Below are 72,089 nucleotides of genomic sequence, written 5' to 3'. Positions count from 1 at the left end.
ATGGTGACTGAGAGCCACGTGACGCATACCGCTTGGGGGTGAGGCTTTATGACTACATCATATTTTTGTATAAAACCATAAATCTGACTGGACACCACGTGTCACATTATGCCTGGGGGCGGAGCTTTATGGCTACTCATGTCTTACTACCTAGGATGGTGTTGTAAAAAAAATGTTTTAAAATCCGGTATTTTTCTTGTACCGGATTAGGCTAAAAAATGATATAACCGGTTGAACCGGGTTATACCGGAAGCTTAAACCGGTTGGATAGTTTACCTTATAATTTCCTATAAGTTTAACTTCAATCAAAAAATAACCCAAAAGTAAATAATTTAATAACAAAAAATAATCTAAAAGTTAATCCATATTAAAAACAATACAAAAACACTCAAATTTTTTAAAAAATAGTTCTAAGTTTACACGTTTAAATGTTAATTGTTGGGTTAAAATTAAATTTAGAAAAAATATGCGCCGCAAATATCAAAATTTTCTCAGATATAAAACCGGTATGCCGGTAAAAACCAGTATTTTAGAAAAAACTGCCGGTACGATGTTCTAGCAAACCGGCCAAAAATACCGGCCCGTTGTGCGAAATCCGGTTTAACCGGTTCAACCGGCCGGTTTAAACCGGTTTTTAAAACACTAAATACAAAATATATTTTAACGATAAAGTGAAGATCGGTTAAGTCTCGCACCATTGTACGATCCAAACAATACTAACAATTAATTTCACAAGATACAAATTTAAGAACTCTTTAATAGTAATTTTATATTTTACATTTATTTTAACATCGAATGAGTGAACCGTGATACATACTTTTTACGCGTATGGTATAGGGTAGGGGGGTAGTTCTCTACGAATACTATGAATATCATAGCCATTGGATCATGTTAATCAATGGTTGAGATTTAAAATTATAAAAAACCGACATAGTTTCATAGATTTACTCTTTCACCATTATAATCGACATAATTTACTAGAATTGTTCTTTCACTATAGGTTGTAATGCCAAATGTCAAAAATCTATTAATTCTTACAATATTTAGGAAACTCCTTATTTTGTTTTTGAACCATTTCTGGTACTTTGTACGAGGTGACCTAATGGCAAAAGACCACTGTCAGTTAGCCCAACTTAGCCGTATGAAGCCCTTAACCACCTCTAAGTTATTATCTCCAGTTTTGGGAAAAAAATCACCTGTCCGAAGGTCCACTGATGGTAAAACCGGACACCCCGGTCTTCCTTAATTGAGTCACTCATGTCCCTCCCAATGTGTCGTCTGTTGAGATTTAACCTAACCCTCCATTAAAAAACTCGGACTTTCTACTACTACACAAATAGGGTTGAACCAATACACTTATTCTTATCATTTTACAAAAAAGAATTATCTTGGTATAATTTTCCATTAACTTCGAAGTCATTTATACTTTCTGATGAAAAGATACAAAACGACGAGTTTTTTACTTGTTATTCTGATGTTAAACCTTACATATTTTTAAAAAAATTATTAATTACCAACAATAGTTATAGTGAATACCTAAATACCTAAAATGTTTATGAAACAACATTTTTTTACTCCCGGTACTGAATGAAACTGATTGAATGTCAATTTTGTTTTGTTCTACTTTTGTTTTAGTTCAAATATCGTAACGAACGTGACAAAACCGACCGAATTCATTTACACTCACCGCATTTTGTTTTAATTTTGGTATTATAACCAACATAACGAAAACGACTTAATGCTAATTTTGTTTGTTTGTGTGTTTTTGTTTTAGTTCCGTTACATTAACGAACGTGACAGAGACCGACCAAATATGCGTAGACTCGCTGCCTCAACGTTCGGGATCGACAATGCTCCGGTCTTCCCAACCCCAAGTTTTACTGACAGACGTCACCCCATTGGTCCCACCTCATTTTTCATCTTTTTTGTTTTATTTTTGGTTTTTAGTTCCGTTATCATAACGCATGTAGCCGAAATTGATCAAATTCATGTTGACATATCGTCTCAATGCTTGAGTTTATCACCGCTCGGGTTCTACCAACTTATCTTGGCGCAACGCCGCGGGTATAATACTAGGTGTCTATAATCGGCAATGCCGCAATGGATTAAAGAGGTTTTTCCGATGACAATTAAAATAACTTATCGTAGGTATTCAAAGAAAATACAAAAATAATATATCTATCTATATATATATATATGGGATGGTTCAAGAGAGAAATGAAATTACTGCGAGATATGCGAGAAATGAATATGGGCCACTAGTTTTATTTTAGATTTTAAAAGCTTCAAGATTAATTAAGAAACTATAAATGCATCTTTATCTTCAATTAATATATCTATTAAATTAATATAACTAATCAAATTATTAAAATTGAAAAATATTAAGAATTCATTTATTTTCTATCCAAATTTTTATCCTACACAAGTATAATTTATTCATACGTTAAACTTTCTTTAATTCTATAGAAATTTCTTCCAACTCAATATATAAATATCCATTAACACGTAGTTGCATTGTGATAAATAATATAAAAAACTATTTTACATGTGTTAGCATTAAATATCAACAAAAAAAATACAACATACACAAAAATATATAGCATACACTTGTTCTGAGAATAAGAAAACATATAACATACACACAAAATTCATCATCTATAAAATACACAAGCACATAAAAATATATAACCTAAACATGAAAATTTTATCCTGCACAAATACAATTTATTCATACATTAAAAAAATTTTCTATTTAAAATCAATTTCTTCCAACTCAACTTATCAATATCTATCAACACGTAGTTACATTGTGATGAATAATACAAAAACCTATCTTACATATGTTTGCATTAAATGTGAAATATACAACCTACACAATAACATATAACCCACTTGTTCTTAGAATAAGAAAACATAACCTACATACGAAAAACATATAACCTACACACGTGTAGGATATGTTTATATTTGTGTAATTTATTTAATTGTTGATGTCGAATTTAATATGTAAGTTGTATAATTTTTTGTATATTGTACGTTTTTATTGCTAAAAACAAATGTAAGTTATATAATTTAGTGTAGATGTATACTTATTGTTTGTATTTAATGGACATATTTGTATGACATTTTTTTTATTATTTATGAAAACTAAATTAGTGTTTTTATCTTTTTAATTATTTTAGTTAAATTATGTAGATATATTAATTAGAGAGAAATTTATTATGGTTATATTGGTTGTATTAATTGGAGAGAGAGTGTGCATTTATTGTTGCATTTATAACTTTTTATTTAGATTTAAACTTTTAAAACATAAAATAAAACTAGTGTCTTATATTCATTTCTCGCAGTAATTTCATCTCTTTCTTGAACTTACACACACACACACATAAATAAATATATATATATATATATATATATATATATATATATATATATATATATATATATATATATATATATATATATGTAACTATCTATATTATTGCGTACCATAAAATCCTAGGTGTCGCTCTCAGGTTGTTCCCTCCATTCTCTAGAGCCACCATATTGCTTGATTTATAAATGGAGGCTTCTCATGCATTTGACCCGAATTCGCGGGTATGGGTCTTACCAAACTCGGATAGTCTTTAAAGGGGTGTTGATGTAGTTGACTAATATACTATCATACAATACGTACGAGAGGATCTGGAGCGTACAATAGAACGCGGTGGCAAAGTTGTAATTAAAAGGAAATTGACAACATACCGGTTATCAAAAGGGCAATTCCGTCCAGATAATATTTCAATTTAACCTCCCACTTCGCGAATCAGTTCTCCAGTTTCCCCCAAATTAGTTATCAAAAACCCCCCAATTTGTTCGTCAATAGGTTTTTGAAGTAAACGGAGTACCTCGAAAAAACATGAAGTTGAATGCGAGCTCGGCCGGAAATCCTAATTCAACGAAGCTTGTTGTTAAGGATAAAGAACGAAGGTCGAAAGCGATCAACGACAGACATCAAAACGTACAAAAATCAGGTAATGCATTTCTAATTTGTTACCCTAGAACGTATATTGAATTAAGTGTCAATTTGTTTGTTGTTTTGATTTGTAACAACAAACAAATTAGCATAAGCAATTACTAAATTTTTTTGATTTTGAAACAGAACGTGTTTAATGTTCAATTTTGTTTAGTAAAAAAGAGGTTGGTTAATTTGAATTATCAGCAGAACGTGTTAGAACGTTTAAAAATGCATAGGTGTTTAAAACTTGAAATAATAGAGGTTGAAATAACGAGAACGTATTAAGCTGTTACTAATTAGGTGTGAATTGTGTTTGTTGTTTTGATTTATAACAACAAACAAATTAGCATAAGATGTTACTAAGTTATTTTTTATTAGAAACACTGATCATATTTTTTTGTAATGAAGATGTTGAAAAGAAAAAAAGAAATGCAGAACCAAGTGAGGAAAATGAACATGAACGTGCAAATAAGAAAGTTAAAACAAAACAAGCCGAAGAAAGAAATTCCGACTCCGACTTTGAAACACCAATCAAATCATTGAAATTAAAACACAAAAAGGTGGAACACAAGCAACATGATAAAAAGAAAAAAAAGGAAAATCAGAAGCCGAGTTTCACAATTCTGATTCAGACTTTGAAACACCAAAGAAAAAAGCCAAAAGGCCAAACCTTCAAACAACACGTTGTAGAAAACCTTTTCAAGAATATGTAGATACAAAGCTTTGGATGAGGTGTGCACCAGGTAATATTTATGAAGCAATTAAAGTGATGAATGAAAAAGAAAAAAAATGGATTGAAGAAATAGGATTTGGGTCACTGTTAACAATGAAGATTACCTCAATGCCTGGTCGATTGGCATATTGTTTGGTTATGAACTATGATATTGATCTGAATGAATTAAATATGGGAAACCATATTGTTAAGATAACACCACAATTAGTTCATGAGGCTTTTGGGATACCAATTGGTGAAGAAACAGTGGTAGAAAAAAACAAACCAAGATTGGGCTCAAGCAATTGTGCAGACATGTTTATAAATCAATTTGCCCATTCAAGGATAAGTATTCAAAACATCTTGGATAGAATGAAAAAACATAATGAAAAAAAAGATGAGTTTAAACTGAATTTCCTTGTGTTGTTCAACACATGCATTGGGTTGATAACAAAATCAACAACAGTCAATTTAATGTTTGTCAGATCGATTGATGACTTTTCAAAAATCTCAAATATGAATTGGTGTAGCTACATGATTCATAATTTGAAGAGATCAAAAAATGAATGGAAAGGCATAAAAGAAAATGGAAAACAAGAACAATTCAGTGGTCCAACAACATTGCTTGCAGTGATTTACACACACGAGTATCAGAAACGTCATGGAGCATTTGAGAAGCCAATCAGAACACCAGCAATTAGTTACATTACCACAACAACTCTTGTGAGCATTGATAGCTACGTGTACAATAATGGTCCATTAACGGATACCGAGGAGGACAACGAAGACTCAAGTAAGTACTATAGCTTTCTAATTTTAAAAATATGACTACTAATGCTATAATAATTTAATCTTTGAAAATACCTAAACAGTGAATCATGGTCCTTCAAACATTGAACCAACTGAAAAAGGTAAGGTTTTGATGATCACTGCATCTTGCAATGAAAAAGTGAGTGAACATAGAACAAGCCATGCTCAATTAGTACAAAAAAATGTGACTGAAAAGGATAATGCAATGATGAACACTGCTGCTGCAAACGAGAATGAAATAGTTGAAATTGATCTTGGTAAGTAACTATAACTTTATAATGTTAAAAATATTACTACTGATGCTATATTAATTTTATCATTGAAAAAACCAGAAACAGTGAATGATAGTCCATCAAATATTGAACCAACTGAAAAAGGTAAGGTTCTCATGATAACTGGAGCTTGCAATGAAAAAGAAATAAAAAATGATCAAGTAAGTGAACGTGCGACAAGCAGTGTTCAAAAAGGTGGGAAAAATGTGACTAAAGAGGATAATGGTATGTTGAACACTAGTGATGGCAAGGATAATGAAAAAGAAGAAAATGAAACTGCCAAAGAAAAAGAACAAAATGAAAAAAATTATGAAGATTATTTGCAGATGCCTATAGGAACAGCAACTCAAGAAATAATAGACTACTACACCACCCAACCTGAGTTGTCTGGATTGTCTGCATATATGCCAAAAGAACGTTTCACCAAAGAGGAAGAGGTAACAGTTCTAAACATACAAAAACATGTTTTTGTAAAAAATATTAACAAAAATATTTATTGCAGAATTGGAATAAAGAAATGGACAACAAGTTAGAGGAATTTGATAAAATTGTCTCTGAAATCAATGAGTTGGTAAAGAGAGGTAAAGAAAAACATGGAACAAACATATGGTTATTTAATAGGTGTTGTGCTTGGGAAGCTAAATTCTATCGAAAAGGTTGTTCAAAAGAAACACGATTTGGATCTCAATCTGAAGGAGGAAGTCTAAATGAATTAGGTAAACACCTTTTTTTCAATTTAATTGTATAATACAATACCTAACTAACACCCCTGTACAAAATTATAGTTGTAGCAGTTGATCTTTCAATAAATCTAAACAAAGCTGGTTTGGAGTCATGGTATGCTAACAAGGAAGACAATGAGGGTAAAACTAGAACATTCTAATACATTCTAATAAGTTCTAATACGTTTTAGACCTTTAGATTTTAATTGTTTTTATTTATTATGTAATTATATCAAAAAATGTGAGCCAAGACAATGAGGTAGAAAATTATGTTCAGAATCAAGATGTGAGCACCAAAAATATGAGAATTAACCGTGAGAAAGATGTTGAGAATGAAGTTGAAGTAACCAATGAGCAAGGGGGAATTCAAGGTAAAAAAATACAATACCCTTTATACGTTCTTATACTTTTTTATACATATACTTTCTTACACGTTCTGCTCCTTATATGTTTTGACAAAGATGATGATAATGATGAGAAAAATGTTCAGAATCAAGGCAATGTAACAAAAGAAAACGATGATGGTAAGAAATTTGCTTTATATGTTCTTATACGCTCTACTACATCCCTACAATTTAATTTTTTTTTATTTATTAGGTATTGTAAATGACAAAAATGAAATAGAAAATGATGTTGAGAATCAAGTTGAGGTACCCAAGGGGTAAGGAGTGATTCAAGGTAAAAAATACCATCTCCTATATACGTTCTTATACGTTCTGATTATATACATGTAAAAAATACCTATATACGTTCTTATACGTTCTGATGATATACATTCTTATAAGTTTATTTTTTTATTAATTAGGTATTTTAAATGACACGGACGTTCAGAATGTTATCCAAGACAATGAGGATCCAAAAATCTTAGCCAATGAGGTAAGAAAAGATGTTCATAATCAAGTTGAAGTAACCAATGAGCAAGGGGGGAATTCAAGGTAAAAAATACTTACCCCTTTATACGTTCTTATACGTTCAAAAACTCTATAGTTTAATTTTTTTTTATTAAGTAGGTATTTTAAATGAAACAGATATTCAGAATATTATCCAAGACAATGAGAATCCAAGAACCTTAGCCAATGTTCAGAATCAAGTTGAAGCAACCAATGAGCAAGGGGGAATTCAAGGCAAAAAAATACTATCCCCTTTATACGTTCTTATACGTTTTATCCCTCTACATTTAAATTTTTTTAATTTAATATGTATGTAAATGACACAGATAATGTGAGCAAAGAAGATGTTAGCCAAGTCCATGAGAATCCAAATAACTTAACAAAAGAAGTAGAAAAGGACGTTGAGATTGTTGATGCCATGAGAAAAAAGGAATTGGAAGAGAATTTCAAGAAAATTTCAAAACAAGGTTGTAAAACGTTCTTATACGTTCAAAGATCATAACCTAAAAATTTAATTGATTTTTTATCAATATAAAAATGCTAACAAACTTTCCAATACGTTCTAGTTAAGAAAAATCCAATTGCAGAAAAAAACCATTGACTGATGTAGCTGACAAAGGATGTGAGGATTTTGAAAATACAGATACATCAACATAAGAAAATGCTGAAAGACAAACGGAAGAACCCATTCGAGGTAATTAATTAAAAAACATGTTCTTTTAAAATATTATTTAAAAAATATACTAACAAAAAAATGGTTTGTAGTTACAGAATTGGAAGAATTGAATGCGAAAATTGTTGACAAAGAAAGTGTCAACAACTCTACTCAAGGTATTAAAAACTTTTATATATACAATCACAAAAACACACACAACAAAAAAAAGTATATTATAACTTAGTCGTATTATATGGCTGGTTGATGTTAATATTGAAGAAAATTATGAATACGACAGTGAAGATTTGGATACATTGATAATGCAAACTCCGTTTTTCAATCAATCAACAGAATTTAGAACTCCTGAATCTAAATCAAAAAAATTGCCCCTTGTTGCTACATCTCCTACACCAGCTGCAAGTTATCATAAAATAGATAAACTACAGCGAGAAGAAAGAGAAAAAAGACTAGCACCGGCCTTGAAATCACCATATCTGAACTGGGAAATTAGAATTACTGAAAAAATAACAATAGATGAGCGGATTGTTTCAAGATTTGTTATTGGTGATCTTTCTGATAAACATAAATTTGAAGTGATTTACAAGTCAGAATATGACACTGCTTTCAAATTTGTGTTTGAATGCTTTTGTCCGGATATATACATCTTGTCTGGTGCTATTGACATTTACACAGAGTTGTTGAACCATGAAGAGAATAAGAGAGATGAAATCCCGTTAAGATTTTTTGCTACATCAACGCTTATAGTAAGTATTACACTTTATTTGTACATTAACAAAAGTGTATACACATATTAATTATATCAAATTTTATTTTTTATACATGAAGCCGACTGATTACTATTTGAAGGGAGCTAACGTCAACGAATATAAAATACTGGAAGTTTTCACAGACAACCTTGACAAGATAATGGCTTTGCATAAATTCAAGTCACTCGAACCAGTTACACTGTTTGTTGTGCCAGTAGTTTATGAATTCTATTTCTATTTGGTTGTTTTCAATTTGAAAACAGGAACAATTGAGTTGATTGACAACATGGCTAACGGAGATATATCAAAAAATGCTCGCTTTAATTCAGCTCAGGAAAAAACATATGCTACAAAAAAAGCTTTGGAAGAAAGATGTAAGGGTGTCCCAAAAACTGGTAAAACATTTAAACATTCTGTAAAAACTGATTTAAATAATATATAAAAAATTTAATAGGTTGATTACCCGGAGAGGGATATTTTTTGCATGTACTTATCGAGAAAGAAGCACCCAATTGCGCCGAGGTTGGAGATATCAGATATAAAGAGGCTGCAGATGGATTGGAGAAAGAAAACAACGTACTCGATTGTGGTGTCTTCGCATTAAGACACATGGAAACTTAGGCCACGTTTGTTTTTTTAGAGATTTAAGTCTGAATCTGAATACCACATCTGAATGTTAAGAGGTGGTTCAAATGTCTGAAATCTGAATCATTAAGAGGTGGAGGCTAGAGACGAACCTCTAGTCGTTGGAGATGGAGCCTAGTCTCCGGGTTAGAAGTTAATGGAGGCCGGAGACAAACGTATGTTTTTTTTGGGTTAAGAGGTTTTCAGACCCACTAAAAGCTCTTACTGGTTCAGATGCTATTAAGACGCTGAACCTCTTAATGCCAGAAAAAAACAAACAGCCCCACGTCTGATTACGTCTGACCGAATCAGACGTTTTCCTCTATTCAGAGAAAAGAGGCAAAAACAAACAGGGCCTTACAAATGGAAGTATCCGTGGACATGCGGATTTTATAAAGAGTGTCCAAGACAAAAACAACTAAACGATTTGAGGATAAAATACTTGTCAAAGGTGTTATTATCCGATATCAACAAAGCCAAATCAGATTTAATTAGACTGGCGAAGAAATATGATGCATTGCCTGAGAAAAACTGTTCAGTAACAAAGATTTAACTGCTAAAATTGATGAGAGGCGAGATAATTAGAAACTGACCTTTATTATTTTTGTATGGAAATGAACTTTATTTTGCTAATACGTTCTAGATATATTTTGTTTGAACATTCAAGTTAACAGACCTTTGTATGGATATATGATGGAGTTTAATTAGATTTTGCTTATACGTTCCAGTTAACATATCTTATTTTTGCTTAATTGTTTATAAGATAATACGTTCCAGAATAACAAAAGAGTTATTCTATATTGCTAATACGTTCTAGATAGATTTTGTTTGTACGTTCAATGTAACAAACCTTATACGTTCCAGTTAACATACCTTATTTTTGCTTAATTTTTTATAAACAAAAGAGTTATTCTATATTGCTAATACGTTCTAGATAGATTTTTTTTGTACGTTGTAGGTTCCTGGACGGATCGTACACGGGATGTCGCTAACAACGCAGGTGCGGAATCCCTGCGCAGGTAGATACGAGTGTAGAGAGTGTAGAGATCGAACACACGAGCAATAAACCAACCACGTTATATTGATAGCAAACACGTGACACGAGGTCACTATTACAGAGAATATCACGTAACACTCTTAGTGAAACACTGAAACGAAACCTAAAACAATCAACCCTAAACTGTTTCGCTGAAACAGTTTATATACACGACAACTTCGCCATTGGCGAAGTTGTCAATAACTTCGCTGATTCAACAAGTTCGCCATAGCGAACTTGTTGACAACTTCGCGTGTTACAAACTAAACATAATCAAAACATAATTACATTACAGACTCGATTACAAATGCTAGACTATGAACTACTGACAAACATGTACCAACAGACTCCCCCTTGGCAGTAGCTTCATATCTTGATCTTCAAATCTTGAGTCTTGTAATCTGCACCTCTACGCGTGCGCCCCTTCTCTTACACATACCGACACTACCCGTTGATATTTCCTAGCTTGATCCTTCCAAGCAGGAATGTAGAAGATCTTCTTCTCGTTGAGCACTTTCAAATCAGCCTGCGACAGATGAACAAGATGCATCGGGTCGTAAATCCGAAGTACTTCTTGATCATCCTCATCTTCCATTACCGCCTCAGCTGTCTCACAATCCACGTACCACCATTTTAGATCTTTGAGCACGTCCTTGGGCATGAGCTTCATCGGTACTTCTTTAAGGCACCGGATCGGTTTGTACTTCATGACCATCCAAGGTTTTCCATCAACTCTCAGACCTCTATCCTTGTCTTCGACAAGTTTCCCTTTTTGTGGTTTCAGTAGCTCAAACTTTTTCTCTTTAACGCACTCTTTCCACACGATCTTCGCGATGATTCTAGCCATGTTGTCTTCACTTCTATTTACCAATCCCAATCTGGCTAAATTTTTTACTTCACATTCTGGTAGTGTGTTTAGAGATCTCAACTTTCTCTGGAAGTACTGAACGCCATCGTATCTCTTAATCACAAAGAGCCGCAGCTGCTCGTCGTATAACCAGCAGATAATACCTTTCTTGGCTTCCGCGTATCCCTTAATATTGTAACTTTTTCTGAACATCTTAGGGACCGCCGGCTTCTTCGTTTTCACGAACCAGTGGGCACAACCCTCCTTCCATTTCGGTTGTTCCTCCCACTCAGCCTCTTCCTCCACGTTCTCATCACCCAAACCTGGTCTCTCAACCTCCGGAATCTCATGTTCCACGGAGTCATCAACAATCTCACCTTCTTCCAACACGTTTTCAACCGTAATCTGCTCTCCAATCCTCTCGATCTCATCAACTGGCAACACATCATCTTCAATCATAAACTCATCATCCTCCTCATCCAACTCTTTCAATGCGTCGATCACATCTTCAACATCAGCATCATCATCAACCGCTACAACGTCGTCACCAGCTGCATTTGTAGACTCCCCCTCAGTTGTGGAAGCCCCAAGAGCCTGAGAGGTTCTTGGCAGCTCACCACCTGCACCGGAAGGTGCATTGGGATCATCGTCATGATCTTCTCTCCTTTTCGTCCTCAACTCATCACCCCTACAAGTCTTCTCCCCCTGAGATGCCAAGAATGCCTTGAAGGCATCTATCACTCTTCCGTGTTCAACTAGGAGAGCTGCTTGTAGTCGATTGGATTCCACTAGGCTTTGAATGGTCTTTGACTGTTCAGCAACAATCCGCTCTAGCGAAGTAATCCTCTCAGAATCTGCTGTAGGCAATGGAGTTGGCGGGACATCAGTAGCAGAAGTGACCACAGGTGGTACACTTGGTAACCCTGCAGTTGTAGTAATGGTCGACTCAACGAATCGTGCAACTACCACCGGTGGATTAAGCGGTTGGGGTGGTAGAGACACAACTGCTGGTGCCGACGTCTCGACAGCAGTAACCTGTGCTGTGGAAGGAATAAGAGACATACCAGACAAGGCAGGTGGAGCAAAACGTACCAGCCTTGAAGATTCTCCAGCTCCCGAACCCATACCTCTCTGTTCTCTTCTTGAACGTCTAAGCACAATCTGCACTGCCTCATCTTCATCAACTTCTTCCTCATCCTCGTCCACAGTTCTCGGCCTCTTACCCGTAGTCCTTTCCCGAGACACCATAAGTCGTCTCGCCTCAGCAAACGTTTCGTCCAGATCGGAGTCAGCTACCGAAGTAGCTGCTCTAGTAGCATCCATAGACTGAGGACCCGAGACATCCATATCAAACAAACCATGTCCACCAAAAGCAGCATCTAGATCAACATCTTCAGCAGTAGACACAGCATGAGATACAGTAGCTGGCACAGCAGCAGAGACAACAGTAGATACAACAGGCGCAGCTGATACAGCATGAGGTGCTGCCGCCTGATGTGGTTGCGGATCTCTGAACTTGTCCCTCCTGCAGGAACATACTCCGGGTTGATGAGATACCCGAATAATGGAGTATGCCTGGGACGCAGCTCAGGCTTGCTACGAGTGCTCGAAGTGCGGCACTGCGCAAAGATACGTTTCGTCACGCATTCGACGTATCTGATTGGGCGTCTCTGTGGTAGCGACGGAGCGACATGATTCAAAATCATCTGCAAGAAACGAGGATACATAGTGAATCGCTCGCGCGCCACAGCCCGTCTCTGACGATCGATCTCGTAGAATATTAGCTGACTAAAAGAATATCTGCGGTTGTAAGTCAGCGCAATCATGGCCGATTGCATCGTCGCGCCCATCCCGTCTGTTCTTGCCTTCCTGCCGGACATGCATACAATCAACACATGCATCAGGAAGCGCCATTGATCCAGCAGAAACCCTTTCCTCCTCTGCGAGTCCCCCAGCGGACCCGAATAACCCATCCTCAAATAAGCTCCATCCCGGAAAGGAGCCACGAACTCCGTTGGGTCATCTCTTGTTTCTTCACCGAACTGCAGAGCCAACCGTATGTCTTCCGAGGAAAACTGTATGTTATGACCATTTACGGTTGCTCGCATCGCCGGAGGCTCAGGCCTGCAATCATAGTACACTGTCTGCCAAAAGTCTTCAATGTTAGGCAGAGAAATGGGCAGTGTATTAGTGAGTGCGTGAAAGACTCTTGATCGCAGGAGAAATGTGATAATCTCCCTGTAGTCTTCTACGCCTCGTGCGTCTGGATCTAACGTGATGTACTGGTTATGGGCTGGAAAGAATTGTCGTTGCTCATCACCATCATCACCACCAGCACCTCCAACAGCAGCCATATCTGCACAAAACAAAACAAGTTAGACAGTGTGTAAGCAACTCACAAGTTCGCTAAGTACCACAAGCGAAGTTGTGATTAAAACTATACAGGCGAACTTAACAGTGAGGCGAAGTTGGGAACAACTTCGCTTCAACTGTAATTTCGTCTAAAAACTGTTAAGTAAAATGGTATAGGCGAAGTTGATGATAACTTCGCCGAATCACAACATCGCCACAGGCGAACTTGAGTTCAAGGCGAAGTTACGGATAACTTCGCCACAGGCGAAATTAAGCTTCAAGGCGAAGTTATGGATAACTTCGCCACATGCGAAATTAATCTCCTGGCGAAGTTGTGGATAACTTCGCCTAAACCTTAACTTCGCCTGAATCTGAAACGCCGACTGTTCAGATTCATTGGTTTAGATCCGATGTTTTCGGACCGATTTGACGATATAGCAATGAAGAACAACATATTGTAATGGTGTTAAGACGAAAAGCTCGTCCATGAACACGTAACGTAAGGTTGAAAAACTTGGTTTCGAAGGTTCGACGACCCGAGGTCTCGAACCGGGTAAACCTATAACGAGCGAGTAAGATTGGATGAAATTGACAACACATACCACGAGTATAGTAGAAACTAGAAACACAAGATCGAAAACGAATGATAATAACAAGATCGCCGGAATACTTTGGTTTGATAATATGTTCGCCGGAATTTCGAAAATAATGATACTGTTACTGTATCAAAAGCCTTATATAGGGCACTGTTGGTTCTAGCGAAGTTACGCTTAACTTCGCCTAGGCGAAGTTAATCACAACTTCGCCGAATTCAACAACTTCGCCCGTAATTTCAAAATCAGCCCTTTAAGTTTGAAGAATCTTGTACTTAAGATTATAAGTTTCCAAAAAGAGTTAAACAAAAATGATCAAGACCCAGTAACCAACAATAAAATAATATTACTACAAAAATAGAAAAACTTATAAAATTTTAACGAAATAAGGGATCAAATTTCAGTCTAGTCAGGGACCACTACGTTTTAGAAAAGATCCTAACAGGAATCATACTAACTATGTGACTGGCACTTGGATCCGTGTTTAGCTGTATTATGACATAGAGAAACAGGTTGTAAGCATGTAAATAACTTAAATGGTTTTCATCGTTTCTGTGATACGGATTAAGGTTCAGTTAAGCTCAAAAATTTAAGTTGGCAACAACTCAGAGATAATGATGTCTTCTATCTATTCTCAAAGCGTATTTGGCTATACCCAAGTCACCCCGAGTTAACTTCGACCCATAGTGTCTGATTAACTTGTAGATACTCGTTGTCTGCTTCCCGTTCTCTTCTTACTCCAGACTTGAGAAGTCTTGATTGTTTCTATATCTCATAAGTACTAAAAATATACATTTTTTTTTTTTTTTTTTTTTTTTTTTAAACCAAACATTCTTATTGACTTCGGAGTACTAAACTACTGCAAGTCCCGAATCTGGATCACTGCAGTGTCTTGAAATGCTTTCTTCACGGGAATCAGAACACTCACGGGCTCGTGTATGACTGGGTAGTCGCTTTTCTGCCTATCATTCGAAAAGATATGTGTGAAGACATTCAAAACTCTTAAGAAGTTTCCACGTAAATTCGAGTAGTTTAAGTTAGTATCACATACACTTTTACGCACCATAAAAATTACCATGACATACAATGATTGTTCTAAAGCCTTTTAAGCCTAATAACTTCACTAGTTAAGCACACACAATCAGTATATATGTCATTTTCCATGGTTGGATCAATTTTCTGTTAAACACAGCAAAGAACTTCTTACGAAGTAATAGACTTGAAAAGTAATTTCATTTCCCTAAAAAAATTTGATTTCAATCGCCCCAATCACGTCAAAGTCGTCTGGTAAACGGCTATCCTGAAGATCCAATGGATCAACTGGACCGACCACATACAAGTATGTGTCCTTCTTACTAAGAATGACCGACTAATTTTCAGCAACTGAAATAATACACGTCATAACTGCCCCAGTCACTTTCAGTCTTCCGGTTAATGGCTATCCTCATTTTCTAAGTCGAAAACGAGGACCAAAACATATCCGAGGATATGTCCATCAAACTGAGGTAACCGACTAATTTTAAGCAATAATGACACTTTTTTTTTTTAAATAAATCAAAGACATGGTTACTCGGGATTGATCATCCCGTTTAGCTCAATTAGGTTATGAAATCTGGATTTATCAAACGCTTTTGTAAACAAGTCAGCAAAATTTTCAAGTGTATCAACTTTTTCGATCTTGATAAGTTTCTTCTCAGCACAATCCCGTATGAAGTGATGACGAATGTCAATATGCTTAGTTTTACTGTGCTTCACGGGATTGTTAATTACTGAGATGGCGGCAGTGTTATCAATTAAAATAGGAGTGAGTAAGAAATTCAGACCATAGTCGCGCAATTGTTGCTGAATCCACAAAACCTGAGAGCAGCAGTTGGATGCTGCCATGTATTCAGCTTCGCAAGTTGAAATTGCAACTGATGTCTGTTTCTTGCACTGCCAGGAAACTAATCTTCCTCCAAGAAACTGACAGCCTCCTGTTGTAGACTTCCGACTCTGATTACAACCTCCATAATCAGAATCTGTATATGCCACCAGTTCAACGTCTCCTCCCTTTGGGTACCACAACCCTAGTTTCGGCTTGCCCTTGAGATACCGCAAAATCCTCTTCACGCCTTTCATGTGAGATTCCTTTGGGTTTGCCTGAAAACGAGCACAAAGACAAACAGCAAACATTATATCAGGCCTAGAAGCAGTTAAATACATTAATGAACCTATTATCGCCCGATACAGAGTAGGGTCCACATCTGCATCACCATCTGATTCAGCGCCCAATTTGTGATTGACGCAGATTGGAGTGTCATATGGAGAACTGTCCTCCATCTTGAATCTCTTTAGCACATCATGAACGTACTTCGTTTGATGAATGAACATCCCATCCTTCTTCTGATCAACCTGCAATCCTAGAAAGAAGGTTAGTTCACCCATAGCACTCATCTCGAATCGTTTCTTCATGACAGCCTCAAAATCTTGACACATGGATACTTTTGATGCAGCAAAAATGATATCATCCACGTAGACTTGAACCAGTAGGAAGTCACATCCTTCTCTCATCACAAACAACGTACTGTCAATCAATCCCCTTTCAAAACCATTTTCCAGCAAGTAGTCCGATAACGTTGAATACCAGGCACGAGGTGCCTGATGTAACCCATATAACGCCTTGCTCAACCTGTATACGTGATCAGGAAAGTCTGGGTCAGGAAAACCCGGAGGTTGCTCAACATACACAACCTCATCAACTTTCCCGTTTAGAAACGCGCTCTTCACATCCAACTGAAATACCTTCATCTTTTTAAATGCAGCAAACGCCAAAAACAATCGAATCGCTTCTAACCGGGCAACAGGAGCGAAAACCTCATTGTAGTCAATACCCTCTTGCTGATTAAAACCTTTAACAACCAGCCTCGCCTTATTTCTTACAATAATTCCCTTATCATCTCTCTTACACTTGAACACCCATTTTGTGCCTATAGCATGCACATTCCTTGGTTTTTCAACCAAGGTCCAAACTTCCATTTTCTCGAATTGAGCCAACTCTTCTTGCATGGCCTCAACCCACGAGCTGTCTTTTAAAGCCATTTGATAATTCTTTGGTTCAATTTGGCTTATAAAGCAGGAGTACAAACATTCGTTCAGTATACCCGTTTCCTTAATGCTTGTATAAACACAGGTGTGCTCATTCAAGCTACTTCTGGTTTGTACACCAGAGGACACATCACCTATAATATTCTCCAATGGGTGATCTTTGTGAATTCTCGTGGTCGGAATAGCACCGACATGCAAATTATCTTCCAAATTTGAAGAGATCTCATCTATGGTTGTTTCTGGCTGAGAGTGAAACGGATTAATAAATTCTTCTTCCGTTGAGGCCGCAGGGGTATCGATAGGGTTTGATGTGGAAGGTTGAGATTTCTCAATCATTTGATGTTGCACTAGATTCTCTTCCTCATCAAGTATCATCTTCGTCACTGCTCTTTCGTCTTCTTCAGAAATTTCCAAATCAGGTACGTTAAAAGACTTAAAAAGTTTGACATAGTCGAAAAGCTCAGCAGGTCCATTGCTTGGTTTTGGCGGTTGGTAACTAGTAATGTCGGAGTTACAAACCACCTCCACCTTGCAAGTTGTCGTATTGAAGACCCGTCTGTTGGGAGTCCCAACAACATAACCGACTAGGATTCCCTCATCGGCTACTTCACCAAATTTCGAATTAGTCTTCAAAATCGAACATGGAGACCCAAATGGTTCAAGACCGCACAAGTTGGGCTTCCTTCCGTGCATAAGCTCGTAACAAGTTTTTCCAAGTCTCTTAACGGTTAACACCCTATTCAGAACATAGCAGGCTGTAGCAACTGCTTCAGCCCAGAACATCACAGGAAGCTTCGAGTCTGCCAGCATAGTTCTGGCTCCTTCAATTAACGTTCGGTTCTTCCTTTCAGCCACTCCATTCTGTTGTGGAGTATACGGAGCGCTGTATTGATGTTCAATTCCCTTCTGAAGACAGAAGATTTCCATTTCAAAGTTCTTGAACTCTGTCCCATTGTCGCTTCTGATGTATTTAACTGATTTACTCATGACGTTCTCAACTTTTGTAATTAGATTCTTCACCATCTGAGTTGTCTCGTCTTTTGTTTTCAGAAAATATACCCACGAGTATCGCGAGTAGTCATCAGTTATCACCAAGCAGTAAGAAGTACCACCTAGACTTTGTACATTCACTGGACCGAAGAGATCCATATGAAGTAGTTCTAGAGTACCGGCAATTGAATTGATCTTCTTGGTGAGATGGCTTTTCTTGTGTTGTTTTCCCTTATTGCATGCTATACATTTATCTTCAAAGTTAAAACTCTTTAAGGGAACGCCCATCACAAGCCCATTCTTGACAATGAAGTTCATCTTCCGAAGATGAATATGTCCCATTCTCCTGTGCCACAATTCTGATTCTGATACGCTTGCTATTGTCATTAAACAAGATTCTCCAGTGGCCATTTCAGTAGACCTCATATCCATCACGTATGTATTCGTTTCACGTGGAGCTTTCATCACTATCCATTCGTCTGGTATTTGAAAACCAGGCTTCAATACAATCGCTTCATTCTTAGTGAAATGGACAGTGTAATCTTTATCACAAATCTGCGACACACTCAGCAGATTGTGCTTTAATTCCTCCACAAAGTTTACATTCTCAAGTGTCATTCTCCCATTCGACACAGTTCCTCTACCGGTAATCCTTCCACCGCTCTCACCAGCAAAACTAACTCTTGCTCCCTGAACAGGTTTTAAATCTTGCAACAAGTGTTTGTTGCCCGTCATGTGCCGGGAACAGCCGCTATCTACAATCCAAAGATTGTTGGCAGCCCTGTTCAACTGTTCCTGCACAATAAAACAAAGAGTTAGAATCTTGGGACCCAAGACCAATTGGTCTTGGATCGATACGTCCCGTACCCTGGCTTTCTCAAGTTAGCATCAGGATAATTTCTGTAAGTCCTGTTAGAGAATCTCCCTGCAGATTGAGTGTAATGCCTTCCAAACCTTTGAGAATTGAAAGTGTTATATCTTGTGGTTTGGTTGTAAAACTGAGGTTTGTTTTTATGAAAACTTGAATTCGTTACATTTTGGCATTTTTTAAAGTTTTCATTTTTAGCAGTAACAAAATGACGCTTATACTCAGTTTTATTTGGCTTCACACCTCTGAATCTCGGCTCCAGAGGGCAATCTGCAACTAAATGTCCTAACTTGTTACATCTAAAGCAACATCGACTCTCCATTTTCTTGTCAAATGTTGGTTTGGATGTAGAGGCAGTGTTACCAGCCGTTCGTCTCACATAAGGTGGGACGTACGGATTGAGTGGAGAACTCTTTTTAGAAACTTTATTTTTATCTCCATCGGTGGGTAACCCTACCTTATCTTTTGTCTGACCAGATTCAGACAACTTATCCGAATCCGATGAGACTGGACTCGAAACAGAAATATTCACGCTAGAAACAGGCGAACTAGTTTCGCCACAGCTAACACTTGGTTCAACCCTTGTAATCTTGATTGGAGTTGTCTGAGGAACTTCGAAATCAACAGATTTCTGAACACTCGGATTAAAAGTATAGTTGTGGTTAAAGGGTGGTGGAACTTCGTGATATCCGATTCCTCCCCTCTTTGCAGAGGTACCTGGATCACTCACGAGGTGATCAAGGATGGCTGAGGAGTTCCTGAACTGCTCAAGTTTGCGGTTCAGTTCCACCACCTTCACCTGGTGGTCAGCAATCTGTTTATCTCGATCAGCAATCAATTTTGTTTTTTCCTCTAAAACTTCATAACTGAGATCAATTATTTCAATTTTCTCAGCAAGTTTAATTTTTAAGCTTTGAATATCTTTTTCACATGCTTTTATTTTAATTTTATAGCTTGTTTCTCTTGCTTTCGTAAAATAGTGATCTTCTTTAATAGTTTTAAAGTCAGCATCTAAACGGACATACTGATCAGTTATCGTTTTAAGTTGCTCAGACAAATTCTCACAACTAGTACAAATATTCTTAGTACTTACCTCGGAGCGATTATCCTTGTCATCTGCCATGAAAGCTGTTTCTTCTTCAGTAGCTTTCTCATTTTCATTAACCTTCTCACATTCTTTAACTTCAGCCTCAGCCATGTTCGCTTGCTCACCAGAACCACTTGAATGCAGGTTCCAGTTATACTCACCTGCTTCTCTGGTCAACATGGCGTTAATCTCTCTGTTAACTCCAGAGTGTTGTGTAGGCCGACCTTGTCCTCGTTCAACCCTCTCATTTCTGCATTCCTTGGCAAAGTGCCCGTACTGTTGACAATTATAGCACCTTACCTTGGATTTGTCGAACCCGGGCCTACCACCAACAAACTTTCTCCCAGTTTTGTTCATAAACCGTTTCACACGCCTCACAATCATTGCCATTTGCCATTGCAAATCCATCTCCTCCAGATCATCAGCATCGATCTGGTCGTAGTCCTCATCCAGTACAGCAGGGTCCACAATCTTCCCCTGGATGTAGTTTTCGTAGGAAGCAATAAATGATGCATAGACTGCAAACTGCTCTTCAGCAGATTTTACACTCATAGGCATCTTGGAATAATTATTGCTTGATGCATTTGCAGAAAAACCACTTGAGGATGCTTGAGGCTTTGAAGTACTTGATCCTCCAGCTACGAAACATACATCACCATTCATGTTCACAGAAACGTTTCCTTCATGAGGAGAGTCAGGACCTGACTCCCCTTTTGAGTAATAAGCAGCAGATTCAGGCCTCGAACTTGAGCCTGAGTTAACCTTTGCACCATACATACCAGGGTCTTGTATCTGATCTGTTGGTGTTTCCTTTCGAACCATATTAAGCTCATAAGTTCTGAGCTTGTTTACTGCTGTTTCCAAATCATAGTTTGGAAAGTCTCTGTCTTCCCTCATAAGAACGGTGTACATTTCCCACTTCGGTGGGAGAGCATCGAGAAGCTTTTCAACAATCTCTTCTTCTCGGTAGGCAATCGAATAATTGCTAAGCTCTGTCATTAGATGATAGTATCTGGTGATGATATCATCCAGAGATTCGTTCTTCAAAAATTTGAAGACGGAGAACTGGGTCTTTAAGAGTTTAATCTTTGAGGCACGGATACCCACGTTCCCTTCGAATCTGTTTTCAAGAGCATCCCAAAGCTCTCTCGCGGAAGTGTACTTTCGGAACGTATGGAGAACCTCTTGAGGAAGTGCCATTGTTATAGCTGCATGGGCCTTGCTCTCGGCCTCATACATTTTCTTTTCTTCGTCCTCCATCTTACTGTACTTCTTAACCACGTCACGGCCTTCGTATTGCATGGTTGGAGGGATATATCCATCCTGGATGCACACCCACATTTTGGCATCCTGATATTTAATGTATTGGATGAATCTGTCCTTCCATGCCACGAAGTCTGTTCCTTTCATCAACCTCGGGGCCTTAGTGGCTGACCCCGCCTCTACTTCCATCTTGACCAAATCGGAGATGTTGATTGACGACATCCTCGCTAAAACCTGAAAAACCTGAAACACTTAAAAAAATATTAAAACAACTCAGTAGGCGAAGTTAAGATTAACTTCGCTTGAACATTAACTTCGCTGAAAAGAGAACTTCGCTGATTCTTAAATTCGCTTGAATTGGCGAAGTTAAAAAAAATAACTTCGCTTAGGTCTGGCGAACTTATGAGATAAGCGAACTTGGGTGAAAAGCGAAGTTGCGGATAACTTCGCTAAGGCGAACTTATGAGGTAAGCGAAGTTGTGGTTAACTTCGCTAATCCTTATATCTTCGCCAAAACCCTAATTCCAGCGACGGCAACTTCGCCTGAAGAATGGTAACTTCGCCCGAAGAACGGTAACTTCGCCCGATGAACAGGGAAGTTTGTTCAGATCTGATTTCGTCAATCCAGCAGCTTCCGATCAATGCAATGGCTTGAAAATGACTGTCAAGCACTAGCAAAACTCAATCCCAACAAAAACACGTCCCGCGAATAGGTCAAACGAGACGATTTCTACACCCGCGTGAAATCTCGAACCTCACAATCGAGCCGATTGCTCTGATACCAATTGTTGGTTCCTGGACGGATCGTACACGGGATGTCGCTAACAACGCAGGTGCGGAATCCCTGCGCAGGTAGATACGAGTGTAGAGAGTGTAGAGATCGAACACACGAGCAATAAACCAACCACGTTATATTGATAGCAAACACGTGACACGAGGTCACTATTACAGAGAATATCACGTAACACTCTTAGTGAAACACTGAAACGAAACCTAAAACAATCAACCCTAAACTGTTTCGCTGAAACAGTTTATATACACGACAACTTCGCCATTGGCGAAGTTGTCAATAACTTCGCTGATTCAACAAGTTCGCCATAGCGAACTTGTTGACAACTTCGCGTGTTACAAACTAAACATAATCAAAACATAATTACATTACAGACTCGATTACAAATGCTAGACTATGAACTACTGACAAACATGTACCAACATACGTTCAAGTTAACAGACTTGATAAAACAAAATAGTTATTCTATATTGCTAATACGTTCTAGATAGATTTTGTTTGTACGTTCAATGTAACAGACCTTATACGTTCCAGTTAACATATCTTATTTTGCTTAATTGTTTATAAACAAAAGAGTTATGCTATATTGCTAATACGTTCTAGATAGATTTTGTTTGTACGTTCAAGTTAACAGACTTGATAAAACAAAATAGTTATTCTATATTGCTAATACGTTCTAGATAGATTTTGTTTGTACGTTCAATGTAACAGACCTTATACGTTCCAGTTAACAAATCTTATTTTTGCTTAATTATTTATAAGATAACATAGTTTGTACGTTCAAGTTAACATACCTTCTATGGAAAATATGATGGAGTTTAATTAGATTTTACTTATACGTTCTAGTTAACAGATCTTATTTTTGCTTAATTCTTTATAAGATAACATAAAGTTATTCACAAACAATACCAAAAGAAATATAAAAGACATAGAAATGTTATCAAAACCACATACAACATAAAAAATATACAAAATAAAACATGCAACAATTATTAGGTAACCAGAACACACTGCCTAAAATCCATTGATTACATGATAGATTTAAGAAACTCTGTCTTCAATTCAATAGAGTAGTTCAGAAGTTTAATCGCCTAACATAACTCTTTCAACTCATCTACTTCCTTTTTACCTGTGTCAATCAAAAACAAAGAACACAAATAGTTAATAGTACTACCAGGCATGTTTGCTAGCAACTTTGTTATTTCATCCCTCATATCCATGTTGACGCCAACGGTGATGATAAACTCATGTTGTAAAGCAGTCCGATTCTTTGTATCCTCAAGGATTTGAGCTTGAATCTGTTTCAACAACAGATCCTTAGCTGATGAAGAAGAAGATGAAGATGAGGAATCCATATCTTATTGTACTGAGTTTCGTGTGGTGAGATGAAATGTGTGGTTGTAATTAAATAGATAAAATAAAGATACATGAAGACAAACAATAACTACAGTGATAATAAATTATTGAGAAAAAGTGAATCATTTGTAATTTAATAATTTAAATATCTAACACCTATGAAACTATAAAGACAATTACACGTTCCAATACATAATCACTGCATGTAATTAAATATCTGACCAAAACGTTCTCATACGTTCTATACCAAAGCATTAAAAATATTGGGCTAAAAAATAACACTATTGAAGTGACAACTGCATGTAATTAAAAAATTATCATCATATTTTAGTTTAATTATGAAATATATTAAATCTCCAACCAATTAAAACAAAGAGAAAAAAGAAATTACAAATTTCATTAATACGTTCAACTACTCACTTTGAAAAAATTGGCAATGCAATCATGCCTACTAAAATGTTATGATGCCTAGATATAATTATACTCAGTTCAATAAATTAAGTAAAAATTGTAATAACTTGATTCACCAACCCAAAAAATCAACAAAGTCTATAAAAAGAGAACAAACGCATCCCACAAACACACAACAAAAAATTTGAAAAAAGAAAATGAATCCTGGAAATGTTACTGTTAAAAGCATTTTTCGAGCAAGAATCAACATGGAGCTTGAAAAAGACTGCAATCGGCTACGAGTAGTCGAATATACAAAAAGGTGTGTGACAAATGAAGCAAAAAAAAACCGATGCTCTTCACAAAGAAGTTCTGAAGCAACCAGATAGCACATTCAAGACACAGGAACTAACCTACCTGGAAAAGCAAGCTTCATACTATGGTCAACTTCAAGATGTGCTAGAGAGAAATGCTCACAAGGTGACGGTGAATAAAAGAGTAAATCGTGAAGGGGCCGAAGAGATCCTCGACAACTAGGGTTTCCTATTGACTGCTGGTGTGGTGGTGTGATGTGGTGATGGTGTGGTATGGTGGTGTGGTAGAATAAAATAAGTTTGTGAATATGTTAAATATGATCCTCTTTTGTAACCTCCTTTTTCAACCGGATTTAATATAAAATCTATTTAGTATCAGTTTATTTACACGTTCTTATTTGTTCCATTATACAAACTTGCACGTTCCATGAAATATAAAACATTTTCTTATACGTTCCAGTATACAAACTTGCACGTTCCATGAAATATAACACAGAAAAAATATAAACAAAACAATAACGCTAAAAACTATTCTTCTTGAAGTTGAGGACAAGTTCGACTGTTATGACCCTGTTTATGACAAACTTTGCATTCCCTATATTTCTTCCCAGGCTGACTTATAGCATTCTCTTTCTGAGATTTAATCCGTTTATGTGAACCGCAACCCTTATTCTTAATACCACTAGACACACGGACAGTCACCTCTGATGGTTGATCATACACTAGAATAGCAGCAAACCTATCCCTTTTTGATAAATGAGTTCTTTTGTATCTTGTCTCATCGGCTTGTTTGATCATAATTTTCATTTGATCCCTGACTTTAGTAAGTTCATCAACATCAGTTGCGTAGCTATTTATGAGATACTAACCAGCCAATGTTATTTCCGTTTCGATCTCTTTGACTTTTAAAGTTTTGTCATTACCAAAAGTTGAAATTGGAGCAGTTCTAGGATTAACACCAGCATCTCTCTTCCAACGATCGACCATGTATTTCTTCGGAAATCTTGTAACTCTAAACAAATTTAAAATATAAAGGCTGTGACGACACAATAACCCATAATGTTCAAATCTTTTGCATCCGCAAGAAATCGTCGAATCAATTCCTCCCTCACCTTCCTTCTTAAACAAAACCTGACACACAAAAATATATTAAAATACTTTAAAACATTCTGTCAAAAAATCAAATAAACTTTTAAAAAATGTTTTAATATGTTCTAAAACATTCAAGCAAAAAAAATAGAATCTTTAACTAATTCATACCTCCAAACAGCCTGAAACGTATGCATTAAAGTCAAATACTGAAAACCTCACAAAATTTTCTTTTTCAGTTGATTTAAAACATGCTACACCGCTCCTAATATGATACATTTCATCTTGGAAATCATTAAAAATAGCCTTATAGCATGGGCAATAGCCATGGTTCTTTTAATAGATATTATGTGACATTCCTTTTATGGATATTTATACAAGGTTAAGATATGTATGTATGTAAGATATGTGTATGTATTGTATGTCGCCTGATTAACTAGAACTCACTCAGCGTAGCTGACTTTTAGTATGCACACAGGTGAATATGATTAAGGAGCTAGCATGAAGTTGGCACATGACACTGATTGAGCGGCTGGCATCTGAAGATGAAAGAAATGGTGTTTTAAATATGATGTTTATTATCATAGTTTTAAAGAAAAGATTTGATGTTTTGTAATGAATGATTTAACTTAACGTTTCCGCGAAGGTTTTAATAAACTCTGATTTGTAGAACTGTGTTTATGAGTAAATCCAACGCTAAAGTAAGGCTACCGGGATCGGGGCCTTACAAGACTTATATTTAGTACTTGATGGGTGCCCGCGTGATGCACTGGGAACACAGACCGTTGATAATAGTTTGGTTTCAGTTTTTAACAGTTTTGTTTCAGTTTACGACGACAAAAAACCGCTACTAATTTTTTATTTAAAACTCATCAAAACCGGATTGCAAACACGCTACGTAAATGTTGATTTCTTTAACTAAAAAAAACTAAGGCGATATCATACTCAAATTAAAGAGAATAAAATTCTCATTTTTATGGTGGCCGGTTTTTAGAAAAAATATTTAGGATTAATTCACCATTTCATTATATAGAAACATAGATATTACATCAACATAGCAGGTAGGCGGGCAACAAGCTGCGCTGCCACCCCTTTCTGAATTGCAAACCCTAACCTGCTAAAGACATACCCCTGCCCCTTTGGAGTCGACACATTGCTATGCACAACCCGTTGGACCCTGGTTAGGAAACGGATAGCTTCCGGTGCCAAGGAGCCAAAGGTATCAAAAGCCAAAGGGACAAAAACATGTTGGTTCTCTTCGCAGGCTTTAGCATGTTTCTCCACCTTCTTTGTTTCAGCCCTTTTCATTGCTTGCCCAGCTACAAACCCATTATCCCTCAAACCGGCTAAGGGGAGATACCCCTGTGAGGTCAACACAAGCGTGTTTTCCCCCGGCCCAACCAAAGACGAGAAAATCTGCCGGTCGTAGAGTGGATCTCCCTTCCGTGGGGACTGTAAGGAAGTTTATGGGGGCTTCCTTTTTAGCTGATATCCCAGCTCGCCTTAAGATGTCCGTTTAAAAGTCGTAAGCGAAAGTTGGGTTAAATGTGAAATTAAAAATTATGTATGGTTGAAAGTTAAAGGGTTAAGGTTGTAACTATTACTTAAATTCACAAAAGTTAATTAAAGTTGATGTGGGAATATTGTAACTATGTTTAAAAAATTTAAGTTTAGTGCTTCATATATGTTTTAAATGACTATTTTGCCACTCTTCAACATGTTATGTAAGTTGTACCGTTTGTTAATTAAGTTGCAAATTACTTAAAACCTAAGTGTCTTAATTTGCCCATGAGTTATGTATTATATATAGTATAGATATATCTCTTACTTTGTTATTAGCATTTATAGTTGAGATATGCATCTTGTAAAAGAAGTTTGTTAGAATTTTAAATATATATAAACGAAACCTCCCTATATTCTCTCAAGCCATCAGATTGTTTTATTTGTAAATGGAGGCATCTCATGCATTTTACCCGAAGTCACGGGCATGGGTCACACTAAACCCAGATAGCCCTTAAACGGGTTATAACATCTCATTAAATTAAATATTAATCTCACCAAATATTTAATATGAAAATCCTATAAAATATGGATATACTAGAAATTAGTATCCGATTTTTTTAAAAGGATATAATTTATAATTAGGAACTAGTTTTATAGTAAAAAGATAAGCAGATCATGAATCTCACCAAACCCAAATTGCTTTTAAATCGGTTTATAACATGTCATTTATTTGTGAAACTCTTTCATTATCAAACCCTAAGTATATTATTAACTTTATTACAATAAATAAAGTTAAAATCCAAAAAAGTATATAAATATTAGAAAGGAATGGTTTTGGTCAAAAATCGTTTAAGGATCAAATAACCAAATTTGTAAGGTGAGGTTTAGTTCTATGATGATAATATCGATTATGTAAAGATTGTAAACACAATGTAAGGCCCCGTTCCCGGTGCCTCACTTTAACGTTGGATTTACTCATGAACACAGTTCTTACAAATCAGAGTTAATTAAAACTTTTCGCGGAATATAAAACATCAATCATTCGTTACAAAACATTAAATTTTTTCTTTGATACCATAACACAAAACATTATATTTAAAACATCGCTTCTTCCATCTTCAGATGCCAGTCGTTCAATCCATGCCATGTGCCGTTCTCATTCTAGCTCTTCAGTCTGATCACCTGCGTGCATACTAAAGTCAGCTACGCCGAGTGAGTTCTAGTTAATCAAGCAACTTATCATACGACCACTACAAGCATTATATACGTATCTGAAGACACATAGTCCACTATCTAACCTGCTCACCTTACCACTTAACCTCTTATTTACTCCTACAGCTTAGCCACTTTAATAACGAATATCGTTATGCCACTTTGCCACTTTAATAACGAATCACGTTATGCCACTTTAATAACAAATAACGCTATGCCACTTTAATAACGAAGTCACGCATAGGCTTACACTACCACGTACTATCGTCATGCCACTAACACCCTTACTAGACCCTTGCTACCTCTATCACGACCTACCTCTACTTGTCTACAACACACTTTAAATCATTACATCATTTACATAATAACCAAGTCACATCACAACATTTACACACATTAATAACCACTTGAGGATCATTCCCGAATGACGGTACGTGCAATATTCGAAGATCGTTCGCACACCGACTAACGTTACCTTCCCTGTCTACACGTACAATATCCGAAGATCATTCACGCACTAACAGACATCCATTCATAACATATATAAATATATCACATCAACATTATAGCATACACTTACCACTTAAGGTAAGCGTATTCGCACTTCACATCGAATATGAACACAGCCCCGAAAACATAACAAGGAAATGGGGCTAGAAACTCACCTGAACTCGGTTACGTTCACTGCTATAGGTTATTCCTTTCTTGAGTTGTGCACAGCTAACTGTATAATAATTACATGTATCAATTAACTATCACTACTCATCGTATTTCTAGTTGAATTATATCCCCCAACAGACGGGGGTTAGGGGGCAGCGCTTCTGGCAGCGGGGTTTAGGGGCGGCAGCCCCTAGGAGGGTCCAAGGGGCAGAGCCCCTGGCTGGGGTCAAGCTGCCAGGTTAGTTTGGAATAATTTTATTTACCTTAACTGTCTTAACACAATTTTCATTAGAATTTTAAATTATTATTTATTCGCCATCACATTTTCTATAACGAATTAAGCATAATTTGTTATCATATCACACTCTAATTTGTTATCCGCTTCATTGTCTTGATTCGTTAGCTTAATTCGTTAGTCTGGTTCATCATTCGGATTCGTTATCTCAGTTCGCTAGCCTAATTCGTTATTTATCCTTAGCGAATTACTTAGCGATCTGTTTCTAGTTCGTCATCCCACCCTAACGAATTGCCATAACGGACTAATGATCCTTTATATAACGAATTAACGCTAATTCGTTAGATTTCCGTAACAAATTAGGGTTAGGGTTTTGTCAGACGTTAGACGTCGCATCTGATGTGACACAACCTCAGGCGCCGCCATTGCCGGAAAAACGGGATCTCGCCGGAAACGCGAGATCTCGCTCGTTTCACCACCGTTTTCATCGTTTTTCATCCCGTTCGATCCAGATCTGAGCTAGGGTGAACCCTAAGCTCATCTTAGGTTCGGTTTAAACCCGATTCTACCCAGATCTCGTGACTTCAACAGTTTAACGGTGTTGGCTCGTTGTTTCGTCACTAAATCTAACGGGTTTGGATCTCTACAATATCATACTATCATTACCTCGGACCGGGATCGATTCTTCTTCTTGGTCTCTGTAACATCCGACCCCTCGCACCACCAATATTGTCCGCTCTGCCCACGAAGAGCTCACGGATTTGTTTTTGGTTGCCCTAAACGCGTTGGTGATTGAAGAGGCAAGACATTACTTATGAACCAGTGATCTCTCTTGTCCACGGCCGATGTGGGATAGCCTAAGAGTGGGAAGATGTTGCGTTTGCCAAGGGTGTTACAGACAACCCCCCTTTGGACTCATCGTCCTTGATGAGGCGTGTCCCAACATCCCGAACGGCACAAGAGTGGCTTTGATACCAGTTGTAACATCCGGCCCCTCGCACCACCAATATTGTCCGCTCTGCCCACGAAGAGCTCACGAATTTGTTTTTAGTTGCCCAAAACGCGTTGGTGATTGAAGAGGCAGGACATTACTTATAAACCAGTGATCTCTCTTGTCCACAGCCGATGTAGGATAGCCTAAGAGTAGGACGATGTTGTGTTTGCTAAGGGTGTTACAGTTTCTGCTAGAGAGAGAAAGTAGGAGGAGAGAGAGCTAAGTGTATTTTTTGGTGGTGTATGGAATATGTGTAAATGAAGGGATTAAGGCATAATGAAGGTATTTATATGATGGGTCATGGGCTTGAGCCCATGGTCTATCTTCCTTCCATTTTAACCCAAGTCCATTACCCTTATTACCTAACCCAACACAAACCCGATTCGTATTAACTCATACTTTATTTAATTATTTCCCCGCTAACCCGAGTAACCTTCCCACTAATATTAATTAATATAACTAATATTATTTTTAGAAATTTCGGGATGTTACACACAAACACGAGGATTTGATACGAGGAAAAGCCCTTGATCACAAAACCCCGGGTGATGACAAATTGTCTATCACCACTTTATTAATGTAAAAATCAGGTTACAAGGGTGGAGTTTATAAGTGTGTGTACGAACTGCTTAGAGAGCTCTTGAGATAGTGTTGATGAACGTGAGCTGCAAGTGAATGTATGTGTGTTACCAGTGAATGTGTTCGTGACCTAAAATTGATCATAAACTCAGTTTATTACTAAAAATAACAACTAACAAACAAGCCCTACAAATACGCCATCTTCCCGCTATCTCCATCCATGACTTTTGACCACGTGTTTGACAAGTCCAGTAGCGAGATATCAGGTGGAATAGGTCTTGTAGCCGTTACACTTATTAAATATCAACCTGTACACAAGAAACAATTGTTAAGAATACTAATTACTGATGATCCTTGATCCTAATACAACTCCAGAGTTCTTCGAAAGGATAATTGATCTAGACTTGTCTTCAAGAATAACATATCCTTAGTATTCAATTATTTGTGGCCTAATAATTTCCCCCAATTTGGCGGTTGATGATAAATTCACAACTGTCAAATTGCATTCATATTTCAAAAAGCTGCCAAAAAGATTAGGTGAAAAGACACAAATAGGGATTAGATAAAAAATAACTAATTAGCTTAGGGATTAAAGATAAAAAACCAGCTCCCTTTTTATTCTCCTCATTCTGGAAGCTTCTCATCTTCCATCCAATCTAGTTCAGGTAATCCTTTATCCCCTTCTTTCCTTTATATTCCATATTGTTTGATGTCTATCAATATTTGTTCTTTAAATTCGTCCAGCCAGATGGACGGAGACATGAAAAGTTAAGGGTTTTTACAAAACCCTTCATCGAAATTTGCAAATTTACCGACCCTGAGATTGACCAAATAGCATATTGTTTTTCTCCCAACACCGTATTCAGACCTTACGATTCTTCTACCTCATGCGATGTATCATCGAAGGTATGGGTCTGCTTTCCGGCCTGTCCTTTCTTGCTCGGTTACTCGTATCCATTCCCAGAATTTACCCAAAGATGCTTCACCCTGACCAACATTAGCTATATCCAAGCTATGCCTATGATCTGGCGTACTTTATTCACCCTTGAGGAAATCATAGCTGACCACGACCTTGAGTTCGGACTTTCTGAACTGTCATACATATACTCTCTGTACACCCATAGTTCCACTCGCTTCTTGCTCAAATCCAAACCTCATCAGCCTATTCCGCTTGAAAATGTCACTCAAAATGACCCTCATTAGAAAAACCAGTTTTTCTTTATCAAGCGAGATTCTATCCCAAATGGGAATACCCTTCCTACCAAGTGGATAAGGCGGAGTAGGATTACTGCATTTATTGTTGTTTCTTGATTAGGGTTGAACACTGATTTGTTTCATTTGTATGCAGTTGACAACTTTGCACATTTGGCCAAGCTTCCAGGAACCAAAGAAAGAGTAGTTGCATTCCTCAAATTGAGCCCAACTATCCGGTCTTTCAAAATCAGGATCTTCGATTCTGATTCAGAAACTGAACAGCCATACATCTCTCCTCAAAGCTATATGTCAAGTAAGTAGAACCATAAGGATAAGTATTTTGATTTTATAAATATAAAAAGAAAAACTTATATGTTTTGTTGTGTTTGAAGACATGTCTAAGTCTGTCAACAAGCCTGCTGCCTAATTCTCTCTTGATGATATCGACCACTTGATTTCTCCGAAGGTAGTCAAGAAGGAATCATCCAAGTCTACCCCTATTCCTAGTCCTCACATTGTGACTACCATAGCTAAGGCTCAGTCAGGAAAGAAGAGGAAGCTACCAGAACCTCAAGCCGAAGTCTAGGATGTTGAGAAGCATATTCAAGAAGCGGTCACTCAGGCGGTTACTCAGTTAAGGATCCTTTATTCTTCTCGTAAGTCTTGTTTGATAATTGTTGTTGATCCCAAGTTTATGGCTCACAGGGCATCCAAGGTTTCCATCCTTACTACGGGTCAATCATCAAGGATCTCAAGGACACTCTGATAGGAATGAGGACTCTTGCTGCTGCCAAGGATAAGCTAGTTTCTAAACTCACAAAGGAAAAGAAACAAGCTGACTCCCAAGTCCATGCCATGGAAATGAAGATGAAAGATGGGATCAAGGCAGCTACTGATGAAGCAAAGATGTCTGCGGCAAAGCTGATTCTCCAAGCAAGGATCCAGTTCGTGTCTGAGGAAAATGATCCTTCTTTTGACATGGCTAATTGGGAGGTGGATGAGTGGAAGAAGTCATTGGCAAGGCTTGGAGTGGTAGAAGAAGAGGAGGAGGAGGATGGTGAAGAGAACAAGACTGCAGAGGAAAATGAAGCTGGAACCAGTGGTGTGAAGGATGCGGGTGAGAAGGATAAAGGAAAGGAGGCAGCAACTGATGGGGATGTTGTGGAGACGGGAAGTGAAGGATGATAAAGACAAGGCCAGAGCCCGTTTTTTTTATTTTGTTGATGTTTTCAGGATATTTTGTTGTGTGCTTTAAGACAATAGTAATCTAGGATGAAGGATCTATGATCCTTAAGACAATTATCAAGGGTAACAAAGGTGGAGGGATCCTCTGTTTATGGGGATGAAGCCTTTGATGCCATTGCCTTTTATTTTCATGCACTTGGTTAAACTATTAGTAACAACTTAATTTAACCCGGATGGATGGTCCATGTTTAAATGGTGAAATCTGGGTTAGCTTTTGGAAATTTTGAGTAAGTTTAATAAACAATATCTTTTGACTATCCACTTGTTATTTGTTATTCTGAAAGTAAATTTGATATAGTCTTAGTCTTGTTGAAGTTTTAAGAAAAAATTTTGAGTAAAAAGTTCTAAGGATAGAATACCCTTGTAATAAGTATATTAAGGATCTTAAATCCTGACAAAAAAGAGTTAATGAAAGATTTTATCCAAGTAAATGTAAATTGTTATCCAAGTAAATGTAAATTGATAAGTAGAAATCATACCATAAGGTCCAATTAGACCTAAGTTACGATAGGTATTGAGCCTTCTGTGATCCTTGTAAAGATAAGTTAAGGATCTTGAATCCACAGGTGTTGTTACTTCTATAATCATCATATTTGAACTTAGGATACTTGTGGCAAATAACTTATGATATTATCTGGGATTAAACCCAACAATTTGGGGACAAGCCCATAAATAAACTGGGGACAATCCCGTGCAACTGGGGACAAGCCTGTGTAACTGGGGACAAGCCCAAAAACTGGAGAAAAGCCCAAACTAGGGACTGGCCCAAACCGGGATTTTGCCCAAACTTGAGATAACATGAAAATTTTATAAACCGGTGGTATGGTACATCTACCATAAATCGTAGGATCCTCCATATAGCCGAAGACAACGAAATTGTCAGCCACTAAGCGTGTAATGGTCCCGCTACCCCAGACTATACGTTGGATAACGTGCGCTTCAGGTGAGAGTGTAGAAACTTTAATTTATAAGAAAGGTAAAAACCTTTAAACCTTGGAAGATTTAACCTTCGGGGGTCATACCTTAATCGTGGGCTAGGCCAAAGGAAAAAATAGTGCACCTTAAGTATGAGGGAGAGGTGGCCAACCTCTTAGTCATTAAACCCTTTGTAGAAATCACTGCATTGTTATTTAAAACTTGGAAATAATAACGTTATGAATATATTATCCTTAAATTAATAAGAATCTTAAATGAATAAATGATCAGATAGATATTACCAATTTTAGGATCCTTGATCCTTTAAGGATACTTGATCCTTATTAGAAAAAGTACTTGAGATGGATAGCATTCCATGCTCTTGGTAACTGATGTGCGTGCGCGTGAGTGCTTAAGATATAAGAGGTTTGGATATTTAGCCGCACAAGATCGTGTTTTAAATTTATAAAAGTGATTTCTACTAAGACTAAACACACAAAAAATAGGAAAGTGTACCTATCGTATATGCAGAATAGTATTGGTAAGAACCAAGTATCGATCCGTGGACACAAATGTTTCTAACAATCAATCGTCGTTTTACTTCAATCGGAGGTTTTAATCATATTAGGGTTGATTTTTGAACTTTTTATAAAATATAAATACTTATATGTAATATATAGGTGACCAATATGAGTAATTCTAAACAAGTAGTTCAATTATATGAAGGTTACCATCTAAGATCAAGAATCCACTCCATTGTGACCTGATGATTATTAAATAAACATGTGATAAACTTGTCGTAATAATATATGATAGGACAGCCCCTCATTTCTAAGTGAGCGTATCCTATGATATAAAAGAAAGTAGCATGCGCTTTTTAAAGTCAACCCTTTCCTAATGTCATTCTACCACGAGAATGTCAGTTTGAGTTGACAAGTAGTTTAGAAAAGTAGAAAGATTAGGATTGACTTCGATTTCTCAAATACCAATTCTAAAAACTTTGGGAGGTTATAGTTCATCACACAACCTCCCCTTGGTTGATTTAAGTAGGTTATAATTGCACATTTCTTTAACATATGATTTCTTTAACTACCATGATAACCCAAGAAATCATGTTAACGATGTTATTTCAGAATTACCAAAACTAGAGAAATAGATCATAACTTATATCTCATCATTTCTAAATACAATATAAGGATCCATGTTTCGATAAGTTATCAAAGTATTCTATCTTTCAAGAACATGAATCGATCATGAATGATTGTCAATATGATTGCCAATCACCAACTTTGAATTGTTGAATTAAGATGGTGAAACATATCTCATCAAAAGATAATTGCAAGATAACCATGTCCTTTACTAAACTAAATCACATGTTTTATATAATCATTAAGTAAAAAAAAAAGCTTCTTCATAGATTTTAGATGGTAAATGGAGTTTAGCTCATAATGAGCATGGTTATGAACATTAGAGTGGATGATGATAACAAACACATGATTAAACTAGAACAATCAAACCAAATGTGGATGAATATTCCTTCTTAATGATGATGATGGTTGATGTTGATGGTTAATGATGATGGTTGATGATGATGACCTCCAAGCCTTCAAACTCCTCACAAGATCTTCAATATGAGTGTCAGTGGGTGTTTTTAAAAGTGAAAACCGTATAGAATTCTCTTCAAACCACACTTGATCAATGCAACACGAGCCACTATTTATAGGCAGTCTGGAGCATGAAGCACGGCCCCGTGCTTAGGTAGGCATGCCCCGCGCTTTTATTGACATGTGCTAAATTCGTTTTGTCTTTTTGTTGAGGGTGACCACGGCCCCGTGGTCAAGAGGCACGGTACCGTGCTTTTGTTCCCAGGATTTGTCTTTTCTTGTAGATTTTTGTCTTTTCTGGTGTTTAGAAGCATGGTGGCGTGTTTCTTGAGGCATGGGGGCATATTTCTTCCTTTTCTTGTGTTTTCTTCCGTTTTTCTTCGTCTTTTCAATCGTTTCTTCATTTGGGGCTTGGTTTTACCTGAAATTATATTTTATTACGATAAGTAGCCTTCTGTGCTATGTTATTTGATAGAAGTTGCAGTTTTTAGAGATTATTTGATGCTAAAAAGATGTATAATTTTATATACATCAGTAACCTGTCGCCTTTCATGGTGAGCAAATGATATGCCCCCTTTCCTGCCTCCGACTCGATCAGATAAGGACCTTCCCACTTAGGTGCTAGCTTTCCATCTGCCGAATTTGTTGTATTCTGGAAGGCATTCCTCAAGACCAGATCTCCTTCTTGAAATCTTCTGATCCTATACTCTTGTTGTATGCCCCAGCTACCCTTTGTTGATATGTCGCCATCTTGATCTTGGCTAGATATATCAGCTCTTCAACGGTATCCAAATCTTCGAGCAGGATTTCTCTGTTGGCTTCAGGATTATGGATGCTTGTTCTAGCTGTAGGAACCACCATCTCTATAGGAATTACTGCTTCTAATTCGAACACCAATGAGAAGGGTGTTTGGCCTGTTGCATTTTTTGGTGTTGTTCTATCAGCCCAAAGAACATATGAAAGTTCCTCAGCCCACTTGCCTTTCTTGGATCCTAGTTTCTTCTTTAAGTTGTTGATGATGATCTTGTTGCTTGATTCTGCTTGACCATTTGCTTGAGGGTGAACAGGTGTGGAAGTAATCATCTTGATGCCCCAACTGTCACAAAAGTTAGTAGTTCTTTTCCCAATAAACTGGGATCCATTATCACAAATAATTTCAGATGGGATACCAAATCTAGTTATATTTTAATGAAGGATATAACTTCCCTTTCTAGGACTTGCACGAATTCTTCTGCCTCAATCCATTTAGAGAAGTAGTCTGTCATAGCAAGCATAAAGACCTTTCCGCCTAGTGCCTTTGGTAGCTTACCAACAATATCCATTCCCCATTTCATAAAGGGCCATGAAGAGGATATAGGATACATCGGTTCTGCTGGCTGGTGAAGGATGTTTCCATGTCTTTGGCAAGCATCACACTTCTTTGAGTATTCCATTGCATCCTTCTTCATTGTTGGACAGAAGTATCCAGTCCTAAATATCATGGAGAATAATGCTCTTCCCCCTGTGTGGTTGCCGCAATCACCTTTGTGTAAGTCTTGGAGAACCTCTTGTATTTCAGGATTCTCAATGCATCTCAAATATGGACCTGCAAGAGATTTTCTATATGCAATATCATATAAAATAATGAATTGTGATACCTTGAATCTGAAAGTTTTAGGATTTTTTCCTATAGAAATTTCTCCATATTGGAGGAATTTTTTAATTGGAAGGATCCAAGATCCTGATTTTCGAGAGGATGAAGGATCCTTTTGCTCTTCTGTGCAATCCACTGTTACCTCCATAGCTTCTTGTTCTCAAATTGCCAGAGACAATATATGAATGATAGGAATATTTACATCATCTGAGATCTTCAATGATGATGCTAAGTTTGCTAAGGCATATTCCCCAGCATTTTCTTCTCTTGGTACCTGTATGATACTAAACACCTCGAAGGATTTTGCTAATTCCTTCACAATATCTAAATACTTGATCATATTCTCACCTTTCACGGTATAAGAGCCGTTAAAGTGGTTAGTTATAAGTAAAGAATCTATAACTTGAAGATACCTGATCCTCATTTGTTTGGCTAAGAGTAAACATGCGATAAGTGCTTTCTATTTTGCCTCATTGTTGGTGGTTTGAAATGCACATGCAATGGACTGGGGTATTATGTCCCCCTGTGGCAATTTCAGTAGGATACCTAATCCTGTTCCTCATACGTTGGATGCTCCATCAGCTTCCTTCTGTATATCACTACTAATATCAGCCACAAACTCTGCAAGCGCTTGTGACTTAATTGTTGTTCTAGGCTCATACTGAATATCATATGCACTCAGTTTCACAACCCACTTGGTCATCCTTCCTGACAATTCTGGTTTTCTAGGCATATTCTTAACAAAATAATTAGTTCTCAAAATAGTGTCTCAACTTGGTTGAGGCCATAATCAAAGCAAGAATTAATTTTTCTAGGTGAGAATACCATACCTCTGCATCTAAGAGGCTTTTACTTACATAATATACCGGGTGTTGTTGTCCTTCATGATCCTTGGCCAGAACAGCACTGACTGCATTACATGATACGGCTAAGTATAGAGACAGTGGCTCACCATCAATTGGCTTCATCAAAGCAGGCACTGAGGATAGATAATCCTTAAGGGCCTTTAGTGCATCCTCATGCCTTTGAGTCCATTCAAAATTTTTATTCTACCTCAAGATATCATAAAAGTCTTTTCACTTCTCTGAGGATCTGGAAATGAATCTGTTGAGTATTCTTCTCGTCAGTCTTTGGACATCCTTAGCATTCCCAGGAGACTTCAAACTGATGATGGCCTCTATCTACTCAGGGCTCGCTTCTATTCCCTTTTTGGTCACCATGTATCCAAGAAATTTCCCAGCCTTAACACCAAAATGAAATTTTGACGGGTTCAGCTTCATGTTGTACTGATCCAAGATATTGAATGCTTCTTCAAGATCTTTGAGGTGATCCTTTGCCCTCTTTGACTTTACCACCATGTCATCTATGTAGACTTCCATGGTCTTGCCTAACTGGTCCTTGAACATCATGTTGACCAATCTTTGATATGTTGCCCCCGCATTTCTTAGTCCAAATGGCATAGCAATATAACAGTATATGTCGGTAGGAGTCATGAATGTTGTATCCTCCTGGTCAGATGGTTCCATCTGAATTTTTTGAAATCCAGAGGAAGCATCCACAAAGGTAAGCATCTCATGTCCTGCCGTTGCATCCATCATGGAGTCTATATGTGGTAATGGGAAAGGATCCTAGGGGCATGCCTTGTTTAAATCGGTGAAATCGACACACACCCTCCAATTTCCATTCTTTTTAGAAACAAAAACCACATTAGCCAACCATCGAGGATACTTAACCTCTCTGATCATACCGGCCTTAAGAAGTTTTTCAACTTCTTCTTGTATGATCGTGTTCCTCTCAAGAGCGAATTTCCTTCGCTTCTGATGAGCGGGTTTAATAGAATGATCAAGGCCTAACTTATGAGTAATTACCTCCTTAGAAATACCAGTCATGTCTGAATGTCTGAAGGCAAATGTGGATTTTCTTCGCTTTAGGAAGGATACTATATCCTCCTCGATCTTGCTCAGGATACCGGATCCTAGGAAAACCTTCACGTCTGGATCCTCGGGATCTAAGGATACTTCTTTTATATCTCGCTCTCGAGCCTCCAACATGTTCCTAGGATGCTGCTATGGTTGCTATGCTATCGTCTGTTTAGCTGTTGGTTTCATGGACGAAGAGTAATAGTTATTGGCTTCTACTTGGTCACCATCTATCCTTACCACTCCCCAAGGAGTCAGTAGTTTAATGCACTGATGGTAAGTAGAGGCTACAGCCTTCATTCCATGTAGCCAAGGCCTGCCTAGAATAAGATTGCAACAAGATAGGTTATCAATAACAATTTTTATAAGAGTTTAACCCTTTAATGTATATTGGGAGTTTGATGTCCCCCAATGTTTTCTTGGTTTCGCCACTGAAACCAACTAGCACCGACGTCCTCGGGATGATCTCCGAGTCTGGGATATTCATTTTCTAGAGTACATCATGTCGGATGATGTTGACCGAGCTTCCATCATCGACTAGGATCTTGCGCACATAATGGTTAGCAATAAACAGAGTTACAATCAAACTGTCGTGGTGAGGATCCTAGATGCTTGATTTATCTTCTTCATCAAAGAATATTCTTTTGTAAGTCGTCAAATTGGTGGATATGACCGGTCGTTCCCCATTCTCCAACTTGGTTTCTTTGGCGTGCCTTTTTGCCGAAGAGAAAGACGTGTCGCATATATCTGAGCCACCGGAGATGAAGTTGATCACTTATGCATCTGGTGGGGGCGGAGTCATTTTTTGAGGGACCTCTTCAGGATCCTGGATCCTTGACTTTTTTCTCCCCAATAGTTCCTTAAAATGGCCCTTGCTTAGGAGGTATCCAATTTCTCTCCTTTAACTAATGCAGTCATCCGTCGTATGGCCAAAATCCTCATGGAATGCACACCATTTGGATTTGTCTCTGAAGGTCGTTGACTTCTCGTTCTTTTGAGGCCACCTTGCTTTCTCTCCTAGATCCTTCATGGCACAAATCAAGCCATGAGTATCCATAGAGAAGCAATACTCTGGGATGCTTGGGTAATCTTCATCATCGTCTCCTTCTTCAACAGCCCGGACGTTTGATTGTTGAATTTGGAGTAAGGCTTCGAGTTGTTGTTTCTGAACGAGGATCCTTGTTTCTTGTCAGAAGATTCTTGCTTCGTTTGAGCCCCTAACCATTCTTGAATCCTTTTGTCATCCTCCAGCCGTATGAATCTAAGTGCCTTGTTCCTTAATTCATCTAAAGTCCTACAAGGAGTCATCACAAGATCGTCATAAAAGGGGGAGCCCCTATTTAGTCCCATCTTGAATGCTTCCACAGCCGTAGCTATATCAAGATTAGGGATTTCTAGGGCCTCCCTACCAAACCTCGTAACAAAATACCTAATGGATTCATCATTAGGTTGGACAACTCTATATAAGTCACTAGTTAACTTTTCAAATTTCCTACTGCAAGAAAATTGGTTGTTGAACAAGTTAACTAAATGTGAAAAAGAAGTAACAGAAAAGGGAGGACGACTTAGTAGCCATTTGAGTGCAAATCATGTTAGTGTGGATCTGAAACCCTTGCATAGACAAGCTTCATTGAGTCTCTCAAGAATTGGATTGATCTCCATCCTTTCCCTATATTGAGTCACATGCTCTTCCGGATCAGTTGTTCCATCATACACTTTCATGTTGGGGGTTTGAAAGCGTTTTGGGATCTCCGCATCACATATTGGTGGAGCGAATCTGGATAACTTGTGGCTCCCTTCAGGTATTTCAGGGATTGGACGGACCAACCCTGGTACACTGGATATCATATCCTTAAGCTTCTGTAATTCCTTAGCCATAGCCTGGTTGATACATGCATCCTGCATGGAACCAAGATTAGCATCTAAGGATATAGGATTATATGAGTTACCTCTCTGTTGTGTGAATGTTAGCATCCCAGAAGAATAGCTGAGGTAAGAAGCGTCTGCTATGGGAGTTGGTCCACCAGAGGCAATGGTTTGCATGGGGATAATATCTCCTTCATGGACCTCCGAAGACCCCCGGTGTTGAATTCTGGAGGATCCTTGATTCTGGAGGAAGGATCCTTGATGCTGGGAGTTGAAGGATCCCTGATGATACAATCCGGAGGATCTTGGCTGAAGGATTGATGATCCTTGTTGGAGGAGAGAGTATCCTTGAGTTTGTAGATCCATGAACCCTGGATTAAGGATAGATGATACTTGTTGAAAAACTGAGGATCTCTGAGTTTGCTGACTCACGGATCCCGGTTGAAGGATAGATAATCCTTGCGCATGTTGAGCCAAGGATCTGGGAGTGGTAAAATCCAACATCCTCGGCATTAGAGGAGTCTGATCCTCTTCTGGCCTCTTGGTCCTTTTGAGATCTTCTATCTTCCAAAGGATCCTCTGGTTAGTCTTGTTCTGATGCTCCATGTAAGCTTTAACATGTAAAAACATAGCAGAAACATCATTGTTAGAGTTAACTACCGAAGTGGCAGCAGTGGTTCTTGAGCTTTGGAACACTGAAATTTGTGTCTTGTTTCCAGCCGCGGTGGTCCTTGGAGCTGTTGCTAGCGGGGGAGGCATCGGTGGCAAGGTTCTTTGTGGGTGAGAAACTGATGAAGGCATAGTGTATGAAGCAAAAGATTGTTGAGAGACCATTGAGAGTGATATGGGTATGAAAGGATGAATATTGATAGGGAATAATCTGGATTATAGCACCAATTGCTCCACGGTGGGCGCCAAATTGTTTTGGTTAAAAATCGTTTAAAGATCAAATAACCAAATTTGTAAGGTGAGGTTTAGTGCTATGATGATAATATCGATTATGTAAAGATTGCAAACACAAACACAAGGATTTGTTACGAGGAAAAGCCCTTGATCTTGTTCGGATCACCGCCACAAAAACCCCGAGTGATGACAAATCGTATATCACCACTTTATTAATGTAAAAATCAGGTTACAATGGTGGAGTTTATGATCAAAGGTTACAAAGTAGCTAAGTGTGTGTATGAACTGCTTAGAGAGCTCTTGAGATAGTGTTGATGAAAAGCAGCATCAAACAAAAACATATATACCAAACTTCTCTTACTAGATACATATCTATCTCAACTAAAAATGTTAATTACAAGGTAAGAGATATATCTATCTATACTCTATAATAAAAAACTACAAGTTTTGTCACTTGTCACTCTTACATTAAACCTCACCATTTTTAACAAATTTATAATTAGTAAAATAATAGTTACCATTTTTAAAATATATACTTATATAATAAAAGAATGGATTTCCACCAATTTCTCTTTTATATTTAACCAAATGTCTTCAAAGTGTCACATGACATTTTCTAATTTTTCATTTCATTAACTTTATTTCTTTCAAAATCTCTACCTATATAATAAAAGAGTGGATTTCCACCAATTCCTCTTTTATATTTAACCAAATGTCTTTAAAGTGTCACATGGCATTTTTCTAATTTTTTATTAATTTTATTTATTTTCAAACTCTCTACCTATATAATAAAAGAGTAGATTTTCACAAATTTCTCTTTTATATTTAACCAAATGTCTTCAAAGTGTCACATGGCTCAACCCAAAAATTGTAAAAGTTAGAAAATTAGCAATAGTTGAAATGTGTCAAAATTTGGGAAAGGGTTCACAGTCGATCTAACTCAACCCGACCTGCAAAATTTAAATTTAAAACGATTACTTCTTGAAATACATAATTTTTTTTCTTAAAAAACAAATATTAATGTATGATTCAAATCATTATTTTCATTTAAGTGCTCAAATACTTTTTCATATAGAGAAAAAAAGTATTGTCAAATATTTTTTTATAATAATTGAATAAGTCAATAATCGTAATTATATTTGCATATATGTTGTGAGTGGCCTCCTAATGTTTTTCTTTTTATTACTGCTAGCTTAAGTACTTACAAACTGGTCGGGTTGACTGATTCGTCAACACCTTTCTCAATTTCCTTCGAATTTTGAAAATACTGCACAACGGATCGGGTTGAGTGACACACTATTTTCTTTTCTGTTTTTTATTGGTTTCCCATTTTTCTTGAACAAACCTTGATAAAGTTTTACTTTTACCCCTTTTTTTACATTAATAGAAGTCACTGCTATAATAAAGGGTATTTTGGGTAATTTAAATATATAAAATTATATTTTTAGGCATGTAAAAGTGAGTTGTATACTTGTAATGTACCTTTTCATTGTTTATCTATGCAATATATTGATGCTAGACAGTCGCTATCTAGTCAAAAACACTTATAGTTCCTAATCACCTATGCAAGCTAGGGTAAGTAGGGTGTCGAACAGAAGGAGTATGTGGTCAATGCAAATTGTGTAAACAAGATTTAATATTATGAAGTAAATGGTTTTTAGCGCTGATCACACAAGCAAATAAGTTGGTTATAATAATGATTAAGCAGATTAACGAATTCAAGCAATTAACAAAGAAGACTCATCCCCGGGTTTCAAGAATGTAAATAAACAGTTTCTCATGCAACCTAACAGATTAATTATCATAGACTGACTAAAGACTGATTAATAAGTTAAACCTTAGGCACCAATAATCGCTAACACACGGCACTGGTTATCAAACGGTCCCTGCCAGTGCGACTCAACTAAGAGCAATTGTGTGCTTCATTTTATTCAAACTTAATCAAACAACCCTATGAGCAATTACTATAGCAACTGACAAACTAATCGTTCTGATCAACGTAAACCTAAACCGATTGAATGCACAGCAATACTAAATATCAATACTCATAGATCAATCAAGGACAATTACAAATATTATGTTCTTGGTTACAATCAAAACTGAAATAAATACAAACTCTACATCCCGGGAACAAATCGGAGACATTAGCCGTGCCTCGACATCATGGAATCGTCAAGAATGATGAAATGGAACATGTATGTGGTTTCGGTACGAACTAGAATGATGGAATCACCTTCTCCAAGCTCTGGAAATCGTCTCTTGTGTTCAAAACGAAGTTAAGTTCGAGTTTGATGAAAAATAATTTTAAAACCCTAATCTCCCGTCTGCACACCCCATCGCGATACGCGATGGGGTCTTCACTGTATCGCGATGGACCAGAAGTCAAACTTTATTAAACCACCCATCGCGATACGCCATCGCGATACGCGTATCACGATGGGCTATGTCACCAGCAATCTTTTTAAATATTTCTCGTTTTGCATGCTGGACGTCCCGGGTCTTCATCTCGTGCCTCAACAGGTCCAAATTGAGTACTTTAACACCTGTGACCTGAAATACAATAAACACGTATGAAGTATCGAACTTCCTACAATAAACGATTAAAACTAAGAAATAAACGAACTAAACTATATACAAATTAACCAACCATCATATATATATGTATAAAACATCATTTACTAACTTTCCATTTTTCCTGATTTGTCGTTTTGAAGGAACGATTATTATTGAAGCTATTAAAGCAATGAAGATAATTAAAGAACATGTACTACATAAAAGCAAGCAGAAGATAATGGTGGAGTGTTCGACTTCTGATTTCCGAGGTGATTTAAAAGCCATAACGATGTTAGCTAATTCAGACGTGGATATTTTTTTCCCCATAATATTAGTGCGTTTAGTATTCGTGGTTGCTAATGGTTTGTAATTATATGTATTACAACATCATGCATGTTGTTAGAAAGCATGGAAGAAACTTGAACAAAGGATTACATAGAAGATATACTAAAATTGTATTCAGGTGTGTTAGTTATTTGCAAGTTTTACACTTTAATAATACTAATTTAAGAATATAAATATTATTAGTTTACTATTGTATTGATTTATGAAACATTTGTAGACGTTTCAACCTGATATCAATGTTTTTCAATATAGAATGTCATTACTTTAGTGACAAAAGTAAATGATGAATTTGTTATTCAATTATACAAACACACATTCGTTTTGATTGTTCAGCTCATGTAGTATACAAAGATGCTAATCATTTTTTAATATTTATATTATAATATTATTTGCTTTTATTTTTTTTATTTTAATACTACCCCGTGTATTACACGGGCTCTAACCTAGTAGTAAATATAAGTCTATTAACATTCGTATTGCTGGATCAAACACCTTTGATGATTATTTTTAGTATCCTATGTTGGTACAAAGACAGTGGAAAATATCTAGTAACAAATGAATACAAGAAACAACCTCAATAGAGTTTACCAAATTTGTTGTCAAATCACATAAATCCAGTGCTTATGAGTTTGATATGTTTACCAAGCATCTTACGAATTTTATACCCAAATATTAAAAGCCATACAAATCAAAGGGCCTTTACCAAGACAATATAAACGTGTGAAGGTGTTGGATAAGGTTTACTTTTTATAATGTGATTTTAGGTCCTGTTGTAAAAAAATATATAATTTAGGCAGAGCCGGCCTTACGGTAAAACTAAGTAAATTAGGGCTTTAGACCTCCAAAAAGTTAAGGTCTCCAATTAAACGTTTTGGTATTTACATATAGAAATGTATTAATAAGATATAACCAAAATAGAAAAACAGTCATCTATATTGGCTTGGTGGTTAAAGCCCATGTTATTTACAAAATGTTATCACGCAAGTTCGATACCCTCAAGATCAATATTTCTTTTTTTTTCTTTTCACTTTGTTTCATATGGTATCTTTTAGTTCTAATTATTTAGTTTCTAATCTTTTTCTAGTATGTATCCTTGAACCTGTATTATATATAGATCCCATTCAACTTTCAAATTAAAAGTTCTAAACTTTATTATATGTATACGGAACATGTTGCTTGGTAGATTTAAAATATACGAAGTATGTAGGTATGTAGATTCCTTTGATTTGAATTATACATAAATCAAACTCCAATTTTGAATTTTTATATACGAAACACGACAATCGATCGGTAAATTTTAAAAATAAAAATTATAAGTTTTATAATTTCATCTAGGGATGAGTAAATGCTACTAGTACTAATACCAAACCGGTACGGAAATGAGCGTTTCGTTACCGCTACCAAGTTTTTAAGAAAATTGGGAACATTTCGGCATTTACCGATTTGTTACCGATTATACCGGTACCGAGCTCATCCCTAATTTCATATCTCTAACTCTCGGTAAAGGTAAGGGGCAAGGGCCCAAAAATTTTTCATATGCTTTAGGCCACCAAAATAGTTTTAGGATTAAAATTAGAAAGCATGAACTATCGTCGTAAAAAAAATTATGATAAATTGATTTTAGTGGGGCAGTTTTAAAGTCCATTTGGGTCTTCATTTCTTCTCTTGTTAACCAACTTTACAACCCCACTACTTTCTTGTTTGTATGCCTTGTAGTTATTACTGACTGATGTTGAATTACAGTTGGGGAGATCAACTTTTAAGGTTACAAAAAAGATTTCAAGTTGTATAATGAATGGCTAACTTTTATATTCAACGTGGTTCCACTATCAATCCAAATCCAATGAATGAATATAAGATACTTTGTTAGATGTCTTATTGCAATTATCTTAACACAATAACACTTTGCTTACTTATGTTATGTATGATATGTGCCTTCCCACGTTTTACTCTTCCACTAGTTTAGTTAGTTAGTTTAGTAGTTTGTTTATTATGTTTAGGAGATCATGGGTATAATGGCTTAGTGGATAATTTGGTAGTTTCTTTGTATGCTTATAAAAGACTATGTAATTTTCATATGAATTATGAATGAAAATATTATGGTTTGATTAACCAAAGTCTCTTCCAAAAATCTCTAGTTTCTAATCTGGATTCTTTTTATTTTCTTGGACCATTTGATTAACGTACGAGGTTCGTAACAATGTAACACCTTTTCATTTCAAACTCTTGTTAGATTACCTTTTAATAACTTTATTCAAAGTATCTAAAATCTATTTAATTGTATATTCAACTCGAAGTAGATGATCAAACGTTGTTAAATTAGTTTGAAATAGAAGTTGGACGAACCACTTTGGCCCCGCTCGAACCACTCAATTTGTTTTTCATGACCAACTGTAGAATTTTTAATTAATAATATTATTTATTTAAACCAAGGCAGATATTAAGAAATAGATCAATTGCTGTCAAAATCTTACCAAATTTAGTTACTCAATTTTTAATGAGTAGATAATTATAATTTTTTTAGTTTTTTTACAAATATATATATATATATATATATATATATATATATTTATAGCTTTTATTAAGAATTTAAGATTGATAACTATCGTCCTAATTATAGCTTTTATTATTTAAACATAGCGCGACAATAGCTCATAGTAATCAAGTTTCTACATTATTTAATTCACTAAACTAAGACCATCTCTAATGCAATGTTAAAAAAGAGTACTTAGTTGCCTTTGATGATGTGACTTATGACATGGATGAGAGAGAGTGGAAAAGGGCCTTAGACCTTCAACATCATGGTCATACATGGCGCATGTGGAGGATATTTGTGAGAAGGATGGAAAAGACAACTATTGTGAAGATTGAGGTGGAGGGCATCCATCCTTGAGCATCCTTCACCAAGGATGGTGAAGAATGGTGGTTGGTGGGTCCCTAATGTTGGTGATGTGAAAAATATGAGGTTTGTGGAATGAATAAATATGTTAGTGTTGTAGGTAAAAGTGTTTGTGAAAAGAATGAATGAAAAGCTGATGTGGCATGCTGACTAGGCTGTTTGTGTAAAAAATTGCACCAAACTGATGCGGACAGTCTTAGACCATGAGTAGTCATAAAGCCTTACCTTCAGGCATTATGCGTCACGTGGCGTCCAGTCAGAGTTATGGCTTTTTACAAAAACAGGGTGTAGTCATAAAGCCTTACCCCCAATCAATATGCGTCACGTGGCGCTCAGTCACTTGAACACTTTTTGTTTTTTTTTTTTTAATTTTTTTATTAAAAAATAATCAAATAACAATAATATTTTATAAAATAAATATTACATTAAAATAAAAAAAACTACTCATCGTCATTGTCGTCTTCGCCCTCGTCGTATTCCCCCTCTTCGTCTTCATCGTCCTTGTCCTCGTCGTCGTCGTCGTCTTCATCATCGTCTTCATTGTTGCCCTCGTTTTGATTCTCGTTTTCACCAGGCAAATGCTGATTCATCCAAAGATGTACGACCAAATCTCCCTTTAGTGCGTTATGTATCTCTTTTGACCGCACGAAATCCGAGTTTTCGAGTCTTTGCTCCATGCTTGCTGGAGTTCGTGTGGATTCGGGTCCGGTATGAAAGTTGGACATATTGCTCTTCCCTCGTGCTCGATGATCATGTTATGCATTATGATACACGCATACATAGCACATTTCATTCTTTCTAAAGACCATATACGACAAGGATTTTTAACAAAATGCCATCGTTGTTGAAGAACACCAAAACACCTCTTGATATCCTTTCTCGCAGACTCTTGCACTTTCTTAAAATAATGTCGTTTTTCATCCATTGGGTCTCTGAATGTTTTAACGATTATCGCATACTCTGGATATATTCCATCACCCAGATAGTACATATGATGGTAGAAGTTATCGTTAGCCCAAAACGAAGCGACGGGAACGGTCTCAGATATGTAACTCTCCATCACAGGAGACTGCTCTAAGACGGTTATGTCATTGTTGCAACCGGGAATATCAAAGAATGCCGACCAAATCCAAAGGTCGTATGAAGCAATCGCTTGAAGGCTGACCGTTGGTTCCTTTTGGTCACCTCGTATGTATTGACCTTGCCATGCAGTTGGACAATTAGCTCATTCCCAATGCATGCAATCTACACTCCCTATCATGCCGGGGAAACCATGCACCCTTGTATGTGCCTCGTAAAGACGTTATAGATCGTTCCAGTTGGGCTCTCTCAGATAATGTGGGCCATATAGTTTCAATATTCATATATATTACACAACTTTTATAAAATAATTGATTAATGTAAACAAGTGATATAATTATTTAAAAAAAAACAAAACGTACAGTAACAAAAATACTTCAAGGTGTCCCGAGTTGTTTTATCGGCCATTCTATAATACTCGTCGTTGATGTCGTCCATGTTTCCGTAGGCGAGCACGCGTACGGCTGACGTAACCTTCTGAATAGCCGTGAATCCTAGCGTCCCTCTACCGTCCGGCTTTTGCTTAAAGTAATCAAGCTCACGCTCCAAATCATTGGTGATGCACATAAATAAATTTTTAGACATCCGAAAACGACGCCTAAAGGTCTTCGGGTTCTTGTATCTCGGCGAGTCGCAGAAGTAATCCGCCATCAACCGGTTGTTGGCTTCGGTACGATCTCGCTCGATATATGCTCTTTTTGTAACGGGGGGGGGGGGGGGGGGGAGGGTGGTGGAGAGCTAATCGCACTCGTAACGGAACTCATATAAGATGTCGCGAACACAATCGCACACGTAACCGCCTCTTCCTCCGCCGCCTCTTCGGCTTGTTGGTCGGGCCCGAAAAACCGATTATATATAGATGGAGGATCCATTTATAGTGAAGTTTGTGTAAAGAAATACAGAGTTGAAAGAGATATTTTATAAATTTGATGAGTTTTGATTGGGATTGAATTGGTTTAATATATAGATTTTTTTTATATAATAACGGTCATATGACCGTTGTGTTTAAAAAATATATATATTTTAATTATTCTCCCTTTCCAAGCGTTTTGTGTAAAACGCCCCCCAAAAAAACATAAGCCATAACGTCGCGTGGGGGGGGGGGGGGGTTCCCCCGGCGTTTTAGCCTATAACGCCGGCCATAACTCTCCACTACGCTAGGTCTTAGCTAGAAGAAGAAAAAGGTGTTTTGTGAAGGAAGATGTGAGATCCACATGATAATGGTCTCTTGCAAATGAGAAGTTTTGATGTTGGTTAGCTTATGTAACATTAGGTAAATAAAAATGACACATAATAAGGTTCACCTTGCATCGTGGATTTTCTAACTAAAAATCTTGCTAAATTAAAAGTGCTAAAATTCTAATATTATTCAACTGATTTGAAAACTTTTATTAATGTCAAAACTAACTGACTAAAAAAACAATTACAAAAATTAATTAATATTTGCTTATTATTCTATTTAATATTAACCCGATTCATAGAGTAATTATGAAGTATAAAAGTAACTTAATTTCAAAATTATTCTATTCAAGTCACAACTACAATAATAATAGTTTTGAAACAAGATTAGGGGTTGTTTAACAATCTTGTAATGTATCTTTAATATGTCTAAATTAATTTAGAGGTAACTTGTTAATCATTTAACATGTTTTTTGAAACCGGTCAAACTTTATCTCTAACGTATTCAAGATTGAGAGGTAAGTTGTAAATGAAATCGTTAAGAAGACTTAATTGTTATGGCATATGTTTATGCACACCTTAGAGCATTCACATCCCATCCCCTGTAATTATGTGTGGGGAGTGTGTAACTAATGGGGTGAGGTTGTGAGTGATTGTGAGTGTAAATTATAGGATGGAGAGAGAAATGTATTGATTTTTTTGTAAATTTGGGGAAACATTTGGGGAACATTGTTTGCCCCTATTTATTTTTTAATATTTGTTGGATTGGTTGTGAGTAGATGAGAGATAAAACTGTAATAATAAAGGTATAAAAAATATTATTTAATTGAACATGAGAGTGTTTCAATATCTCACTAATTAAACAAAATAATAACAATAATAATATTTTTAAAAGAATATCCACCAACAACAATGGTTGAATTTTGTTTTAAAATAAATAAATAAATAAATGTTGTAGTAAGCAGAGTAGATTCATTGGCATGCCAAGAAAGTATCTTGATTTCCTAAACAAAAAGAAAAAAACAGCCATAATTGATTCCAGACACAAACACTCACTGCCACCATTAACACACTCTTTTCTGTTCTTTTCTATTCTAGGGTTTTATTTACGTTTCTTTAATAATAATAATATTAATCATCTCTCTGTTTTTCGGATCATCCAATTCAAACCCGTAATTGGTCCAATTGAATTGAATACAATACAGTTTGTTTGTTTGACTGAGCCCCGCCGGCTGACGTCCGTTATTTGCTTCTGCCGCCCAAACCCTAATTTTGTTTGGTGTTTCACTACAATCAGCTTAAGGGTATTATTATTATTATTATTATTATTATTAATTCCTTCAATTCATTTTCAAAACCATCCTTTTTTCTGCTTATTATTATTATTACTTCATATTCTAATTGAACAGATACAACTGAATTATTAGCCATCTGAGTTAGGAATAAGTGTTTATTTTTAGTTTATAGTTTGTTGTTCAATTATAGTAATAATCTTTCAGCTCTGCTGTAAGATAAGAACTAAGACAAAGAAAGCAGGATGGCGGGATCTGTGTCAAGCCGTCTGGCGGGAGCCCCTGGGACAGGAGGTCAAGTAAACTTTCGTCAGAATCACGAGTATCGCACTCCCGAAGGGCGGAAAGTTTTCTCGTGAAAAACCGAGCTGAAGTTAGAACGGGGTCGATTGACAAAAGACTGAATTCTTCTCGGCGCGTGCGCGATGATCATTTTGATAGTATTAGGACAATTCCAAAAGCAGTAGTAGGTGAACAGGTAGTTGCAGGCTGGCCTTCTTGGCTTGCTGAGGTGGCAGCTGAAGCCATCAACGGATGGTTGCCACGTAAAGCAGATACATTTGAGAAATTGGATAAGGTATGTGCATGGTGTTTCATCGAAGATATACTTGTTTGATGGCAATGTTTATAGCTTCTAGTTGTCGCAGATTGGTCAAGGAACGTATAGCAGCGTATACAAAGCTCGTGATCTAATAAGCAACAAGTTTGTTGCTTTGAAGCGGGTGCGATTTGATAATAAAGATTTGGAGAGTGTCGTGTTTATGGCGAGGGAGATTCTTATCTTGCGAAGGCTCGATCATCCTAATATTATTAAACTTGAAGGATTAATCACTTCAAGAACTTCATGTAGTTTATATCTTGTTTTTGAGTATATGGAACATGATTTAACTGGACTTGTAACACTTCCCGGTGTCAAGTTCACAGAACCACAGGTACTAGTAGTTTATTACATACTCATATTGATCATTCTTTTGAATATATATTGATCTTTTATTTTATTAAATTGCAGGTCAAATGTTACATGAAACAGCTACTAAATGGACTTGATCATTGTCATAGCCATGGTGTCTTGCACCGTGACATAAAGGGGTCAAATCTGTTGATTGACAATAATGGAATTTTAAAAATTGCTGACTTTGGGTTGGCAAATTATTATAAACAAAGTCAAACTGTGCCGCTGACCAGCCGGGTTGTGACTCTGTGGTACCGACCACCCGAGTTACTGCTTGGAGAAACTCATTATGGAGTTGGTGTTGACTTATGGAGCGCGGGATGTATTCTGGGAGAGTTATATGCTGGCAAGCCTATCATGCCCGGCCGAACTGAGGTACTATCAAATATTAAATTATTATTATATTATATTATGATATGATCATGAAGATTAAATATTCAACTGTATCTTGTAGGTTGAGCAACTGCATAGAATTTTTAAGCTTTGCGGTTCACCATCTGACAGTTACTGGTCAAAGTCAAAGTTACCTCACTCGACCGCATTTAAACAGGCACAGCCTTATGAAAGACGAATTTTAGAAGCGTTTAAAGATTTTCCTCCGGCTGCTATTGGCCTTATGCAGACTTTACTTGCAATAGATCCTGAAGAAAGAGGGACTGCTGCACTTGCTTTGAAGAGTGAGGTAATTCTCGTCTTATCAATATTGAATAACGTGTAGAGTTTTTTTATTTAAGTGGCATTTTGTACTCCTTCAACAGTTCTTTACAACTCAACCTCATGCTTGTGATCCATCAAGTTTGCCAAAATATCCCCCCAGTAAAGAAATTGATGCAAAAATGAGAGAAGAAGAAGCTAAAAGGTATATGCGTTTATTTGACATTTTAGTAATACATTTTGGTTAATCGAGTTGAATGATACTTGTAGACAAAGGGCAGCAAGAATGAACGATCAAGAGCTTGATAAGGAAACTGGTGCAGTGCCAGCTCAAAATGCTAATGCTGAGTTGACCAGGTCAACTTTGGTACCGACAGAGAAACCTGCAATCTATAAGGGTCCAAATGATGGTGGGAAACGTTCTCCACCAATGAGGGGTTCTTATTCGGGGCCATTGGCGGCAGGTGCTGGCGGTGTAACTTCCACCAGAAGTAAAGCCACTGCCACTGCCCAACCGACAAAATATCTTAATCTTTCTCAGAACATGGGCGGTCCTCCATGCAGGGTTGGAAGCGGGAGAGCTAGTATGAAGGAAACAAATATGGTAAGTGTCACTCAAATTCAGGCGGAGTTATTAGCTATTTTTGGTTAGTGGTTATCGACCTACAAACCGTTTATAAACATTTGTTGTGTTTTTATTTGTTTGCTATTAGGATGGTGAAGGATACAAGGGAAACAAGATTCAATTCTCGGGTCCACTGGTTTCGTCAAATGTTGACCAGATGCTTAAGGATCATGACCGTCACATCCAACAAGCTGCTAGGAGAGCGCGCCTCGAGAGGACCAGGCTCGGTGAAGTTGAGGCTGAAATGACTAGAAACGCAGTGTATCCAAGTAGCCGGTTAGCCAAGTAAAAGGTCAACGGGTCCGTTTGACCAGAAGGGTGGGTTTGTGTATAGCAACTGTTGGTTGAAGTCAACTACTTTATTTTCACTCTTGTTTGGGTCTATTGGTATGTTAGAATATATAGGAACAAGCAGCGGTATATTTTTGAAGCAAGGTAGTGAAATGCTGTAAAGAGCAACCGGTTGGGCCACACTTGGTTTGGGCCTTGGGGTATGTCGTGCTTGGCACTAGGCGCAAAGCCTCAAAAGGTACCGGTTCCCACCATTGTCTTGGTTAGGTCTTGCGGTTCCAACATGTCACCATCAGAATGACTATAAGATGATTTTAGTGTCATCAATATCATTTATATGTAATTAGATTGACTTGTTGGCCAAAGTAGATCTTGGTATACATATTATAGGAGTTACGGAGTTTACGTTTGTTAGTGTTATTATGATTCCAAGTATTTATTGATCTCATTAGTTCTAAGGGGGTTGAAGCCCTTAAGCAATGGGCCATTGGTTCAAGGAGGAACTGCTCCTTGGACGAGTTTGGGAGCCGGGTCCAAGGGACAGGGCCCTTGGCTTGTTTTGAGTTTGAAATTCATTAGATTTTCTGGCTTGTTTTGATGGGCTTCTTTAGTTATTGGCTTGAACAGTGATGGGCCCGTAATGTTTTCCTTTTATGGGATTATTTTCTGTTGATCTACCCAAGTTCCTGAAAGCCCATCATCCGTTTAAATCTATTTTTTTTTAAAATGATCCTTTATTGGAAGTTTATTAGATTTTGTATATTACAATAATTTATCTAAAAAACTGAAAGGAAACCTGTTTTCATGAACAACAAATGGGAGATCTGGGTTATATTCTAGCGTACGTGAGCAAATCACGGATACACAATTCTCATTCTTGAAAACAGAGCTGCACAGGCCGGGTTTTTTCAGGAACCGAAGTATGGTCAATAAAAGTCAAAACCGGGTCGGGTAGGAACCGGTTCTGGGTATAGTCGGGTATTTAACTGGGGTTTCCGGGTTTTTTCGGGTTTTGGGTAGGGTCGGGTTTTGACCGGGTATTTCCGGTTCCGGTTCCGGGTACAGCTTCTGGGAGAAATCTAATACCAGGTCCTCACCGCGGTTAGAAACTGGTTCGGGGTTAGGTACACCGGGTCGGATCCAAAACCATGTATTTTGTGCATCTCTACTTGAAAATCTCTGTTTAGTCTTATCTAATTGAGAACTCGAGTGAAATATGATTCTCATAAGAAATCAAGGGTTATTCAATTTTGAAAACACAAGAGGTAATAGTGACATAGTCTATTTGGTATAGGTAATGGAATGACGACTGAATGGAGTTGATAAATGAATGTAATGAATCATTATCATTTCATTGAGATTTTTGGTAACCACATGAAAATGAAAAAAAATATATTGCTTTCTGTAATTTGAAAGGTAGGAAAATACAAAGGAATAAAATAACAATGATAGTGATAAACGATGAAGTGAAAAAATTATAAGTGATTTCATTGGAAGATAAGAAAGGAATGGAATGAATTTGGGGTGATGTTTTAGTTGGAAGATATAATAAGTGATTTCGTTCAATTAGCCAACCAAGCACTAACACTATCTTGGGATGTTTTAGAGGAAATAAAATGATAATAGGTGATTTAATTCTATTGACCAACTAAACATATTTCTTTTATTCGCTTTTAGTGATCCATTCAATTTCACCTCTCATACCTCCATACCAACCAGTCAACCACTACAATAGCATTAGTGAAATGCCAAGACATACGCATGAGTGAAATGCAAAGACATGCGCCTTATCTAGGTACGAAGAGTTTCACTATCACTAAAGCATCTATCTATCTATCTATATATTCTAATAAAAGACAACTTAATTTTGCCACTTGTTATTCTTTTAGCCATCCTCACCTTTTTTTCAACTTATTTCAATATATGGTCCTTATCTTTTAAGCAATTTTAACATATGAATTCAGTATTTTAATTAAATGTAAATAATAACCGATTCACTCATTAACATTAATTGTGCATCATTGTCGAAAAATTTGGACTTGTCTGGTAAACTAAAAATTATTTTTAAACTGAGATTCGAGCAGCAGTGCAAAATTTTTTATATAAGTTTGGTTTCAAATTTAGATTAAATTTTCCCATATGCATTTAAACTCAGGAAAATGTTTATTTTTCTAATTTTCTCCAAAACATTTTGTATAAATATCGCAAACATGAAATACCTATTATATATATCTTGAAAATTATAATTATAATTATAATTCATATGTATAACGATTTAGTATATGAACTATTTGTCATTTTTATATGATTTGCTTATGTAGTATAAAGGGTTTTAGCAATAAGGTCAATATCAAAAATTTTAATATTTTCTTCCATAACTCAGACAAAAATAGTTCAGAAATATATATTTTATTGGTTGATTTATACTTTTTTATAGATTTAAATATATTTAATTTAATATGCCTTATAAGACAAATTACTTAACTAAAATCGTTCAAAACGTTAAACCAAAAAATCTATTTCAATCTCATTCCACTAATTTCGTTTTTCAAAAATCATTTAGGATATTGAAACCTAGAATATGGTTTTCATCAATTATTTACATAATTTCGATATTATATTAACTTATTAAATTTATTTTTATACAAATACAACGAACTGGGGTTATGTTAGTTTTACATGTTGATTAATACAAAATTTAAGTGTTTGGTATGATTTATATTCAAAATAATAAAGTTATACACAATTTTTTATAAAAAAATACAGTTATAACATTTATTATTAAAGTTTAACAAAATTCCTTAAGATTCACATCTTAATTATAATGCAACTTAATAGAAATATATTATTATTATTATTATTTTTTATTATTCATAACTTATTCATGTTGCTTATTATATTTCAAGAATATATTCCATTTTCACATTTAGTTTTTTTAATAACAAAATGTTAATCAAAAGTCATTTACCATGCTTTCATTAAATCTTAAATCTTTGCTTCTTTTTTTCTATAAGTTGTTAATATATATATATATATATATATATATATATATATATATATATATATGTATATGTATATATATATATATATATATATCGATTAGTTAAATATTCCAACAACTTCCCATAGTATTAATTAATAACACATGATTAGTATTCAAAATATAAATATTCCTAATCCAATACTTTCAACTATTATAAATAAAAATCACTACCTTCACTTTATGCAACTTTAAAATTTCTAATATTCTGCTAACTCAAAATAATCACTATTATTTGAACATGCTTTAAGGTTAGTATGTTTTTACCATTTTTCTAGCAATTACATTAATATGAAATGAAACAAATCATTTTGTTATATTTTAATTTTCGGTTTTATATGTTGCTTGATTATATAATTGTTAATTGTAAAATATAAAATCAATTAACAATTTGTCATAGATAGAGTATTAATGACAACAAATTTATCATGATCAATCAATTTCAAATTTTAAAGATTCTAAGGATGATTACTTCATCAAGTTCAGGTAATCTGGTTTTTGGGATAATCCTGATTTTTGGATAAACATGAGCTGTTGATCTTAAATGACATCATATTAACTAGATTAAAAAGGTATGATATTTTATGTGTATGAATATTTTTTTAGTTTCATGGATACATTATCATTTATCTAGGGTTGTTATGTACTTGAAGAACCTTATTTGACACGCGTAATATGTTACCTTATCAAGAGTTATAAGCAGACATGTACTAAAGATTTTGATTTTTTATAAGCAATGTATACCGACCAATACAATCACAAATGTAATGTACAAGGAAAGTTTTACTTATTTGTAACATATTTTTTGTAATCTTAGTTATGTAATTTCTGTAATTTGATGTAAATTGTAATTGTATTAACAACATATGATCATGTTGTTGAATGTATCTTACTTAATGGTTAAAGTTTAAATTTTTCATCAATTACCCGTGTAATACACGGACCTCAAACTAGTATGTAATAAATAGCAACTGATAGTAGGTGGTCTTTTATAATTTTTTACATTATATTAATTATTTTGAAGAATCATTAATCTACCTATACTAATAAAAGAAAATAATTATGAACACATGGCATTCTAAGGTTAATTCTCACTACCAAATTCCTGCCAAAATCATCTCTCTTCTATTGATGAAAAAGAAAAAAAATCTTCATTCTAAATATAGTATCGATTATAAATTCAATATACCGTATTAATTGGTCAATATCCATTTATTGAATTATTAATGTTATAAATTATACTAGGTTATTGACCCGTGTACGACACGGGTGAAAACATAGAAATCGTCTAACAAACACACATAATCTGAAATGACAACATAATTTGTAATTTGTTTTTTTTGGATGGTAACATGATGTTTAGTTGTAAATAATACTTGTACGAAAACACATGATTGTCAAACATACAGTTAAACCAAAATAACATTCAAAGTACAACACTTAGAAACATAATCAATTGTTGAAAATGTAAAATTCATAAATTACTAAATACTTCCTTGTAAACCTTATTTGTTGTTTTATTTGTAACTTTATATTCATTGTCTTATATAAGCATTTTAATACAATCTCTACTCATCACTCTTGATAAAGCAACATAAGGTTGACCATGTGTAAACACGTGGTCTCTCAAGTATATGTCAACTCTTGCTAGAGACTAACCTTAACTTCTATTAATGGTCATTGCAAAACAAACTGTAAATGAAAAGTGCACTCCTTTTAATTTAAATGAAAAAATTTTTAATCATAGATTCATAGTGAAGTTTTCCTAAAAATCAACGCCTTGTTCGCACCAAGATAAACATTATACTTTGTAATACAAGTCTTTCTGACATAAGCTTGATTTCAGTTCCCCAGTTATATAATTAACTTAACAAAAAAACGTGTAAATAAAATATTTATAAATAATAATTAGTATGTGTAAGTAGTAACGAATGTAAAATTAGATTATATATGTTTGTAAATATGAAAATAGAAATGAACCTTACGGAAAAAATGTGAAATTGCATAATTTAATTAATGAAAATACGTGTGGTGAAATTTATTGTGAAACTGAAAGTATATATATGGAGGTAATAACATAAATATTTTTGGGTGGTTAATCAAAGAAGAAATAGTATTCTCGATTGCATTTAAGGTTATCAATTTCATATAAATTTGAAAGATTTTTAAAGATGCAAATATATATATATATATATATATATATGTATGTATGTTCGACTATCAGTAATAGCATTAATTAGATAAATTAGGTATGAACTTTCATATATATATATATATATATATATATATATATGAAAGTTCATACCTAATTTATCTAATTAATGCTATTACTAATAGTCGAGCGATTTTTAATGTAAAAATGGTTCATATTGATTTGATATATATATATATAGGTTTAAGTCATTTTTTGTTACGAAATCGCAGTTAAAGAAAACAAAAATTTTTTAAATAACTTCTTATATCACGCTATTTTTTAATCTTATTGCAAATGTAGATGTTTCAAGATGAACACCATCATGTGTTTTAGTAATCTGAGACAAAAAAAAAATATAAGGACAAATCTTGGTACGTATTTAAAGTTTGTGATTGGAAGATTATGGAAAATAAGCATTAAATAAGATTTATCATCATAATTTTAGAAACTCATTGATTGTAAAACGTTTGTTACAAAACAATAAGACAAAACTACCCTTTATATATTAAAATCCCATAAATGATTTGGTTATTTATTACAAGATTGCCATTTGTAGGTTCCCAGCCGGATCTACACGAGATATCACGTACTACGCAGGTGCGGAATCCCTACGTAAGACATTACGAGTATAGAAAACAATACGATTAACACACGATAATCAAACACGTTGTATACCAACCTTAAACACGTGATACGAAGATCACTTGATTACAGACTCTCTCTGACTCGAATACACGAAAACTGTAAAACTGAATTAATTATTAATAAGCCGTAACAGATGGCTTATATAATCACGACAACTTCGCCTGGCATGTTCAGGCGAAGTTGTCACTAACTTCGCTTGTCTAACAAGTTCGCCCATATCAGCGAACTTGTTAGCAACTTCGCTTATACAAAACATAAAATATTACAAACGCAATTACAGACACTAGACACTGAACTACTGACATTATGCACCAACAGACTCCCCCTTGGCAGTAGCTTCATCTCTTTAGCTTCAATCACGTGTCTTGTAATCTTCAACCTTGTATCTTCACGCATGCACTCCTTCTCGAACACAAACCGACACAACTCTTTGATATTTCCTCGCTTCGTCTTTCCAAGCAGGAATATAAAAGATTTTCTTCTCATTGAGCACCTGCAGATCAGCTTGCGATAAGTTTGCCAAATGCATCAGACCGTAAACTCTTAGCACCTCTTGTTCATCCTCGTCTTCCATCACTGCCTCAGCTGTCTCACAATCTACAAACCACCACTTTAGGTATTTAAGCACATCCTTGGGCATAAGCTTCATCCGTACTTCTTTCAAACACCGGATCGGTTTATACTTCATGACCATCCAAGGCTTTCCATCAGCTCTCAAACCTCTATCCTTGTCTTCAACAAGTTTTCCCTTCTGTGGTTTTAACAGCTCAAATTTCTTCTCTTTTATACTTTCTTTCCATACAATTTTCCCAATAACTCTAGCCATATTATCGTCACATCGATTGATTAACCCCAATCTGGCTAAGTCTTTCACTTCACATTCCGGCAGTGTATTAAACGATCTTAACAGTCTTTTAAAATACTGAACACCGTCATACCTTTTAATCACGAAGAGCCTCAACTGCTCATCATAGATCCAGCAAATAATCCCTTTCTTCGCTTCAGCATAGCCTTTAATGTTGTAACTCTTCTTAAACATTGTAGGGACCGCCGGTTTCTTCGTTTTGACGAACCACTGAGCATAGCCTTCCTTCCACCTAGGCTGCTCTTCCCATTCAGACTCATCGCTTCCAATCTGTTCACTCATATCGGCTTTCTCAACATCTGGAATGTCATGCTCCACATTCTCTTCTACTATCTCTCCCTCTTCAATCTCTGTATCCATCACAATCTCTTCACCAATTTTCTTTATCACATCACTCGGTAGAATATCATCATCACCAACCAAGTCATCAACCATCTCCTCTACGTCCACCACCACCACATCATCACCAGCTGCAGATGTCGACTCCCCCTGAGTTGTGGAAGTTCCAAGAGCTTGAGTAGTTCTTGGTAGCTCACCACCTGCATCTTTCGACGCATTGGGATCATCGTCTCTATCATTTCTTCTCTTCGTCCTCAACTCGTCGCCTTTACAGCTCGTCTCCCCCTGAGATGCCAAGAACTCCTTGAAAGCATCTATGATTTTTCCATGTTGTACCAGGAGGGACGACTGCATCTGATTCTCTGTAACTAGGCGCTGAATAGCCTGGGTCTGGATAAGATTAATCTTTGACTGCTCTGCCACGACCCGTTCCAGTGCTGCTATTCGTTCCGAGTCTGATAGGGTTGCATCGAAATCGAACCTCATATGCGATAAATCGTGAGTGTACTGAGGAGGGATTTCCGATGTCACCGGGACCTCAGAAGTAGAAATAGACGTAACCGCAGGTGGTATCGTCATTGATAACCCTGCAGTGGTCACAACAGTCGACTCGATAAAGCGTGCCACGACCTCCGATGGAGTAACGGTCGGAGGCGGCAACGAAACGATCACGGGAGTCGAAAGTTGGAAAGTAGTGGATGGGAGGCCAAATGTAGACGAGGTAGCCACCACGGGAACACCCGTAGCGCTTGGCCTTGTAACCTGTAGTGACGAGGGAACCATTGTCATACCGGATAGTGCTGGTGGAGTGAAACGTACCACCCTAGAGCTCTCACCGGCTCCTGATCCTGCACCTATCCGTTCCCTTCTTGACCTTCTTATCAGTTGTTGTACCTCTTCCTCATAATCAGACTCGTCATCATCATCTGTTCTCTTTCTTTTCCCATGTAGTCTTTCTCGAGTCACCATAATCCTTCTGGCCTCTGCCACTTCATCATCAGAATCTGAGCCAGCCACCGTTGTAGCTGCCCTAGTAACATGCACAGTCGAAGCACGTTCAACCTGGACCTGAACGTTCTCCTCTGGATCCACCCGATCCATATCAAAGAAGCCTTGACCACCAAATTCTGCATCAAGGTCCACTTCCTCCTCTGGTGACACAACAGGAGCAGCAGGTATAGCTTGAGGTGCTCCTGCCTGTTGTGGTGCCGGGTCCCTAAACTCATCCCCACGAGCAGGCACATACTCCGGGTTGATTAAGTACCCAAAGAGTGGAGTATGGCGAGGACGAAGCTCAGGTTTGCTCCTCGCATTGGAGGATCGACACTGGGCGAAGATCCGTTTATTCACACTCTCAACATATCGGATCGGACGGCGCTGAGGAAGTGTTGGAGCAACATGATCCAAGATCATTTGAAGGAATCTTGGATACATGATGAACCGCTCACGCGCCATCGCTCTTCGTTGACGATCAATCTCGTAAAAGACCATCTGACTAAAGCTGAATCGCTTGTTGTATGTCAGAGCAGTCATCGCTGACTGCATGGTCGCGCCCATGCCATAAGTGCCCGCCTTTCTCCCTGACATGCATACTATCATAACATGCATGAGAAAGCGCCACTGGTCAAGTAGGAATCCCTTCCTTCTCTGCGAATCCCCCAAGGGACCTGAATAACCCATCCTCAAAAATGCTCCATCGCGAAAAGGAGCTACAAACTCTGTCGGGTCATCCATTGTCTCGTTTCCAAACCGCAGAGCCGCCCGTATATGTTCAGAAGAGAACTGAACCATCTGACCGTTGACTGTTGCGCGCATCACTGGGGGTTCGACTCTACAGTCGTATTCCACGGTCTGCCAGAAATCCTCAATGTTGGGTAAGGATATCGGCAGAGTTGTTGTAATGGCGTGGAATATCCTCGAGCGTAAAAGGAATGTGATGATTTCGCGGAAATCATCAACTCCGCTCGCTTCCGGGTCTAAGGTGATATACATGTTGTGACCCGGGAAGAACTGTCTTTGTTGATCACCTCCGTCATCACCGCCTGCACCACCTGCTCCAGCAATAGCAGCCATATCTGCAACAAACAGGTTAAGTTAGATAAACGTGAAAGCGAATCACAAGTTCGCCTGTTACCATGAGCGAAGTTGTGATCAATTCTGTATAGGCGAAGTTAAAGGTGAGGCGAAGTTGGAAAACAACTTCGCTTCAACTTGAACTTCGTCTGAAAATAGTTAAGTAAAATGGTCTAGGCGAAGTTACGGATAACTTCGCCTAATCACAACATCGCCTCATAAACTGTTTCAAAATCAATAATCAGGCGAAGTTAAACCTCAGGCGAAGTTACGGATAACTTCGCCTAAACTGTAACTTCGCCGAATTTGAATCGGCAACAGTTAGGATTTTGAACGACGTGTAGATGATGATTTCGGAGATCAAAGACTCCGAAATACATGATTTTATGAAGTTTTATACGTTCAAGTGGTTTACTATCACGTAAAAACAAGTTTGAAAATCGGTTTTTTAGGTTTCAAATAATCGAGGTCACGAAACGGGTCGTATCGACCTGTGATAATCATTAACGACAATGATTATACGAATATGGAACCCTACACACCTTTAATCGACAATGAAATTGAGAAAGAAACACAGAATGATTGATGATAATAGAATCGATAAGTTCGTCGAGGTTTCTGTGAGTATAAGTTCGCTGGGTTTTGAAATAAATGAACAGTTTGACCTTTAAAGTCCTTTATATAGGGTCACAGATGTATCGGCGAAGTTGTGGATAACTTCGCCTATCAGGCGAAGTTATGCAGAACTTCGCTGAAATTAAAAATCTTTCAAAACAAACCCCATAATTTGAACAATTTGCAACTAAGTTAGAAAACATCCTTTAAAGCGTTAAATGAAACGATCAAGACCAAGTAACCAGGTATAAAATCATACAACTCCAAAAATAAAAAAACTTTTAAAATTAAAGGTACACGGGATCAAATTTCAGTCTCGACAGGGACTACCATGTTTTAGAAAAGATCCGAACAGGAATCATACTAATTTCGTGACTGTCACACAGATCCGTGTTCAGCTGTATTATGACATAAAGAAACAGGTTGTAAGCAGGTAATCTACTTAGAATGGTTTTCATCGTTTCTGTGATACGAGTTAGGTTCAATTAAGCTCAAAACTTAAGTGGGCAACAACTCAGAGATTATGATGCCTCCTATCTATTCTCAAAGCGTATTTGGCTTTCCCCAAGTCACCCCGAATTGACCTTGACCCGTAGTGTCTGATTAAGTAGTGATTACACTTCGATCTTAGACTCTGTTTCCCGTTCACCTTCTTGCGTCTTGATTGAGAATCATTAACCTTATGAACTCTAGAATACACACACATTTTTTTTTAATCTAACATATATATACACAACTTCAAGTAGAAAATAACTGCAAGTCCCGAATCTGGATCACTGCAGTGTCTTGACACGCTATCTTCACGGGACTTAGAACACTCACGGGCTCGTGTATGACTGGGTAATCGCTTTTCTGCCTATCATTTGGAAAGATATGTATGAAGACATGCACAACTCTTAAGGAGTTTCCACATAAAATCGAGTAGATTTAGTTAGTATCACTTCTACTTTTACGCACCATAAAAGCTACCATGACATACAATGACTGTTCTAAAGACTTTTAAGCCTAATAACTTCACTAGTTAAGCACACAGAATCAGTATATCTATCACTTTCCAAGGTTGGACCAATTTTCTGTTAAACATAGTAAAGTAACTTCTTACGAAGTAGTAGACTTGAAAAATAATTTCATCTCCCGAAAAGAAAAATTTAACTTCTATCGCCCCGACCAAATCAAAGTCTTCAGGTTAACGGCTATCCCGAAGATCCAATGGATCAGCTGGACCGACCACATACTAGTATGTGTCCTTCTAACTAAGTATGATCGACTAATTTTCAGCGAAAGAATGAAAACTCATCGTAAACCGCCCCGGTCACTTTCAGTCATCTGGTTAATGGCTATCCTCATATTCTACAAGTAGAAATGAGGACCAAACATATCCTAAGACATGTCCTTCAAACTGAGGCAACCGACATAATTCTAAGCGACAGTGACGTAATTTTTTTTTTTTAAACAAACATAAGAAAGCACGGTTACTCGGGATTGATCACCCCATTCAGCTCAACAAGGTTTTGAAATCTAGATTTGTCAAACGCTTTCGTGAATAAGTCAGCGAAATTATCTAACGTGTCAACCTTTTCGAGCTCAATCAGCTTTTTCTCAGCACAATCCCATATAAAATGATGACGTATGTCAATATGTTTAGTTTTACTGTGCTTCACGGGATTGTTAGTTACTGAGATAGCAGCAGTGTTATCAATGCAAATAGGAGTAAGTGAGAAATTCAGACCATAGTCGCGCAACTGTTGTTGAATCCAAAGAACCTGGGAGCAGCAGTTGGATGCTGCCATGTATTCTGCTTCACAGGTTGAAATTGCGACTGAAGTCTGCTTCTTGCATTGCCACGACACCAATCTGCCACCAAGAAACTGACATCCACCAGTTGTAGATTTCCGACTCTGATTGCACCCTCCATAATCAGAATCTGTGTAAGCGACTAGCTCCAAGTCTCCTCCTCTCGGGTACCACAACCCCAGCTTCGGCTTGCCCTTGAGATACCGCAGTATCCTCTTCGCACCCTTCAAATGAGATTCTTTTGGGTTTGCCTGAAAGCGTGCACAAAGACAAACAGAAAACATTATATCAGGCCTAGAAGCAATTAAGTACATTAAAGAACCTATAACAGCCCGATATTGGGTTGGGTCCACGTCTGCATCGTTATCTGAATCAGCACCCAATTTGTGATTGACGCAGACTGGAGTTTCATATGGAGTGCTGTCCTCCATCTTGAAGCGTTTGAGAACATCATGGACATACTTCGTCTGATGAATGAACATCCCGTCTTTCTTCTGATCAACCTGCAATCCTAAAAAGAAAGTTAGTTCACCCATACCACTCATTTCAAATCTCTTCTTCATGACGGCCTCAAACTCCTGACACATGGTGACCTTTGATGCAGCAAAGATAATGTCATCCACGTAGACTTGCACCAGCAGAAAGTCGCTTCCCTTTCTCTTGAAGAACAACGTGCTATCAATCTTACCTCTTTCAAACTCATTCTCAAGCAAGTAATCAGATAACGTTGAGTACCAGGCATGAGGTGCCTGATGTAGTCCATACAGCGCTTTACTTAGCTTGTACACGTGATCGGGAAAGTCAGGGTCAGGAAAACCCGGAGGTTGCTCAATATACACAACCTCATCGACTTTACCGTTTAGGAACGCACTCTTCACATCCAACTGAAAAACTTTCATCTCTTTATGAGCAGCAAATGCCAAAAACAGCCGAATGGCTTCCAATCTTGCCACAGGAGCAAATACTTCATTGTAATCAATCCCCTCTTGTTGATTAAAGCCTTTAACAACCAGCCTCGCCTTATTCCTGATAACAACCCCTTTCTCATCTCTCTTACATTTGAAGACCCACTTCGTGCCTATCGCATGCACATTTCTTGGTTTTTCAACCAAATTCCATACTTCCATTTTCTTAAACTGAGCTAACTCTTCTTGCATGGCTTCGACCCACGAGCTGTCCTTCAGAGCCATTTGATAGTTCTTTGGTTCAATCTGGCTGATGAAGCAGGTGTACAAGCATTCGTTGATAATGCCCGTGTCTTTAATGCTTGTGTAAACACAGGTGTGCTCATTCACGCTTTTTCTTGTTTGTACACCGGCGGACAGATCACCTATCACATTCTCCAACGGGTGATTTTTGTGAATTCTCGTAGTCGGAACCGAACTGACATTTAGATTATCTTCCAAGTTCGAAGATAGCTCATCCATGGTTGATTGATGTTGAGAGTGAAACGAATTGATGAATTCCTCTTCAGTAGAGGCAGCAGGGGTATTGACAGCATTTGACGAGGAAGGCTGACATTCATCATACTGTGGTCTTTGCGCCAAAGTGTCTTCCTCATCGCATATCATCTTCGTAGCAATTCGTTCCTCATCTTCTGAAAAATCCAAATAAGGAATGTTAAAAGATTTAAAAAGTCTATCATAGTCAAAAACCCCAGCGGGTCCCGTGCTTGGTTTTGGTGATTTGTAACTTGTGATATCAGTGTTACACACCACCTCAACCTTGCTGGTCGATGTATTAAAGACCCGTCTGTTGGGAGTCCCAACAACGTATCCGACTAAGATTCCTTCGTCGGCAACTTCACCAAATTTTGAATTGGTCTTTAATATCGAACACGGGGACCCGAATGGTTCAAGACCACTCAAGTTGGGCTTTCTCCCATGCATTAGTTCATAACAGGTTTTATTTAATCTTTTAACAGTTAACACTCTATTAAGGATATAACAGGCTGTTGCAACGGCTTCAGCCCAGAACACCACGAGAAGTTTCGAGTCAGCCATCATGGTCCTGGATCCTTCAATCAAAGTCCTGTTCTTCCTCTCAGCCACTCCATTTTGTTGCGGAGTGTACGGTGCGTTGTATTGGTGTTCAATCCCCTTCTGTAGGCAGAAGATCTCCATCTGATAGTTCTTGAACTCAGTCCCATTGTCACTCCTGATGTTTTTAACTCTTTTTCCCATAATGTTCTCAACTTTGGTAATCAAATTTATTACCATCTGAACAGTTTCATCCTTCGACTTCAGGAAATATACCCACTAGTATCGAGAAAAATCATCAGTAATCACCAAGCAGTACGATGTTCCTCCTAGACTTTTTACATTCACGGGACCGAAGAGATCCATGTGAAGTAATTCTAGGGTACTGACAATTGAATTGACCTTCTTGGTGAGATGGGATTTCTTGTGTTGCTTTCCCTTCTTGCATGATAAGCATTTGTCTTCGAAGTTGAAATTCTTCAAGGGAACCCCCAACACAAGCCCATTTTTGACAAGGTAGTTCATCTTACGAGGATGAATGTGCCCCATTCTCCTATGCCATAATTCGGACTCTGATTCAGTCGCTTTCGACAAAAGACACGATTCTTCAGTGGCCATTTCAGTAGACCTCATATCCATGATATACGTATTCTTTACTCTCGGAGCCTTCATAACAATCCAGTCCTCTGGTATCTTAAAACCAGGATACAACACTATCGCCTCATTCTTCGTGAAATGCACGGTATAATCCTTGTCACAGATCTGCGAAACACTCAGCAGATTGTGCTTCAGTTCTTCAACAAAGTTAACTTTCTCTAGCGTCATCTTCCCGTTAGTCACAGTCCCAATTCCTGTGATCTTTCCACCGCTCTCTCCTGCGAAACTCACTCTACCACCTTGAACAGGTTTCCAGTCTTGTAACAATTTCTTGTTACCCGTCATGTGCCGGGAACAGCCGCTATCCACAACCCATTGATTGTTGGCAGCCCTGTTCAACTGTTCCTGCACGATTAAAGCAGAGAGTTAAAATCTGGGGACCCAATACCGATTGGTCTTGGGTCGATACATCCCGTACCTTGGCTGTCCAAAGTTAGTATCATAATCATTTCTGTGAGTCCTAACAGGATACCTTCTTGTGGATTGTCTATGAGGCCATCCATACCGTCTTGAATTAAATGAATTATTAGTTATGGTTTGGGTGTTACCAGTGAAAAACTGAGATCTATTTCTTTGAAAACCTGGATTAGTCCATTTTCTGAAATTCGATGGGTTTTCAGTTTTATCATTAAATTGATTACTGTTAGCTCTTTTCTCAGATTTTAAAGGCCTCACACCTCTGAATTTTTGCTTCAGAGGGCAACCAGCAACAAGATGTCCTTGTTGATTACATCTAAAACAACACCTGTTTTCAACTTTCTTATCAAAAGTTGTCTTAGATGTTGAGGCTGTATTACTGCCCGTTTGTCTCACATATGGTGGGACATACGGGTTTAGTGGAGACTTCTTTTCAGATGTTTTCTTTTTCTCTCCACTTTTTGGTAATACTTCCTCTTGATTTGTCTCACTCGACTCAGAAGACTTGTCCGAGTTAGATGAGACAGGACTCGGAGCAGAAATTTTAACACTTGCAACAGGCTTACTAACTTCTGGTTCTTTAGTAGTAACTGGAACTGGAACTGTCTGACCATAGTCAACATCGACAGATTTCTGATTACTAGGGTTAAAAGTGTAATTATGATTGAAAGGTGGTGGAACTTCATGATAACCAATTCCTCCCCTTTTTGGAGAACCTTGATCACTAACAAGGTGATCAAGTATAGCGGAGGAATTTCTGAATTGTTCCAGTTTCCTGTTAAGTTCCACCACTTTTACCTGGTGACCAGCTATCTGTTTTTCTCTTTCAGCTATTAGTTTGGTTTTTTTTTCTAGAACCTCATAGCTAAGATCAATCATATTAATTTTTTCAGCAAGCTTTGCTTTAAGACTTTTAATATCTGTTTCAATAGCTTTAATTTTTACTTTGTAACTATTTTCTCTAGCTTTAGTGAAGTGATGATCTTCTTTTAAAGTTTTATATTGCGCATCCAAACTAACAAACTGATCAGTTAGAGTTGTCAGTTGTTCAGACAGAAGTTCACACTTAGTACAAGGGAGTTCGGTACTTACCTCGGAGAGCTGGTCTGCTACATCTGCCATGTACGCTTCATCTTCGCCAGTTCCCTTCTCACTATCTGCATTTTCGATGTTTGCCAAGTTGGCCTGTTCAAATACTTCTTCAACATGCAGATTCCAGTTGTACTCTTCATTCTGTCTGGAAATCATGGCTCTATAGTCATTACCACTACCACTTTGCTGTGTAGATCTGTTCTGACTGCGTTCTACACGTTCATTCTTGCATTCTTTTGCAAAGTGGTCATTCTGCTGACAGTTGTAGCAGCGAACATTCGACTTATCAAACCCTGGCCTCTCACCGACAAACTTCCTGCCAGTCTTCTTCATGAACCTCTTCACCCTTCTGACAATCATAGCCATCTGCCACTGCAGATCCATCTCCTCCAGATCATCAGCATCGATCTGGTCATAGTCTTCATCCAAAACTGCAGGATCAACGATCTTACCCTGAATGTAGTTCTCATACGAAGCAATAAAAGATGCATAGAGAGCAAACTGCTGTTCAGCAGATTTGACACTCATGGGCATCTTCGAGTAGTTGTTGTTTGAAACACTTGGGGAATAACCACTCTTGGTCGCTTGTGGTTGAGAAGCATTTGACCCTCCAGCTACATAGCACACATCACCGTTCATGTTGAGAGATACATGTCCCTCATGTGTTGAGCTCGCGCCTGACTCTCCCTTAGAGTAATAAGCAGATGATTCCGTTTTCGAACTTGATCCCGAGTTAACCTTTGCACCATACATACCCGGATCTTGAACCTGATCGGTAGGTGTCTCTTTTCGTACCATGTTCAGTTCAAACGTTCTTAGCTTGTTAACTGCTGTCTCCAGGTCATAGTCAGAAAAGTCTTTATCTTCTCTCATCAACACTGTATACATCTCCCATTTTGGTGGGAGAGCATCAAGAAGCTTCTCAACAATCTCATCTTCTTTGTATGCAATTGAATAGTTGCTGAGTTCAGTCATCAGATGATAATATCTGTTGATAATATCATCAAGTGATTCGTTTTTCAGATACTTGAAGACAGAGAATTGGGTTTTTAGAAGTTTAATCTTCGAAGCACGAATTCCCACATTGCCCTCAAAACGGTTTTCGAGAGCTTCCCAAAGTTCTCTAGCAGTCTTGTACTTTCTGAAAGTGTGCAAAATTTCTTGTGGAAGAGCCATTGTAATTGCTGCATAAGCTTTACTTTCTGCCTCATACATCTTCTTCTCTTCATCTTCCATCTCTTTGTACTTCTTGATCTGATCACGACCTTCATACTCAGTAGTAGGTGGAATGTAACCATCTTGTATACACACCCACATCTTGGCATCTTGATAATTGACATATTGTTCAAAACGATCTTTCCACGCTACATAATCAGTTTTCTTGAGCATCTTAGGTGCCTTTGTAGCCGAACCTGCTTCTACTTCCATCTTTACTAGTTCAGTAATGTTTATCGAAGACATCTTTCTCTAAACTCAAAGAAATCCGAAAATAAAAAATTTTATTTTCAAACAGCACTGTTGGCGAAGTTTCGGATAACTTCGCTTAAAGCTTAACTTCGCGTGAATTTGTAACGTCGCTCACTTTCTTAAATTCGCTGGATAGGCGAACTTGAGAATAACTTCGCTTAAGTTGAGCGAACTTGGGAGGTAGGCGAAGTTGTGGGTAACTTCGCTTGAGGTAAGCGAACTTGAAGAGGTAGGCGAAGTTGTGGATAACTTCGCTTAACCTTATATCTTCGCCGTAACCCTAGTAACAGTGACGGCAACTTCGCCTGATGAACACGAAGCTTCTGCAGATTAGATTTCTGGGTTTTTCGAGGTTTGTGAAGGTGTTATGGGTTGTTTAAGCTTGTAGGAGGAGAGTATAACACTAAAACTCAGAAAACTCGTCCCGCGAATAGTCGAACGGAACGATTTCTATACCCGCGTGATAATCCCGAACCACACAATCGAGCAAGAGCTTTGATACCAATTGTAGGTTCCCAGCCGGATCTACACGAGATATCACGTACTACGCAGGTGCGGAATCCCTACGTAAGACGTTACGAGTATAGAAAACAATACGATTAACACACGATAATCAAACACGTTGTATACCAACCTTAAACACGTGATACGAAGATCACTTGATTACAGACTCTCTCTGACTCGAATACACGAAAACTGTAAAACTGAATTAATTATTAATAAGCCGTAACAGATGGCTTATATAATCACGACAACTTCGCCTGGCATGTTCAGGCGAAGTTGTCACTAACTTCGCTTGTCTAACAAGTTCGCCCATATCAGCGAACTTGTTAGCAACTTCGCTTATACAAAACATAAAATATTACAAACGCAATTACAGACACTAGACACTGAACTACTGACATTATGCACCAATACCATTATCATTATGAACGATAGATCAAACATAATCAATGGTACAAATTCGTTTCTTACACTTCTTGCATTAATTTAATTTCTCTCTTGAACCATCCCCTATATATATATATATATCTACTTATTTAAAATTCAAACTATAGAATTAAATTAGAGA

General features: G+C 37.1%; 2 protein-coding genes across 2 annotated transcripts; one reads left to right on the top strand and one right to left on the bottom strand.

Annotated features, from left to right (window-relative positions):
• Positions 1 to 24,947: 24,947 nt before the first annotated feature.
• Positions 24,948 to 25,787, bottom strand: LOC143621274 (uncharacterized). The gene is made up of 3 exons (XM_077092751.1): positions 25,680 to 25,787; positions 25,289 to 25,550; positions 24,948 to 25,237 (listed from the first exon to the last, which is right to left on the bottom strand). Exons 1-3 carry the CDS (start codon positions 25,785 to 25,787, stop codon positions 24,948 to 24,950), a joined length of 660 nt encoding a protein of 219 aa, XP_076948866.1.
• A 24,705-nt stretch (positions 25,788 to 50,492) lies between these two features.
• LOC143621272 (putative serine/threonine-protein kinase At1g54610) lies at positions 50,493 to 53,976 on the top strand. The gene is made up of 8 exons (XM_077092750.1): positions 50,493 to 50,544; positions 51,543 to 51,895; positions 51,966 to 52,250; positions 52,328 to 52,645; positions 52,725 to 52,952; positions 53,029 to 53,129; positions 53,195 to 53,528; positions 53,638 to 53,976. Exons 1-8 carry the CDS (start codon positions 50,493 to 50,495, stop codon positions 53,836 to 53,838), a joined length of 1,872 nt encoding a protein of 623 aa, XP_076948865.1. The 3' UTR covers positions 53,839 to 53,976.
• The last annotated feature ends 18,113 nt before the right edge of the window (positions 53,977 to 72,089 follow it).

Source organism: Bidens hawaiensis, unplaced genomic scaffold (genome assembly GCF_021521415.1).
Source record: "Bidens hawaiensis isolate Kalapana, Puna unplaced genomic scaffold, B.hawaiensis_p1.1 tig00002825_1, whole genome shotgun sequence".
Lineage (NCBI taxonomy): Eukaryota > Viridiplantae > Streptophyta > Magnoliopsida > Asterales > Asteraceae > Bidens > Bidens hawaiensis.
The sequence above is the reverse complement of the archived record's forward strand: the minus strand, read 5'-3'. Positions and strand labels throughout refer to the sequence as shown.

What these genes read in the sequence shown, in the direction of transcription:
- LOC143621274 (XM_077092751.1), bottom strand. Translation starts at nt 25,787, where the DNA reads ATGTATCATATTAGGAGCGGTGTAGCATGTTTTAAATCAACTGAAAAA. An exon ending in ACGTTTCAGGCTGTTTGGAG is followed by an intron (nt 25,551 to 25,679) that starts GTATGAATTAGT and finishes TTTGTGTGTCAG; the next exon opens with GTTTTGTTTAAGAAGGAAGG. An exon ending in AACGGAAATAACATTGGCTG is followed by an intron (nt 25,238 to 25,288) that starts GTTAGTATCTCA and finishes AACTTACTAAAG; the next exon opens with TCAGGGATCAAATGAAAATT.
- LOC143621272 (XM_077092750.1), top strand. Translation starts at nt 50,493, where the DNA reads ATGTTTTTTGAAACCGGTCAAACTTTATCTCTAACGTATTCAAGATTG. An exon ending in TCATGCCCGGCCGAACTGAG is followed by an intron (nt 52,646 to 52,724) that starts GTACTATCAAAT and finishes TGTATCTTGTAG; the next exon opens with GTTGAGCAACTGCATAGAAT. An exon ending in AGAGAAGAAGAAGCTAAAAG is followed by an intron (nt 53,130 to 53,194) that starts GTATATGCGTTT and finishes TGATACTTGTAG; the next exon opens with ACAAAGGGCAGCAAGAATGA.